This window comes from Nicotiana tabacum, chromosome 6 (assembly GCF_000715075.1).
Source record: "Nicotiana tabacum cultivar K326 chromosome 6, ASM71507v2, whole genome shotgun sequence".
Lineage (NCBI taxonomy): Eukaryota > Viridiplantae > Streptophyta > Magnoliopsida > Solanales > Solanaceae > Nicotiana > Nicotiana tabacum.
Window position 1 is genome coordinate 212,110,190 of NC_134085.1, and position 72,089 is coordinate 212,182,278.

The window sequence follows — 72,089 nt, forward strand, 5'->3', positions numbered from 1 at the left end:
ATTGTAAAACCAAACCAAACCAAATTAATAGAAATTTATCGGTTTCTGTTTTTATCGGTTTTTCGGTTTTTGTCGATTTTTTAAAGTATAAAAAATTTCACGAGAATCTAATGTTGAAACATAGAAAAAATAGACAAGCATGTCTACCATTGTTACTTTTCAAGTATTCTGTTAGGAGAAAGAGGAGAGAGTAAAGACAATTTATGTTCATTTTAGAGATAAACTCCCAAACTATAGAAAAGAATACAGTAAAACTTCCCAAGAAATCCAAAATTCTGTCACTCACTACTCAACTTTATCTCATGATAAGAAATTCAGTTGTTTCTCCAATGGATGAGCCAAAAACAGTTAAATTTTCCCAACATACAGTCACTAAAAACAAACACATTCCTGAGCAAAACGAAATAAAACTTCATTACATCAAAAAACCGTTTTTCATAAAGTAAAATAGTAGCAAGAATATGGTTGAAGCCAGTTGCATCATCAGATCTAATCAATGCTCAAACCATTTTTTTATATTCTGAAAGATAAAAAAATGAAAATATTAAGCATTAAGTAATTCACAAATATAAATATATTCATAATGAGTTAAATCTATAAAATTACCTTTTTCAACTAGTTCAAGTTTATGGATTTCTTCTAAAATATCTTCAATGTTGAATTCTTTGGGAGTTGACCTGAGCCATTGTTGAGTGCAAATTAGAGCTTCTACTGTCTTTGGTGATAAAGAACTTCGGTAGGAATCAAGAATCCTCCCACCAGTACTAAAAGCCGATTCAGATGCAACAGTAGAAATAGGAATTGCAAGAACATCTCTTGCAATCCTAGAAACAATTGGATACCTTTTACTTGCATCTTTCCACCAAGACAAGATATTAAAATCTTTGGCCAACTCCAAATCATCTGCCAAATACCTCTCAAGATCAGTCTTACTTCCTTCATTATCTTGCTCTTACAAATATTTTTCCCATTGTGATTGTCATATCTCTCCAGTATCACCTTCATTCATCATACTAACTTGACCTCCCAAAATCTCATCAGAATTTTCAGCATAAGAATCTTTATAGCAATTATACAAGCGAGATAGAGTATCCATGACTTTCTCTGATCTCAAATTTCCCACAACAGAACCATAAGATTTAGCAAATATGAACTTCACATACCTCATCTTATACCGAGGATCCAACACAACAGCGACAAATAATAACATATTCATATTACCAAAGTCACCCCAATATATATTAAACTTGAGTTTCATCTTAACAACCATATCAACCAGAACTAGATCATCACCTTGAGAATTTTTGGCAATAAAGTTAAGAAGATTAAAAAGCTCATGGAAGAAAGAATTTGAAGTAACATACAAAGTTCCTGAAAATTTCAAAGTCATCTGGTAGAAAATGTCAAGAAACTTTGTAAAAACTTTTACCTTCTTCCAATCATCTGCACTTGGGTGCGATACTTTTCCAATCATATCTAGACAATATTTTTGGTACTTGTGATCATCAATATACAATCTTGAAAAGGCCTTCTCAAATTTTATAGTTGTACTTAACATCATATAAGTTGAGTTCCACCTGGTTTCAACATCTAAACTCAAAAGGCCATGGCTATCAATCTTTACCTTTTCAACAATTGATTTAAAGGAAGCTAATCTTGCAGAAGAGGACTTGACATACTTCACAACATTTCTGACTCGAGAAATAGACTCAATATAATCACTTAATCCTTCTTTTACAATTAAATTCAAAATGTGAGCAGTACATCTAACATGTAGAAAGTCATTTTCCAAGACAATTCATATCCAATCCTCAATCCTCCCTTTCAAGTGTCTAATTGTTGCATCATTAGCAGTTGCATTATCTAGGGTCACATTGAATAGATTTTCAATTCCCAATCTAACAAACAAACCTCAATACCTTTTGCAATTGTTTCACCCTTATGATCTGGAACTTGAAAAAAGTTCAGAATTTCTTTTTTGCAAGTTCCAATTATCATCAATCCAGTGGACAGTTATAACCATGTAAGTTAAGTTTTTGAGAGATGTCCATGCATCACTAGTGAGGCATACATGCTGATTTTGAATCTGTTTTTTAAGCTTTTCTTTTTCCTCATGATAAATTTTTAAACATTGCCTAGCAACAGTCAAACGAGAGGGTAACTCAAAATTAGGCACAACAATTGACATTAATCTTTTAAAACCTTCCCCCTTGACGACTTTAAATGGTTGTTCATCAATGATCACGAATTCAACAATAGCCCTTCTTACTTCATTGACATTATACACAACTCTTTCTAGTTTACATGTACCAACATTACCTCCTTGTCCGCTTCCTTTAATTGGGAAAGACCTGAGTGTTGGTTGTGTTCTGTCTATGAATCTAAAAGGGGATTTCTTACAAACAACATACAAATGGTTCCATAATGTAGTAGTCCCATTTTTCTTAGTATCGGAAGCAAAAATTTTAGTACAGAAACTACATTTTGACTTATGCTTACCATCTTTATCAATGAATTTTGTAAAGTATTTCCAAATGTCTGATGTTTCCCTCCCAAGGCCAGAATCATTTTCAGAAGGTGCTGCTCTTTTATGCTTTTTAGGAGGAGTAGGAACACTTGTATGAACAACTGGAGTACTATTTCCTTCAAGATGAGGAATTTCCTGAACCTCGGCTTCCGGAGGTTGTATTTCCATCTGCTAAGAGAGACGAAACAAGCAAATAGTGGTCAAGAACAAAAAGAACTACAGAAATGATTCAAAAATACTTAGCTAATGTTTGAACATAAATTGGTTGAAATTTGAAAAAAAAAGAATTTTCAAAATGATGTTGCTCTTCAAAATATGAAACTATGATATTAAAACCACTTATCTGTTTGATTATTTTGGTTGGATTTTGGTATCACTTTCTATTATATGTTTGATTTTCTTTATTGGGTTTGGTTCATTTGTAGGTAAAAATGCAAACTTTACTATTGGAATTAATAGAAGTTCAAGCTAAAATTAACAGATCCTAACTTTGAGATATTGGAATTCTTTTTGCTAGAACTTTGAGAGTAAGTTTGAGGGCTCCTTGAACTAACCTGAGACGGCTCTTTCCTTTCAACAGAACTGTTGTTGGACTCCATATAATTTGGAGCAACGAGAACGAAAAACCTCTAGCATCTACAGTCTACTCTTGTTCTCCTGTACAATATCAAGAATTTTAGAGAGAGAGAAGAGAGTTGGCCTTGAAGCTTCGCTGCGTATCTGTTATGAAGGGGTGAAAGAGAAGCAAATAAACCCTAAGAAATTAAAGACCTTTTTGTCTTAATAGACCAAATTGACTTGGGCCCATTGTAGTTAAAGTAATATTTCAAAGGTTAGACCCAAGACTGTAAAATATTAGCTATATTTTAAAAATAATATATATATATATATATATATATATATATATATATATAATTTTTAAAATAGGTATCTATATGATCGGTTTGGTTCGGGTTTTTTTCGTTTTTTTTGTATAAAACCAATTCCAAACCAACTTTGTCGGTTTTTTAAAATTAGAAACCAAACCAAGTTAAACCAAAAAAATATCGTTTTTTTTTCGGTTTGGTTTGGTTTTCAGTTTGGATCGATTTTTCGGTTTTTTGAACACCCCTAGTTGCAGGGCGACCATAGGTCCTCCTTTGTATGGGAGGGACAACTATCGATGCAGGCTCTCTGCCCCAGGAGACCTGACGATTTGTGGGAGTTCATTGTAGAGCATCCTTTCCATGCCCGCGTAGTCGCGCGCCTACAGGCTACAGGCTTCTATACGATTTTTGAGCTTGGACGAATGCAGCTTGATTGGTAGAGCTTTCATCACGGCCTTGGTAGAGCGGTGGCGACCGGAGACGCACACTTTTCACTTGCCCACTGGAGAGGCCACCATCATGCTGGAGGATGTTCAGGTTTTATACAGGCTGCGTGTAGATGGATGGACCGTGGCACTGCCCCAGTACATTAGATCCATGACGCGTGCACAATTTTTGGATATGATGGGGCATTTTACTGGTTATAGACCTCAGGGTGACGCTGGGGGCAATCGCGTTGCTTTGTCAGCCATCAGAGATCATATGACTATTTTGCACCCAGACATTACCAATGAGACTGAGGATCTCCATATTGAGAGGTACACGCGGTTGGCGCTGCTCCTGTTTTTCGGTTGTGTCTTGTTCCCGAACACTTCGGGGAGTCTCGTGAGTATGCGTTTTCTCCATCATCTTCAGCAGCTTGCTGCTTTACCCCAGTATAGCTGGGGTGCTGCTATTCTCACATACCTGTATAGGAGCATGTGCCGGTCGATCATGGGCCCAGCGGTGGACATATATGGTTTTTTGCCCCTCCTACAGGTGACAACATTTTCAAATACTCTGTTCATTATTCTGAATTCTATATGGTCGAAATGACTCATAAATTTTACATCAACCTTTTATCTTAGGTTTGGTCCTAGCAGCGGATCATGCCGTTATAGCCACCTCTACCACCACTTGGTATGTTTTTTTGGCTTATTAATATCGTATAATTGTGATATAGTGTTATTTAATTAATATTTTAAATATTTCATAGGCTATTGGGCATCATCACCTCTACCAGTTAGGACAGGAGATACAACATCATACCGACATCCCTGCAGTCATTGACTATGGCCGGCGGGTGGCACAGTTGGCTCGTCGGACCCTGTTTCAGGTGAGAGATGCCGCGAGGTTAGACCACGAGGCTCAGTATCCAGTCTCCAGAGGACTACCATCGGGGTAGGGGTGTCCCACGAGGCAGGGGTAGGGCATGAGGGAGGGGTGCCCCAAGGGGTCGTGGGGGTCACGGGGGACGGCGAGGAGGTAGTCCCCAACAAAGGGGCGTTGAGGCACCTGTTGACCCACCTGTTGAGGGACATGATGAGGACTTTGGAGTTGAGGCGCTTGGAGATGATCAGCCGGGTTATATACCTCAGGTAGATGAGCCTTCCAGCAGCATGCCTTCGTACAACCTTCAGCTATCTCTGCCAACATCGCAGGTCACCCCGTCAGGAGCATTGTCGATCACGGGTACATTCGACGAGGATGTAGACTAGTACTTTGCATGCCCATCTACCGTAACTGAGGATCGGCCCACCCGGGACGTGGATGGCGGGTGCAGGTTGAGTTATGCCTCATCCCCGACGGTTGATGCGGATCTACCACAGGCGCAGGTATGTTTGTATTACCTTAAAATCTCAATTTGTTTTTTTTTCCATAATGAGCTGACATTAATTAATTTTTAAATTTCTTATGTATGTTTTGTCCCAGCCCATCTTTGAGGCCATGTACATGCTTTGATGAGGACACCCACAGATGCATATACTCAGGCGGTCGACGAGACCACGGTGAGAAAATGTTTTTTGACTCAACATGTACAATACAAATATACTTTTCAGATGCTAAGATTACTACTTGTTTTGTAGGTTGCTGACGGCCCGACGGCATATTCTTCCGATCCTGCCAGCTATGGTGTCGATGCTGCTGCACATCCTCACATAAAGAGGCGGCTTGATGACGATGATCCAGATAGTGTACCCGGGCGGCAGGGGATGCGACTTATGTTTATGCCAACGGAAACACAAAGAGAAAGCGATAGAATTATTGTAGAAATGAGGGCGAAACTGAAGGAGGTGGGAGAAGAAAAATGGAAAGCACAATGGAATTATAAAGCACAAAAAAAACGTAAAAAAATATATAAACGGGAACTTGGGGAGGTGAAGGCGAAACTGAAAGAGGTAGAAGAAGAAAAAGAACAAATGGAAGAACGATTTAAGTGGTTGGAGCGGAGAATAAATGGCAACCAGCACTAAACATTGGCATGTATGTGTTTAGTGTATTTTTCATATTTCATGTATTTTTATTATGTTGGCCTGTTATGTTTGTGTTTGTGCTGTAGTAATGTTTTATTTTAATTGAAGTGACATGTATGGCATGTATTGAAGTGGCATATATTGGCATGTATGGCATGTATGTGTACTAAATTTTATTTTAATTGAAGTGGAAGTTAAGTTTAAGTGCTTGTGTTGTTATATGAAACTACCAAACCACGCTTTACATATTACATTTTCCTACAATTAAACAACTTTTTCTTCACTCATTCCAGATTGTGGAACATAATTTTATTTGATATATATTGCAACATACACAAGTACAAACACGTATTACAAAAAACAATACCAAAACAAAAGACTAGGGGTATCCTTGATAGTTGGGTACATTCGACGAACTTGCACCAAGAGCCGGATTACCACCGCCACGCACACCACCTGAAGGACATTTACGATGGTCGTGTCTTGTTTGCAAGCATATGCCACGTTTACGCGCATAAACGGTGTCACCAACATCCATTTGGTTCCATATACGCGTTCTCTTTTGCACTTGCAGCTTGCGCAAATAGTCCTTGTTACATACCATCTTACAAGGTTCCGGCGGCCAATAATGCTCAGCACCTAATGGCTGCAACTTCCCACTATACGTGTCTACGTATGCAGCAACACTGTATTGCCTATCAATATAGTTTGTTGCCCCATATCTAACTTGTTGAAAGCACTTCAACGCATGTGCGCACGACATGTGGTATATGGTCCATTTCCCACATGAACATAACCTTCTATTTTCATTCACCGTCTATAGATTATTCCCACGGTGTCCGCGGATAGCGGTCTTAACTTCAAATACACCCCGTTCATGATTGTACTGAAGAAATGAATGCCACTGTGTTCGCCTACTGGACCTTTCAAATCTTCTTATGGGTATTGCCATAAATTGAACACCTCTGTCCATCAATGTTGATGCAGCTGCATGCCTTTAAACAAACCTCTCCGCACTCTGTTTGAATGTCATGCGGACCATGGCAGTGACAGGCAGACCACGTGTAGACTTCAACAAGCCGTTGAATGATTCTGATATGTTTGTAGTGAGGGCTCCCCATCGTCTGCTGCCATCAACATGCAATGTCCATATGTGAAGCTCATGCCCCATCAACCAAGTATAGGCTCGTGGTTCTAACTGCCGGATCGCTTCCATGCGCCTCGTGAATTTGCACTGCTGGTGCTCAGTTGCAGATACATTAAGTCATGCAAGGCCTTGTCAGGATATTTCTTCTGAAAATTGGCCTTCAGATGACGCACACAGTAACAGTGGTATGCATATGGTTCCTGCCATTCAGGCAAGTGACGTATAGAACTTAAAATACCACCATGCCGATCAGATATTAGACAAATACCTGAACGATGTTTGACAACGTGCTGCTTCAAGTGGTTCAAAAAAAAACATCCATGTCTCTTCGCTTTCGTTGGCACATATGGCAAAAGCTAGTGGAAATATTTGCACGTTGGCATCTACTGCAACTGCAATCAAATGCTTAATATCATACTTTCTATAGACATGAGTACCGTCTATGGAAATAACAGGACGACAATGCACAAAACCATCAATTGCTGGTTTAAATGACCAGAACACATAGTTGAAAATATATTCGGGTCTGTCCGGACTCCACTCACGCCTCCATTCAACAACAGTCCCGGGGTTAAAGTATTGCAGTGCGGCCATGTACCTGGGCAGATTTGAAAAAGACATTTCCCAGTCGCCATAAATAAGTTCAAAGGCACGTTTGCGACCGAGATATGCCTTTCTTTTGGTTATAGTACAACCATACTCCTGGTGGACGGCTGTAATACACTCTTTAATCTTGAACCTAATGGACACTTCCACATATGGAATCAAGACAAGAGAAATCAAGTCCACATCCAAGTTGAAGTGATTCTCATTGTATGTGTCCATTTCACATCTGTGCTCGCTAATAAATTTACCCATTTTCCACTAACCTGATTTCTTCTTGGTGGCACGCAACATCCAGTGACAACCCATAAAGTCTCTACGGCATACAGCCTTGTATTTCTCCGTAGTTGACTCATTTACCGTCATCTCACGGCACTCTCTTATACTGTAGATTTTTACAGCCCTAATTAGGCGAGCTTTATCGGGTAAATACATGCCCTTTATCAGAACAACTGGTCTAGACTTATCCCACATCGCTGACCGAAATTCATCATCATCCCTTGTGAGGGCATCCACGTTCGGCATGCTTGGCAAATTATTAAGGTAGGGAATATTCCGCTCATGAAATGGCACGTGGGACTCGTACACTCTTGGTCTAGCAGGAGGTGGAGGAACATGCTCCCTCGTCAGCTCAGGTTCAACATTCACTTCCTCCTCATCATCACCCTCATCATGGAAGGGTGTGTTATCCCCAGACTCATCCGCATTGTTTTTATAATCACTATCATCTTTCTGACTCTACGCATCTGCCAAATCACGAGTAAATACGTCGTCTATGGGCAACTGTGTGAGGTCAAGAGCTTCAAGAAGCTCGTTTTCACTGTACAAAAAGAACAAAATAATAAGCTACCCAACTAGATAACTACTTTAGATATATCTATATCACTTTACTTACAAGTTGTACTGTCTTGACGTTTCATGATGGATATTTTCTTATTGGTGATGACTCCGGGATGAACCACCGTGGTCCAATACTCTAGAACTACACATATTCCAACTAGGGGCGGGGTCATAACTTGTAAAATTCATATCCGGACGGTACCCCCTATGAAAAATATGAGTATTAATACAAATCCAATTAAAATATAAAATAAACATCGCTAAAGCGTAGTAAAATTGAAGTTTACCAGTCGTCTTGTTGATTATATAAAGTCGAAATTTTTTTTGTGGCTGCTCATTCGCCGGTGGTGACAAGTTTAAATCAAGGCAAGCTCTTTCATCAGCAATCTGTCCGGCAAAAACTGCTTCAGAATAACCACCCGATGACTGGGGGTTATCCCTACTATGCACGCCTTCATTATTGGGAACGTCTTCCACTTTGACGTACATTTCCAATAATTTTATTACAATAAATTCCCTATATTCAGCTGGAATCAGCAAAAATCTCTAAGAGTTTCATCATCCTCGATGTTAAACTCAGAATAATAAGCAAACCCCTGCGGAGTCACTGAATACGGAAATCTACCGGTTACTTTAAGGTTAACCGAACGCCTCCTATCACTCATTTTTGTACGTAACAACGATACCAATTTATCGTACTCCATAGTAAGCGGCAATTTAACATGACACTGTGGAGGTGAGCTATACCTCATAGAATTATTCTCCAGCACAACCTCACCCCCCTTCCCCAATATAGTGAACCCTTATTTTTGGCACTTCAGACATTGTAAAAAAATGATTGATAAGAAGAAGATAGAAGTATGAACGTAAGTTTGAAGTAAAGTATTGAATGAATTTTCATAAAATTGAAACGCCTTTAAATAAGGCAAGTCCAAGCTTGGGGTGTAGAATTTTTCTATGTAAAACGCAGTACAATACTACGTTTATGTATTTAAATTATTGTTATGTCAGTTAATTGGTGGGGCCAAAATCAGAGTAAAACGTAGTATAATACTACGTTTCAGGTAAAACGCATTATTATACTGCGTTTTACAAAAAAAAAACAAATGTGTTGTACTGCGTATAAGTAAAACGCAGTATAGTACTGCGAATTAGTAAAAAAAAAATTTTAAAATAATACGCAGTACTATACTGCGTTTTACTTTAACAGCCAACTTTCCGTTAAAGTAAAATACAGTATAGTACTGCGTTTTACGTAATTACATAACCTTTTTTCTAGCATTAAAAACGTATTTTTTGTCCTAAAAAGCATCAAAAAAGTTTCGAACTCATATTCCAACGCCCTAAAAGTGGCTATGTAGCATTTTTACGAGGGGTCACCAATAATAGATGAAAGGTAAAATTATCCCAAGATGGGTGATTTTGGAATTTAGACGCATTCACCCGCCCAAACGAGAAAAAAAACTCTTTTGAGGTTTTAGACAGTAGCAGTATGTGGGATTGGTACACTGTTAGAAGTTGTCTGTGGTTGAATAGTTTGAGGTTCGAAACAGTGCAACCAGTCTCTGGAGTTGCTGGCCAAAAGCCGCTTGATTATTGTGTCATCTGTTTCTTGTAGCAAGTCCCTTTTCTCCTGGACTGAGTTTTCGTCCAGGAGATGACTCCTAAGTTTACCATTTTATAACTCACATGTCTAAAACCCTCCTCTCCCGCATTAAACCCCTTCACAACCCAAAACCCAAAACTTCTTCTCCGACCAATTTCCCCTTAACACGCCGCATTAACGAACTCGTTAACGAGGTCTGCCAAATCCTCCAAACTCAAGACCAGTGGGAACACACTGTCGAAACCCGCCTTTCCGAGGAAGAAGTTGTCCCTTCCGACATTGCACACCATGTGTTCGACAAACTTAAGGATGCTCATGTGGGTCTCAAGTTCTTTGATTGGGTCTCTCAAAGACCCTACGGTTGTCCCCTTGATCGTTTTGCTTATTCTTCTCTTTTGAAACTCTTGGCTAAGTTTAGAGTCTTTCCCGAAATTGAAACTTTATTACCCAACTTGACTACTTTTGAAGATAAGTTGCCCACACTCGAGGCGTTGGATGCTGTAATTAAAGCTTACTCTGATTCTAATTTGGTTGATAAAGCTGTTGAATTGTATTACTTTGTATTGAAAACTTATGATTTGGTTCCACATGTAGTTACTGTTAATTCTTTACTTCATGGTCTTGTAAAAGATGGTAAGATTAAAGCTGCTAGGCAACTGTATGATGAACTCGTTGAGAGAAGTGGTGGTTGTGTTGAGAATAAATTTTTGGATAATTTTAGCACTTGTATTATTGTCACAGGGTTGAGTAAAGAGGGGAAGGTTGAAGAAGGGAGGAAATTGATTGAGGATAGGTGGGGTAAAGGTTGTGTACCAAATGTTGTTTTTTATAACACATTAATTGATGGCTATTGCAAGAAGGGTGATATTAGAAGTGCGTATAGGCTTTTCAATGAGTTAAAATTGAAGAGCTTTTTACCCACAGTGGAGACTTATGGGGCATTGATAAATGGATTTTGTAAAGATAGGAACTTTGAGAAAGTTGATATGCTTGTACGGGAGATGGTTGCAAGGGGTGTCATTATTAGTGTCCAAGTGTATAACTCTATTATTCATGCTAGGTGTAGGCATGGTTTTACTGAGGAGGCAATGGACACCTTAAGAAAAATGATTGAAGCTGGCAGCAAGCCAGATATAGTGACATACAACACATTGATCTCTTATTCATGCAAGGATGAGAAAATTCAGGAAGCTGAAAAGCTTCTAGAGCAGGTTAAGAATATTGGGTTGGTGCCAACCAAATTTACTTATACTCCTATGATACATGCCTACTGCAAATTTGGTGATTTTGAAAGGGCATTAAGTTTGCTTGCGGAGATGACGGAGTATGGCGATAAACCTGATGTATCAACCTATGGAGCTCTTGTCCATGGATTAGTGGTATCTGGTGAAGTTGATGTTGCATTAGTCATTCGAGACAAGATGATAGAAAGGGGAGTATTACCTGATGCTGGCATTTATAATGTTTTGATGAGTGGGCTCTGCAAAAAAATGAAGCTTCCTGTTGCCAGGCAGCTCCTTGATGAGATGCTTGGCCATGGTATATTACCTGATGCTTATGTGTATGCCACTTTGGTAGATGGATGTGTAAGAAATGGGGAATTTCATGAAGCAAAGAAGCTATTTGAGAAGACAATTGAAATGGGTATGGATCCTGACCTTGTAGGGTACAATGCCATGATCAAGGGATACTGTAAGTTTGGACTGATGAAAGATGCAGTTGCTTGCTTCAGTAGAATGCAAAAGTCAAAAATAGCTCCTGATGCATTTAGTTATTCAACAGTAATTGATGGGTATGTAAAGCAGCATGACTTACGCCTAGCATTAACTATGCTCGCTCACATGGTAAAGCGCATCTGTATGCCAAATGTGGTCACGTACAGCTCTCTGATTTATGGCTTTTGCCAGAATGGAGATCTTGTGGGAGCTGAAGATTTATTCAACAGAATGCAATCAAATGGTATGATGCCTAATGTGATAACATATAGTATACTAATTGGCAGCTTTTGTAAAGTGGGAAAACTTGCAAAAGCAGCTTTTATTTTTGAACAAATGCTCATGCACAAGTGCTATCCAACTGATGTAACGTTCAATTATTTGGTTAATGGGTTTTCCCATTGCACGCCTACTATTTTCTCGGAGGAGAAAAATGATCCTCGCGATGAGAAGAACTCTATGTTTATGGGTACTTTTAAAAGAATGATATCAGATGAATGGCACCCGAGAAATGCTGCATACAATTCCATTATCATCTGCCTCTGTTTACAGAAAATGCTCAAAACTGCATTGCAACTACGTGACAAGATGATTAGTAAAGGTTACACAACAGATCCAATTACTTTCGCCGCCTTGTTAAATGGAATTTGCTTAGATGGAAAATCCAAGGAATGGAAAAATATTATTTCCTGCAGCTTAAGTGCGACAGAGCTGAGTGTCGCGTTAAAGTATTCTTTGATATTTGACCAGTACCTTAGTCGTGGATTCAACTCTGAGGCTTCAGTGATTTTGCATAGCTTGGTTAAAGACCATATCTCATAATCAAGATGAAACTGATGTTAAGCTTTTGGTATATTTGGACTGGCAGAAGACTGAAGGTCTTCATTATCAAGAGAGTATTATGTATTATAGTTGTACTCAGGATATTCTATAAGATGGATGGAGCTCTCTGATTGTAGCTTTCTTTGGTCTTCTGTGCAGACTGACGGTTTTGGAGCCAACTAAAGTCCAATTTTGGCAGCAGTTCTGCTACAGCTTCTCTAGGTGTTTTCTCCTTAGGTGGCAGTGCAACTAAAACCAGGGTGGGCAAACTTGCCTTTTCCTTCTCGTGACTTTTTGACTATGTAGCACGAAATATAAAAATGTTGTTGATAGCAATTTATCTGGTTTCATGCAGGTGATTTTCATTGCAAAATGCATATATCAGATGCTAAAATGTTGATCTCTTTTCTTGTGACTGACGTGACGAACTAATATTTTTTTTGTGGTATGTATTTTATGTTGTCCGATGATGTTTTTTTTTTTTTTTTTTTTTGCTTTCTGCTCCGATGCTGCTGTCAAATATGGACCTTTTGTTGTTTCCCATTTCTGCTCATCGTGTTTACATTCAATGCTTGATTTGCATGCTTAATGACTCTTTGCTTAAGAATGTAAATTATTACAGCTTTACCAATTAAAGAATGTAAAAGTATGGTATATTTGCATGTAGAAGCAAGCACTTTGGAGGAAGGCTCATCCCTGTAAGAGGACGTTATTAAAGGATTCTATTTTCTCAAAATGCATTTGCTTTCAGCTTGGTAAAATGGCAACCATACCCGTCTTTGGCTTGATGTATGATGCGGGAGTTCTGCACTGAAAGAAGAATTTCCAACCTATTCTCGATCATGACTGATAAAGAGGCCACTTTACATGAGCGATTAAGGAGATATGGAGGTCAAGTGTCACAAGATATTTCCTTTAGGACGCCCATTCAAGATTAGGACTGGAATTAGACGGGCAATTTGCCTTCAGAGAAGTTGCTGTTGCACAATTCAGAGAGGACATAGAGATTTGGCAGGCTACAACAACAACAACAACAACCCAGTGAAATCCCACAATTGGGGTCTGGGAAAGGTAGTGTGTACGCACTGTTTCCGATAGACCTTCGGCACAAGAAGATGGAATGAGACAGTGTAGCGGTAACAAGAAAGATTTGGGCAGGCTGAACCTTGAAATTGTATTATAATCACTCATTTAGGAGAGGTGATTCAGGCCCATATGGTAGCGTATGGAAGAGAGACAGCAAAAAAAGCAAGTTTTAAGCACTCTTGTCAGTTGGTGCCTTGGTGGTATTTTGCAAAGGATGAGGGGGATTTTGATCACTTCTTACTACATTCCATTTCACTGTATGCTCCATAGTTTACTCCATGCTTAAATTGTCATGAGAATGACCTAGGACAGTGTTGGATATCAGGGCAAGTTGAGAATGAGAAGGCTAGATGCTTGAAAGGAAGATCTGGTAAGGAGGCTCGCTCATTTTGTGCATTTTTTCCGGTTGATTTGGAGAGAGATATAATAGAACTTTTGAGGAAGTTGAAAGCCTACTGTTGAAAGTTAGAGGGTCTTTTTTATTTTGTTTATACTTTTCGGCGCAAAAGGATATCTCACTTTGTAAAAAGAAATCGATTTTTTGGAATTTTGATGTAAACCCTATACATATATATGTGAGGTAAAACCAACTTGATGTGGTATTTATGAAATGCTTTGTCTTTTCGTCTTCTTGAGCGAGGGTCTATTGGAAACAACCTCTAGAGGTAAGGTTTGCGTACACACTATCCTCCCCAGACCCCACTTGTGGGACTATACTGGGTGGTTGTTGTTGTTGTTGAAAAGTGCAAGTAGAATATTCTGAGATGCCTCGAAGTGCATTTGTTTGTTTCAGAAAGGATGGTCAGAGGAGATTTAGTTCGAATTTGATGTAGTAGGAGAGAAATAGTACTTGAAGTGCTTGTGCACTTAACCCAGAAAGAATGGCAGAGAAAGTCATCCTTCCAAAAACTGATTGAAAGAAACCCTGAAGTGTAACATTAAACAAAACAGACGATCTTCTTGTCCCCGCAGAGAAGGAAATTCCCAGGTGACTGTTTAGCTTACTGTTTGTTGCAAACAAGATAATATTACCTACTTTGCCGCAATATTTACGGTTTTTTTTCCCACACAGCATTTAGGTGAACTCATCATCATAGTGAACTGGTAAGTGGTAACGCCATTCTCGCATGGAACTAATTTATGTACAGAGCGTACTTAAACCATTGGATCAACAAAAGAAGGATAAATGACCCATCGTAAACAACCTTCACAATACCATATTCCATCTTATGGGCAAAAACCCATTATCTGCAATAAAAGTAGAAAGAAGAAGAGGTACATATAAAACTGTGTACAGGCGAAAGGAAAAGGCACCACTTAAAAGAAGAAATGAAAGTGAATTATCGCTGAATCTTACCATCAATAACCTTCAAAAAAAAGAACACTTGAATGAAATGTTATCGCATAAATTTGTGATCAACATCTACATCAAGCACAAGACAGATCTTCTAAAAGAAAACTAGTAGGCACAAATACATTGCTCTGGGTGTATGACCAAAACATTAAAAAAAAATTAACTTGCAGAGGAAAACAAGAAAACTGAGTTTATAGATTGAATTCGCAAAAACAATCTGGTAAAGCAGATCCTCTACCCATTATGAAATCATCTCTATGAACCTTCCACAGGGCTTCTGTTAGTTCCTTCCCTTTAAGCCCGTGAGAGGTTAACAATGCAAAAGCCTTCCTGTTTAAGAAAAGTGTCTTATACAACCCCTTGAAAGCTCGCATTGCTGCAACCATCTTATCCATGTTCCCAAAATAAGTAGCCATGTAAGAATCACTGTTAATAGACACATAATAATCAAGTGCAGCTTTTGTATTCCCATGCATGGTTGTGAAGTCCTCTCCACTAAGAAGACTAGATTTAGTAACAACATTGGTGTAAATCGATGTCAGTCCCTCAAGTTCCATCAGGCCATCACCGGCCGCCAAATAAATAGTCGTATTGGTGGGTATGGCTAAAGCTTCAAGTATGAGTGCAGTTTCATTTGGTGTAAGTGGACATTTACCACGGCTTCTCCAAATACGAGCCATTTCTCCCGTCCAAGGTTTCCTATCAACCCGTGCAGCTTCTATAGCTTTTGCAGAAGCAAGAGAAAGACCAGTGTATTTGCATTGACTATAAGCTACCATGTCAGGTTCAAATCGAAGGTGCAGCGATAAAAAGGGCTTTGGTATAGCTTGCAGAAGATCAAGCGCTTTCTTCTCTAATGTGCTTGTAAGGCGCAATGCACTATAACAACCCTGACAAAGTGCAGCTTTTGCATAAAGAGGGTACCTAAGAGATTATAAGAATGTTGAAAAGCAAACATAAGTAATTCTCGTCATAAGGATAATTAAACTACTAAATCCTTTAAAAGCAGCGTGCAGAAACGAATGGTTAAAAGTTATTTACATAACTCTGATCACAAAAGATTATAGTACCTATCCCTTCTTTGACTCATTGCAGGGGTGATTGAGATATAACCATGCTTCAGTAGGGAAGGAAGAACACTCTCAACATAGTCAAATTGGCCTTTGCGTTTGCTGCAATCGACTCTTACGGGATCTTTTGATGCAATCTCGATTGGAAGCTCCTTTACCACTTCAATAAAGCCTTTCATTTGTTGGATGAAGTAGTCTACATCAAACACATCTTCAAAACCGCTGAAACATAAAACCAAGTCATTCAGAGGCATGAAAAGGAAGAATAGGAAAACATTATAAAGAAAACTTCTAAAATGTCCTAAGACAGTTCTTAACCATGTCTTGTTGCATACATTAGGGCTATTAAGGACATGTATGATGTAGCTAAGACTCGAGTAAGGACTGTGGGAGGGGACTCGAAACACTTCCCAGTTATGATGGGGTCGCACCAGGGTTCAGCCGTCAGCCCATTTCTATTTGCTTTGGCGATCAACGCACTGACGCGCCACATTCAAGGGGAGGTACCGTGGTGCATGGTATTTGCATTATACTGATTGACGAGACGCGAGGCGGTGTTAACGAGAGGTTAGAGGTTTGGAGGCAGACCCTGGAGTCTAAAGGTTTCAAGTTGACCAGCACCAAGACAAAATACTTGGAGTACAAGTTCACTGGTGCGACTTAGTTAGTGGACGAAGACGTGAGGTTTGATTCTCAAGCCATTCCTAGGAGAGAAAGTTTTATACACCTTGGGTCGGTTATACAAGGGAATGGAGAGATCGACGAGGATGTTACACATCGTATTGCGGCGGGGTAGATTAAATGGAGGCTCGCTACTAGTGTTTTGTGTGATAAGAATGTGCCACAAAAACTTAAAAGGTAAGTTCTACAGAGCGGTGGTCAGAGCGACTGTTGTATGGGACGGAGAGTTGGCCGGTCAAGAACTTCCATGTCCAAAAGATGAATGTGGCTGAAATAAGGATGTTGAGATGGATGTGCGGGCATACCAGGTAAGATAGAATTAGAAATGAAGTTATTTGGGACAAGGTGGGTGTAGCCCCTGTGGAGGACAAGATGCAGGAGGCGGGACTTAGATGGTCCGGGTATGTGAAGAGGAGACGAACAAATGCACCGGTAAGGTGTGAGAGGTTAGCCCAGGAGGAGCCTAAGGAGAGGTAAGGGCAGGCCGAAGATGTATTGGGGAGAGATGATTAGGCAAGATATGGCGTTGCTCCAGCTTACTGAGGACATGAGCATGGATAGGAAGGTATGGAAGTTGAAAATAAAGATAAAGGGTTAGGATAGGTAGTCGAGCGTTGTCCTTGTGTCATTTGTGTATTTTCGTATCCTTGACCTCTATTACTATTGTTGTTGCTTTCGTTTCGGCTTTTTGATTGCAGTACCTAATGTTAGTTTCGCATTTTTGCTTCGGTATTCTGATTGGTGTGCTTGTTGTGGACCTTCCTTTTACCTTTCCTAGCCGAAGGTCTACTGGGAACAATCTCTCTGCCTTCTTGAAGATAGGGATAAGGTCTGCATACACACTACCCCGAGACCCCACTTGTGGAATTACACTAGGTTGTTGTAGTTGTAGTTCTTAACCATGTAAAACTGCAGAGTTGTCTGCTAATTAGACATAGTAACCAAAAAAGCTCTAAGGTCTGTTGGGGCTTTAAGCACAAAGCACAAATAAAGCGTGGGCTTTAATAAAAAAAAGGCGCAAATGGAGAAAAATAACAAATATTTATGTGTAGTCCAAGACTAATATCTATAAGCATAAATACCAAATATATGAACAAAGAAATTGAAGAAAATTTATGATAAAGTGAAATATTAATTGTTTAGGTCCCTGCTCAAGATTACACTCATTGGCAAGGAAAAGTATGTCTTGGAGCCTGGATGACAACACTTAAGCGCCTGCTAAGCAAGGCAAAGCGCTCAACATGTTTTGAGCCTTTCTTCAGGGCTTAAGCACGCCTTTGATAACACTAATAGTAACGAATGAATGACTAAAGAAGATCCAGATCCTAAACGGAGTAATCAAGTACCTAAAGCCTACAAGATTATGCCAGTTAAAAAGGGAAGATGAAATAAATATAGAAGTCACCACAATAGCATACCTTGACTCATTCCAATATGCAGCCACTTCAAACTTTGGCAAGACAAGGGTAGCATTCAGCAAACGAGCTATTCCAACACCATCACACAACTGCAGATCACCAGCGACGAGAAACAAATTGAATATGAATTTTATCATTGCATCTCAATCAGTAGGAAACTCAGTGTATGAGCAGCAAATAACAATACTTACGTCTCTCCTCATCTGATTGAGCCCACCATAGCAATCCACTCGAATATACCCATTAGTCTGAGCAGGAAGAGCTGCAGCATTTCAACAACAAAACCATGTCTGCATTGGAAGCCAGTCAAATGCTCCACTTAGAAAACATAGAACCCCTCAGAGGAGAAGGTTATATGCATAAGTACAGCTTCTATCCTCTTCATAGTAAAAAAAATCTACAGCTTCTATCCTATTTCTTGTTTTTACCCACTCCCCAAGGAGAAGGTTATATGCATAGCTATTACCCAAATTAAATTTTCCCTGGTACGAGTCAGCTCAATCTCCATCAATAGACCACCAGAAATACACGAAATAACAACATAGTAGTGAGTATATAGTTATTCAAATCAGCATCAATGACAATGGGATCTAATGTTATACTAGTAGCTATTTACTGTTTGAGTATCAGTTAAAAACTAACCATTAAGTTGGGGTTGGAGCCACCAATTGCAAGGTCGCCACTCGGCTATCCTTCGAATGCTCCATATCTCCGGTCTTTCAATCCTGCAATTTCACTCAAATTCAAACAGATCAGATTGCTACTTGATACACAAAAATCAGGAAATGCGTTGGAACGGGTGTTAATAGAGGAGCTGAAAAACTTATAGAAAATTGAAGACATAAAAAAAAAGGGCTTTACAGAAAAAGTAAGTATAAGAAAAGATTGGATCTTGAAGTTTACTCCATGAAGGAAGAATAAAAAAATGCCCATAGACTTAAACACAGAAACCAAAGCAATTAACAAACGTAGAAATAAAAAGGAACAAGAAGCAAGACTTACAGGGAAGAATTAAAGGTAAGGGTAGGGTCGGAAAAGAAAGGAAAAGGTGGGAATAAGAAGAGAGCAAGAAAGAGAGAAAGCGCCAATACAGTAACGCCAAACAAGGGCTTGCGCACCGTTGAGGCGATCATTCTATAGAATACAGCCAATGGGTATCTTCTCTGTTAAAACTATCAGCAATTTGGAAGCGAAAAATATGAAGATTGAGGAAGATGAGGATTAGAGATATGGAGGGAGTAAGTAGATCTCTTCTCTTCCGCTGCCTTCACAAAATGATGCCAACCTCCACGGTTTTACGGCCCGGAACTAACAATTGTGGATCTACCTTCCCCTTTTTGCCCTTCTTGTTTTAGTTACTGAGATGTTATGTTCATGAGTTTGTGCTTTTTCTTCTTTTTTTGCTTTTTAAATGTGTCAATTATGATTGTAGTAATTTTTCCTCCTCTAAAATACACTTCGATTTTCATTATAATTTAATGTGGCATTTGTTTTAGAAATGATTTTCAAATTTTTAAAAAAAATGAAAAGGATTTGCATAATTTCTATGCCATAAAAAAGGGTTCGGAAAAGGGCCAAAACTATCCCTATCGTTTGCTAAATGGTTTATAAATACACTTCGTCCATCTATCCGTCCAAAAAAACACACGACGTTAATTCTATTAACAAAAATACCCCCGCGACTAACGGCAGAATTGGTGGGTCTTTTATTTAATGATGTGGCGATTTTTAAGTGGGCCACGTGGCAATCTTTGACTGGAACAACAAATGGATATTATTTCAACTCATTTACCTTATCCGACCCATTTACAAAATTGGGTGGAATCTATCAGACCCATTCACTAATTTGACCTCCCCCTTTCTTGTTCTCCAATCATAAACCCCATCTTTAGACAAATTACAGGACGAAAATGGATCAAATTTACACTAGTACATTTCAGTTTCAGTTTCAACTTTCTGCAACGGAGCCACAACAGATTTTGAAATCATAATCGCATCACTGTCAATAGGCTCATCTTTCGCATCTTCATCTACTGGATTCACATTTACAGCTCTAGAGCCATTCACCACCACAAGCTTAACCTCAAACACCTGGGTAAAAAGTTTGTTCACCTGCACAGGTGCGGCTGCCTCAAACACTTCCTTTACTTCATTTTTTGACTGAGTAAAGCCCCGACTGTGTAATTGCTATCAAATCTGACTGTGAATGTGTTCTAGTAGTAATCAACAATTGAAATCAATCGCTCGATGAGTTGGGCTCCTTATGGTTCGAGGAACAAAAAGTGGCAGCGATGACGATGATTATACCATTGATAACAATAAAGAGATACAGAGATTTAAGCCAAGCTATAACGACACTCCAAATGTTTGGGAATTGGTTAAAAACCCGTGGAATTGACGCTTTTAATACCATTGCTAAGGAAACTGCCCCATTTGATATTAGCACAACCTTCAGTGATGGAATTAAACTATTCGTCAATGATGTCATTTTAATTTATCCGATAACTTTAACGAAATTATTTGTTTTTCTGGCTAGTGTTTTGAATTTTCCGGTGAGTGATTTGATTCTACTATAAAGTAATTTAATAAAGGCACAATGTTTACACACAAAATCAAGCTTTGAAGGAAAAGGAAATTTTGGGGCAGAAGCTCATATGAGCTTTTCAGATGACCAAGATCCTAATTGGGAGAAGAAGACTGAAAATCGGTAGGGTTAATGTAGTTTTATGACCCATGTAACAAAACAATCCTAATTGGGGGTAATTTTAATAACAGAATTAACGTCGTGTGCTTTTTTGGACGGAGGGTTTTTATAAACCATTTGACAAACAATAAGGGTAGTTTAGGCCCTTTTTTTGAGCAAAACTGAAAAACTACCAGATGTGTTTCTTAGTTTTAAATTGTTTTGTTTTTCTACTCTTCTTTTGAAATTTGCATTAATTTCCGTCTTCAGCAATTTTGATAAAGCTTCAATCTACAGTTCTTTTAACTTTTTGCTTTTTCTTCATTCCTAAAGAAACCAACATATGACCATTAGTGTGTCAATTGGAGTAATAAAATTGGTCACAAACAAAACGGTACATCGTCAAAAGGAAATGACACAGCAAAACAAAAAAATAAAGTAAAAGTACTGCAACCCAACTTTTATAGATGTATTGCATAACATTCAGGATCTAAGAGACAACTAGCTCATGTGAACAGAACATTGAACAGCAGTTAATTACACTTGCGGAGAAAAAGAAACAACAGATCGACCACTTATCCCATCTCCATGGCACTTTCTGAAAATGTCTCACAAGTAAATATTTACTTCAGATGTTCCAATTCAAACACAAAAGAACTACTATGTCCCAAATATGCCCTGATCTAGTCAAACTATAACCGAAGATTCTTGTATGCCTCAACTAATGTATACCAGCAGTAGTTACTGCATATAGGGCATCATTCAACCAGCAACCAGACCTTGCCACCCCTTGCTTTTCTTTTTCTTTTTTGGGAAAAACCCCTTGTTTACTCTTCAACACTGATAGCCCTTCAGCTTCTGCCTTCAGGATGCGAAAAGATCCAACAGCATAAATTTGGGCTCCAAGTGATAACTACACGTCTTTCATTACTTTACTATCGAATAGCTGGAAGTCTGCATCTACATATCCACTTTATACAACCTTAAATTAGCTTGTTTCACCTTTCCGGTTGCACATATCTAGACATTTACAAGCAAGTGATATCATTTGCACATAGTGAACGCTAAAGAGCAACTGGAGCCACAGTGCAGCAGGACCATTAAAAAAACTCAACAAAACGATAATGCAGGCTTTGCTATGGAAATGTATAGAACAAGAAACTCAATTAGGCTAATGTTTCACCAATTTTTGCCTACAGTTTGCCATCACAAGATAATAGGTCGGGCCAAGGTTTTGCCACTCTGCTTACAGTTTGCTATCAGAGCGTGAAGTTTCCACTGGGGATCTCAAGTTAATACCACTCACTGCTATCAGAAACTGAAGAATGCCAAGCATGTGATGACCGATAAACAACATGCGATACAGATAGGGTATCACCTTGACTTAGGAATTGAGACTAATCTAGTACATTTGATTCTTTCACTCGTAACTTTCATCTGAGTATTCTTCATCATGCTTCAGTTCTGTGGAGGCCTTATTACCTCTCATTAAGTTTGCTAGTTCTTGAATTAAACTAGATGTACTTCTTTCCATCTTATCTGCAAGTATCTCTGTTTGCTCTGTAAATCCATGACCTACTAGCCTTTTTCTCAATATTTCACAGGTTGTTGTATATGGTGGAATGCCTTCATCTATCATCATTTCGAAATATTTACATGCTTCCTCAAGTTTGCCTTTCTTCTGACAGAGACCATGAACCACGACAGCATACGTCGAGACTGAAGGATAAAATTTCCTGTCTTCCATGCTCTCCCAAACTTTCTCAAATCTATCAAACCTACCCACCCTAATAAGCATCTTAAGCAACATATTATACGTATGCCTATCTGGTGTGCAGTTGTTTCGTTCCATTGCCGAGATCAGCCTAAGTGCCAAGTTAATTTCATTATGATCACAATGAAAAGCTAAGATTGTATTGTAACTCCAACAATCAGGTGTTACCCCTCCCTTAATCATCTCATCTATCAGTCGGTAAGCCTCATCAACCTTCTCGGTCTTACAAAGCTTTTTGATGATACAGTTATACGTGAATACATTAGGCACAAGTTTGTACCTTTTCATCTGTTCGAGAACCCTGAAAGTTGAATGAATATCATTTACCGCGCAATAACCATGAATGAAAATTGAATAAGTAAAAGCATCAGGTACCAGTCCAATGGACCTCATCTTCATGAAAAAATTGAAGGCCTCATCCATCTTACCAGCCTTGCACAGTGAATCCAGAATACTATTATAAGCTGGCAAGTCAACTGCATAGCCTCTTTCAAGCATTTCATCGAAAAGCTTTTGTGCTTCGGCAACTTCGCCCAATTCTCCCCATCCCCTAATCAGAATGCTGTAAGTTTTCACAGTCGGCACGAAATCATTCTTCACTTTGTAAAATAACTCTTGCGCTTGCTTCGTATGCTTTCTTTTACATAGTGCAAGCAAAAGCTTATCGAGATCCGTTACACATGGTTTAATCCCAAAATCGACCATTTTATTAAAAGCCCTAATTGCATCAGCTGGCAAACAAGCTCTACTATAAGCCCTAAAAACAAGCCAGAATATTTCGGGAGTAATTTCGCATGATTTATTCACTCTCATTTCTACAAGGAAGTCCCATAACAAGGGGAACTGTTTACTACTACCTAATATATCAACAAGAATGTGATAGCTTTTTTGAGTATGGCAAAAACCTGAAAACTTTTGCGCCCATATGAAGAACCTGTGAGCGGAGAATCCGAGATTTTTGCAACGTTTGAGGACTTGTTCAACTACGTCGGTTGAAATTTTGCTGGAAAATGGATTGAGGGCTGACTCTATGTCGTGGTGGGGGTTTCTGTAGTCGCTAAGAACACGAGAAAGTTCATTCACCAGGTGTGGAGAATGTTGGTCAGAGTTTTCAGGTTCCCGTTTGGTTTCTGCAACAGTAAATGAGGATATGAACAGAGAACAGTGAACACAGTTATAAGTGGGTAAATAAGCCAACAAGGAAGAAGAAGGGTAATATTGGACGCTTTTGGGTGGAGGAAGATAGCAATGGAAGAGTGTTCGGGAGAAATAATGTATACTTCTGGAACGAAGAAATGTCCTAATCGCCATTATTCTTTTATCAGAAGCTCAAGACTCCGTACCAATTCATTCCTTTTCATGGATCAGAAACCATAGAAAGATTTGCTCGTTTTTTGTCCATTACCGTTAAGCGGGAGTTCAAAGAAAAACTTTTGGCAACGAGTATCCAGTGTTGGTTTGATGGGTGATTCAATCCGTTGGGCTTTTATGAATTAGGTCCTAACCCCAAGGTCAAAATAGCACGGTATAGCCAGTTTTCGGATTGGTCAATCAAAAATAGTCACCGTTTACGAAGTCAATGAAAAATAACCACTATTTTGCTGCAACAAAGACCGGTCCCGTATAATATACGGGAGTTCGGTGCATCTGTGTACGAACTCCAGCATATTATGCTGGACCGGTATACTTTGCTGACTCCTGTATAATATACGGGAGACTGGAGCACCGGTGCTCCAAACTCCAGTATATTATACTGGACATTTATACTTGCTGGAACTCCAGTATATTATGCTGGAGTTCTAGTGTACTTATGCTGGAACTCCAACATATTATGCTGGAGTTCCAGCATAGTTATCCTGGCATACTTATGCTGGATAGTTATCCTGGAGCTCCCGTATAATATGCTGGAGTTCAAGCATACTTATGCTGGAACTCCAGTATAATATACGGGCGTATTTTCCGGGTTTTGAACAGTATTTTCTCTCAGATTTACCTTTACATGAAAAGTGGCTAAATTTCGATTACTTTTGAAACTGTGGCTATTTTTGAATGACCAGTTGTAAATCTGGCTATTTTTAAATTTCTCCCAACCCCAAGATATATCGGGCTGATTCCACAAGAAAGAGCCCAATGAAAAGAGACCTTTAAACAAAATCGAACAAATTTATTTATTATTTACTTTTCCTAGCCGATATACATAAATTATATATTGATTATACATGATTATATACATATTGTAAATAAATTATACATTCGCTAGATTCTTTTAGTTTAAGAGATTGGGTGAGCGGGTGGTTATTTTGTTTAATTCTTCTAAAGAAGACAACATTTGGGCTTTAGAGATTGGGCCCTCCGTAATGCCAGATCCATTCCTTTCACTTTCTATCCAAATATTTCGCCAACTCCGTCATAAAATAATCAATACCAGATCAAGTCTGTGCTTGAGTAATACAATACTTAGGAAAAATAATTAGCTATTTTGACGGATTCCTCAAATTAAAGTATGGTCTGACATTTGGTAAACCAAAGCGTGAAGCAAAACATCGAGCTCATCATATACATGTGTTGGAATTTCAGTATTTATCTTTGTCCTCGTCAGTCCTAACCAGGCATCGGACGAAGCTTCGTTTTGTAAACATAACGTGTATAGACCAACAGTATCCTTATTTTGTTATGTTTTTTGTCATGCATTTTCTCTAGCTGACCAATTCATGGCTAGTTGTTTTTGCATTGAAGCGAAGAAAGATGCTTGCAGGGATCTCGATAACGTCTTTTACAAATATTGGATCGATCATATCTTGCACCTCCAGCTGGATACACATTTGAGATCACCACCATATATATATATTTGCTCAAGAGAGAATCCATCTTAATAATTTAGTCCCACAGATTTTAAGCTATTGATTCTTCATTATTGCATTCATAAACTACCTTTAATTTCTTGGGTGCTTCTTTTATACTAGTATACACTTCTTTGTAACCGTCATCAGCGGCTATGCAGTTCCTAGCTTCCATAACCATGGTTCTGGTTGCATGCATGAATAAACTACTGATGATCATAGTCAGCCTTAATTTTTCTGATAATATCAAAAGTTTACTCTTCAGTGTATGTAATGTAAATCTAAAGAACATTGTTCGCATTGTTCCAGAAAAGTTTAAAACATAGAAAAATGAAAGAGAAAGGGAAAGGGACCAAGCTGGATTGCATTACGACATAATTGTGTTGTGATCATACACATGCGCACCTGACATGTTTGTGTTACTTTCAATATTTTCATGCTGATGGGTCAGTAAAACTAACTTTAAGTGCAAAGTCGACAGGATAAAGCACGAAAGCTAATACAATCATTAGAAAAAGGATTTGCTCATTTTCTCGCCATCTCCAACCCTAACACTAAATTTCACACTAAAATGGTATAACACCAAATTTACTCCAACTATTACATCATTTTTTACACCAAAAAAAATATATTTTTTCTCTCTTCTATATTATATTATTATCCTCCTTTGATAGACTTTAATTATAATGTATTTTTATTTTATGTATTGTTAATTTTCTTTTTTAAATTTTAGTTTTCACTTTTCAATTTTAGCAATATTAGATATCTTACATTTGCATTTTTTATTTTTAAATAATGGTTATATTTCTTTTTATACAATTATAACAATAATAAAATTAACTTATAATTTTATATAAATATAATATATACAAAAATTAATATATCAAAAAAATAGGATATAAAATTAAAATTATAAAGATCTTAATATAAAAATTAATTATATACACAATATATGATAAATTAAAAGTCCAAAAAAATAAAAAAGATGAATAAAATAATAATAAATCAAATTTGGTGTTGATGAATAGTGTTGCACCAAATTTGGTGCAACATTATTCATGCACTATAATGGTGTAAGATTTGGTGTTCCATTGGAGCAAAAGAAACACTAAATTTTATATCAAATTTAGATTTGGTGCAAAAATAGTTGATGTTTAAGTAGGATTCGAAAATGACATACTCAAAATAGACAAGAAATCCCATCTGTCAGTCAGTGCGCTATAACAGTACGTCTTCATCTCTCTTCTGCTTTAAACCATCCATCTTAGTCAGAAATGTGCAAGTAACAGCTTAGTCAGGATCCACACTTGTTTGAATAACGTTAGTGAATCGGGCAAACTATGTTTCCATGACGTTGACATCACATATTTTTTATGCATGTTACTGTCTTTGCTTCTTTTTTTCTGCGAATTAAATAAAGCAGATTTGTGAAAGGAAGTTTGAAAGCATTGATTGAATTTAAAGATGCATGCATGTGGTGGTACATTATTTTGAATTAAAAGATATCGAAATCTTTTTGAATAAATCAATCAAAGAAAATAAAGGGGTAAATCTTAGCTAAGCACAATAATCTCTAAAACAAAAAATAGATCAGTAGAATGTAAAGGATAAGAACTTTTTATCTCCTTTCAAAGGAGAATCAATAACAATCCATTCAGTTGTTTTTGTAAGCGAGTTTACAACAAGTATTCTGAGTTAGGAGAGATGTTCCGAGAGACTTACATGGTTGTTTTACGCTCTCTATATATAAGAGACTCATCCTTTCTAAGTGCTAAAAGACAAGTTATAGAGAATATTCGAAAGAATAATCCTAAGGTCCCCTAATGGGCCTACCCTAATGCAAAGGTCTTACAGTCTCTTGTTCACCTTAAGATCGTCCTCTGCAGGATGACAAATTTTGAGGATCTCGGCGTTCGTCGTACTCACCACCAGTCATGATTGTTCAAATTTGGACCCATACAATACTATTAAATAGGGAATTAATTAAGGAGGTTCTAGATTCTTCATCTATAGGGGACACGTCACTAAGTTCCCAGGAGAATAGGGCTTGAAAGATGGCCAAAATATTGGTAGGATCGGAATCCAATTGCATTTTTCCTTGTTAAGAACTGCACAAGATGTATTCATGAGGCAATCCAATGATTGTAAGGTTATAAAAATAGAGATGCATTGAAATAAGTTCGAATTTCAATGACTTTCTAATTTAGTCGGTTCTTTTTACTTCTTGTTAACTATGTATAAGCTGAAAAGTCCAGCAATGGATATATTTACTTCAATCCCTCAAGATCTTAAATGTAGCTATACTTATCGCCAGTTGAATAGGCAATACATGCGGACACAGCAACCCGCTCGAGTATACGAGCCTGTTTTGATTGGCTTAAAAAAATGGTTTTTTAGCAAAAATAGTCAAAAAACAATAAGTTGGGTTGTCCAACTTATTACTTTTTTTAACTTGTTTTAAGTAGTTTTAAACTTATTTTAATTACTTTTTAACTTTGTCAAAAATTTAAAAAACGGATTTGACTAGCTTAAAAGTTAATCCAAACACTGTCTATCCCTATTCAAGGCAACGTGCTTAATTTTTCCTTTAACTTAAAACACGTGTACATGTTTTAAACACTGTGGATGAAAGACTTTTTCTAATTTTAACTTTTTAAATAACTTGTATCACCGTTAAAAAATTTCAAGAGAAAAGTTCTTTGCAAATACTCTGTAAATAAAATAATGAGAATTGCCGGGTCAAACTTATACCCTATTTGTGTGAATGGGCAAGCAAAAGTATAGAGCAATAGAAGGGAACAGCTTGCGTATGAGCCTAATAAATGATACGATACAGTCAGCAACGTGGATCTACGTGTCAATCAGATCCATATCGGACAGTGGGCCAGATCTGGCAAACAAAACAGAGCCAGGGCTTCTATATATGAGCTGCTAAATTCATCTTGTTTCACATGACCAACACCGATTCTTTCTCCTAATTTCTCTTTTAACATCCACACATACATTCATACCCCTCTTACATCTCTTCAGCCTTATCCTTTTGCTTATTCTTGGATTTATTCATTGTGGTTCCATTTTTTTGTTTTAAATTTTGAATTTTGTTTGCAAAAAGGAAAAGATGAAGGGGAATACTGGAAACCCATTAGCCTTGACATCCCTGAATCACATCTCCCTTGTTTGTAGATCGGTTGAGCAATCCATTGAATTCTACAAGAATATTCTTGGTTTTGTGCCTGTTAGGAGGCCTGGATCATTCAATTTTAATGGCGCTTGGTAATTTAAATTAAGAAAAAGAAGATGCACATAACATGATTTTTTATGATTTAATTATGATCCCTTTCGAATCTTTAGTTTACCAATTGTTTATCATATTATTTGCATAATTGAGATTCCGTGTATTTCTTGTATGGCAGGCTGTTTAGTTACGGAATAGGGATTCATCTACTTCAATCGGAAGATCCTGAGAAAATGCCAAAGAAAACTGAAATCAATCCCAAAGATAACCATATCTCGTTCCAGGTAATTAATTTCTAGTTCCCGTTAACATGCAGAGGCGGATATAACTGATGTGCATTGGCTTTAATTCCACTCGATATTTTTGACATGAAATATCTATACATATATATAAAGAATTTACTACAATTCTTGGATTCTGAATTTATGGCTTCAAGTGTATACTGGTTGTTAAATTCGTTGATGTGTATGAGCTGGGGTTGTGTACTGCGCATCTTTATATATGGAAATTTTGTTAATTATACTTTTGTTATGTATGAGCAGTGTGAGAGCATAGATGCAGTGGAGAAGAAGCTGACAGAAATGGGAATAAAATACGCGAGGCAGCTGGTGGAAGAAGGAGGCATATACGTGGATCAATTATTTTTCCATGACCCAGATGGATTCATGGTTGAAATTTGCAACTGCGACAACTTGCCAGTGATACCCCTGGCTGGTGAAATGGCTCGTTCTTGCTCAAGGGCTAATCTTCAGTTGCTTCAACCTCAGCAATCGCAGCAACAGTCCGTAGCACAAGTCCCAGTAATCAAGCCTTAAAAAGGAGAGCATATTTTTCAGTGTCCCGTACTTTGTATCATCTTCATGTAGTAGGATCGAGACTCGATTAAGTAATTACCTGAAGATGTTTAATTTGTTACTAGTATTTGTTTTTAGCGAGTATTCTATGTGAGTTTGCGTCTTTTCTTAGGGTTTGTTGGTAATAAGACAAATTGGCAATTGTTCAAATTTGGAGTTATGTACTATGAGCTGGTCTCATTGATTCCTTAATTGGTTCTGTCTTCTTCTGATATGCAAAGTGTATGGGTTTAAATTTGACCGACCACGACTAACAATGGGTACGGCAAACGACGGGGTCTCTCTGAGTAGACGTTCCGAGGGAGACGACCTTAAGGCAAAGAAGAAACTGTACGACCCTTGTAATAGTGTAAGCCCATTAGGGGACATTAGGAATATTCCGTCGAATATTCATGGTATTTTGTCTTTTACAATTTAGAAGAGTTTCTCTCTTAGTATAAAAGGGGACAATAACCTTGTAACAAAAAAATTCTGGAGAGATTATTATTCTTGAACGAAAAGAAATTTAACGACCATCTTCTCTTTATCTATTATTCTTTCTAGAGATTATTATATTCGGCTAAGATTTATCCCTTCATCTTTGATTGATTTGTTCAAAAAGGTTTTAGTATCTTTTGAGTCAAACAATTTAGCGCCGTCTGTGGGGATTTCTATAGCTGAAATCGTAGTTTTCATCTAAATTCTTGAAGGAAATAATCGCCTTTCTCCAACTCCATAAAAGCCAATGATGGCAGGAAAGGGAGAAGCAAGGCTAAAAGCAATAGAGGGTGTCACAAATAACCTCCTGAATTCCCTCAACGAGGCCAGTCGAGAAGACAATGAAAATGCAACACCAAATATTACACCTGAGGGTGAGATTTCACCTCCTCCGCACAGGGATCTAACGACCTTGCGCGAAAGAGGAACCTTAACATCCTCGGTAGGAGAAGCGTCACCAGCAGTCAAAAGGCTACTAGAAGAATGGTTAACGAGTGCCTTGAGCAACATGCTCGAGAAACCCATTCAGGGAGGTGTCGAAGACGCGCCACCCACAGAAATCGCAGCAGAGATGAGTCAAGCGCTACACGAACAGGTAACACCCGTACTGTTACTGATGCAGGTGATGATGTACTTATGTCCATCTTAAATAAAATGGAAGAGATGGAAAATGAGAACAAAACACTCCGCGACTAGATGAAGGAACATCAGAAAAGGGTCGATAAAATACCAGGCGCTCCGAAGCTGTTACCAAAAAGCGATGTGGGCCGATTCTTCAAGCAACCATATAGCGAAAGGGCAGCTCCCCATTCCATTCCAAATACCTTCAAAATGGTCGATATCTACGTTCGAAGAAATGGCAGACAAGTTCGTCACCGCGCACGCGGGAGCGAAAAAGGCAGAAGCTAGGGTCAATGATATCTTCGCCGTTAGGCAAACGACGGGAGAGGGACTTTGGGATTTCCTAGCCCGATTCAACAGAGTAAGGATGAGCCTACCAAACGTGTCAGAAGGGATGTCAGTAGCAGCCTTTCAAAACGGGCTAAACAAAAACGGGTCAAATGCAACCAAAAACCTACTCAGTAGACTCATAAAGTACCCCCTTCCACGTGAGAGGAGATCCACAATGCTTATTGCGCCGAAGTGAGGGCAGACAAGGATGACCTAAATGGCCCGCTTCAGCGATTAACATCAGTCCAGACCGAGACAAGGAGAGATCGCCGCCATGACGGGCGAAGGGATTAACTACTATGCTTCAATCGAGAAAGACATCGGCCTTACATCCGAATATCCAATCCTCCACCTCCACGACATACAAACGTCGCGCCTCGACATAGTGTACCCTCCCGAAGCGAAAGCGTTATGCCTTCACTGCTATCTGCTCATAATTTTTGTGTTTCCCCCTCAGAAATAGTATACGCACTAGAGAAGCTCCGCACGAAAGTGCAATGGCCGCAAAAGATAAAGTCGGGCCCAAGCACAAGGAGGTCAAATGTCCTGTGTTAGTTCCACCAGGAAAGAGGACACAAGACCGAGGACTGCATAGGTTTTCGTCAGGAAGTAGTAAGAATGTCAAATCAGGGATACCTGAAAGAACTGCTGAGCGACAGAGGACGAGCCAACTTCGCTCGAGGGAACGATCAACCTCAAGGGCCTCCAAAGACACCATCACCCGCTCGTACCATACAAATGATCATTGGCGGCGACGATGACACGGTAATCAACCATGTGAAATTCACCACCACACATAAACTCAAATGGACAGTCGCCCACGAACGGTATGACGACCTCTAAGTTAGTATCATCTTCGATAAATCAGATACCGACGGTTTATCTTTCCTTCACTATGATTCTTTGGTTATAACATTACGCATTGCAGATACCGATGTAAAAAGAATAATGGTGGATGACGGAAGCGGCGCGTGTGTTGTTCACCCACTAGTTCTTATGTAATTGAGGCTCGAGGACAAAATAATACTGCATTGCATAACAATAACGGGTTTTAATAATGCAGTAGAGCGGACATCTGGAGAAATAGTGCTACATGTCCTAGCATGAGGGGTTACCCTGGAAACGACATTCCACGTCATGAACCAGGAAACGGCCTACAACGCTATAATAGGACGACCATGGATACATGCCATGCGAGTCGTCCCTTCAAGATTCTATCAAGTAAACAAATTTCCCACCCCATGGGGGATATTTAGCATCCGAGGCGAGCCACGTACCGTCCAAGAATGCTACCGGATCGCCTAAGATTGCACACACACCGAACAACTAAAAGGGTCAAGTGCGAAAGCATAGCAATCAGCCATGTCGAGAACCAAACACGATGTACAAGTAGAGGCCATCAAAGACCCCGGACATCTTAGAAGCTTGCAAGGCAACCATAGAAGATCTCGATCTCATCCAATTGGATAACACCGATAGCAAAAAAAAAAGGCTTATGTTGGACACAACCTCTCGGAGCCAGGTAAGTATCATGAGTTTTTAACTAACAACGCCGATTTGTTTGCTTTTTCCCACTCAGATATGCAGGAATCCCAAGGGATATCGCCACACACAGGCTGAACGTCAATTCACTTTATCCGCCAGTACGACAAATGAGGAGAAAGTTCAATGCCGCAATCAATGAGGCGGTAAGCGAGGAGGTTGATAAATTACTCACTAACGGTTCTATCAGAGAATCGAAATACCCCTAGTGGGTCTCCAATGTGGTCATAGTCAAAAAGAAGAACGGGAAATAGCGAATATGTGTTGACTTTACCGATCTACGCAAAGCATGCCCGAAGGACTCTTTTTCGTTACCTCACATCGACCAACTTATTGATGCAATAGCAGGGCACGAACTGTTGAGATTCTTGGATGCTACTCTGGTTATAACCAAATTCTAATGGCTAAAGAAGATCAAGAAAAGACCACTTTCATCACTCATCAAGGAACGTACTGCTATAAGGTGATGTCGTTTGGGCTCAAGAACGCAGGGGCCACGTATCAAAGGTTAGTCACCAAAATGTTCTCGGTAAGACCATGGAGGTTTACATCGACGATATGCTAATAAAGTCGACAAAGAAAAAGGATCACATTGGTCATCTGAAGGAAGCCTTCGAGATATTAAGGCATTACGGGATGAAACTGAACCCCAAAAAGTGCGCCTTCGGCATAATTTCAGGAAAGTTCCTATGTTTCCTGGTGTCACAAAGGGGAATCGAGGTCAACCCGGATCAAATCAGGGCCATTGATGCAATACCGGAAATACTGACCAGCAAAAAGTAGGTGTAGAAACTAACAGGGCGAATAACTGCCCTATCGAGGTTCATTTCACGATCCTCGGGTAGATGCCACAAATTCTTCAATGTGCTAAGGAAAGACCACGGGCTGCAATGGAACGAAGAATGCATCAACGTGCTGAGGAAATTGAAAACGTATCTATCCTCGCCACCACTACTCGTCAAAGCAGGCCCAGGCGATTGTCTACTTGTGTATCTAGCAGTTTCCGAAGTTGCGGTAAGCGCAGTCTTAGTCCGTGGAGATAAAGGTACGCCAATCTCTGATTTACTATAACAGCAAAACCTTAATCGATGCCAAAACAAGGTACCCTCACCTTGAGAAACTAACTCTGGCATTGGTCGTAGCTAGGTGTGTTCATAAAACTCCAAAAACCCGAACCAAACCGAAAACCAAACCAAACCGACCAAAAAACCGATATTTTTTGTTTGGTTTTGGTTTTGAAATTTAAAAACCGATCAAGTTTGGTTTGGTTTTGGTTTTAATTAAAAAACCGAACCAAACCGAATATAGGAGTAGTTATTTTAAATTTATTATTACATCTATATATATATATATATATACACACTTTTATACAAAGTTTTAAATTTTTTATAGTAAATATTAATCATTTGCACTTTTAGTACAGTTCTTTACCTTTACATTCTAGTTTAATTGGTAGTTTTCTTTTGTTAAGTGTAAAAATCTATTTCATGTTAAAAATAATATATTTTTAATTGAGTCCTTAAATTATTCATCACTATTTGATTCAATTATCATCAATATATTTTGGTAAATAATAGATTTCTCAAAGGTCAATTGATTTGATAGTGTTACGTTGAAAATGTGATCGCCAAAATGTGTGTTTGGTAGTTTATGTCTTATATTTAAGAAAAAACCGACAAATAACCGAAAAAACCGAAAAACCGACATAAACCGAATCGAGAAAATACCGACTTAATTGGTTTGGTTTGGTTCTAATATTTGAAAAGTCGACTTACTTGGTTTGGTTTCTTTTTAGGGAAAAATCGATCCAAACCGAACCATGAACACCCCTAGTCGTAGCTTCACGGAAGCTTAGATCGTACTTTTAATGTCACCCCATAAAGGTGGTGACAACCTTCCCCCTAAGAGGTATCCTACACAAACCCGAACTATCGGGTAGACTATCCAAATGGGCCATAGAACTAAGCGAGCACGACATAACATACCAACCACGAACTACTATTAAGTTGCAGGTGCTCGCCGACTTTGTCGCTGATTTCAGCACGGAAATATTGCCCGGGGTAGGTCAGGAAGCACTCCGCACTTCCACACATACCGACCTCTGGGTCCTCTACAATGACGGTGCCTCTAATGCCTCGGGATCGGGATTGGGACTCGTCCTCGAAGTCTGTATAGGCGAAGTGATTCGCCAGTCCATGCGGTGCCCCAAGATGACTAACAACGAGGCCGAGTATGAAGCTGTGATTGCAGATTTGAAGTTAGCCCTCAAATATGGCGCTCGATGACTCGTCCTCCATTGTGACTCTCAACTCGTGGTGAACCAAGTCACCGGGACTTTCCAAATCAAAGAACAGAGACTACAAAAGTACCAATCGGAAATCCACAAACTATTGCCAGAATTCGATGAATGTCGCCTCGACCAAATACCCAGGCGTAGAATATCGAAGCAGATGGCCTCACCAAACTAGCTGCGGCCACCAAAAATATCAACATGTAAAACGTGGTCGCCCTCCTCCATTCCACAATAGACCACGTCGGGGTACATTCTATATACTTAACTTGGGACTGGCGTAACCGCCTTGTAGCATATTTGCATGATGGAACGCTCCCGCAAGATAAAAAAGAAGTCAAAAAACTCTGGGTACAGGCAGACTTGTAAACGGTGATCTCTACAAAAGAACATTCGGCGGCCCCCTAGCCAAGTGTCTTGGGCCAAATCAAACAAGGCGAGTACTGGAAGAAGTACACGAAGGGCACTGCGGCGCTCACACAGAAAATCGCGCCCTCGTCTGATGCCTCATCTGCATCGAGTACTACTGGCCCACCATGAAAAACGAAGCTGCGGATTATGTCAGGAGATGTGAACAATATCAAAAGTACGCCCCTATGATACGTCAAGCAGGGGAACTCCTTCATTCCGTCACTTCACCATGGCCATTCATAAAGTGGGGAATGGACATAGTCGGTCCCCTCCCAGTAGAACGAGGTAAGGTACGTTTCCTTTTGGTTTTAACTGATTACTTTTCTAAATGGGTGGAAGAAGGTGCATACACTTAGATACGTGAGCAGGAGGTCATCGCATTAATATGGAAAAACATAATATGACGTTTTGGCATCCTCAAAGAAATCAGCTACGACAACGGACCTCAGCTCGTCGGAAAAGAGAACGACTGAGTTTTTCGAAAAATGGCACATCAAACGAATACTCTCTACGCCATATCACCCTGCCGCCAATAGTCAAGCCAAATTCTCCAATAAAGTAATACTGAATATATTGAAAAAGAAGCTTGAGGATGCTAAAAGGCTATGGCCTGAACTACTACCGGAAGTATTATGGGCATACCACACTACGCCAAAAGCCAGCACAAGAGAAACGCCATATTCGTTGGTCTACGGGACTGATGCAGTTATCCCCATCGAGGTCGAAGAACCCAGTTGAGATACTCCAACGAGAGCGGACCAAGCAACGACGAAAGTAGGCTACAAGATTTGGCCTACATAAGAATGGTAGCCTAGAAGCAACAACTAGAAAGATACTACCACAAAAGAGCCAAGGTGCAACTGCTCAAAATCGGAGACTACGTCCTCAAGGCTAAAACACAAGCATCGAAAGACCCTAATGAGGGAAAATTGGGAACGAACTGGGACGGACCATACAAAATCATAGCTGCAGCGAACAAAGGAGCATTCCAGTTAGAGACAATGGAAGGAAAACTACTCCAAAACAACTGGAATGTCGCCCATCTTAAATACTTCCACTTCTAAAAGAAGGTGTCACCTAAGTCATACTCTTTTTCCCTCACCCGGGTTTTGTCCCAATCGGGTTTTCCCGGGGAGTTTTTTAACGAGGTGGCAAGGAAAACGCCTCAAGGATCGAAGTGTTGTTCATTACCTCAACCCGTCGACATGATCTCCGGAGCGAAGTAATGAAGGGACTGGATATAGATAATCGAATCTCCATTATATGAGCAGAGTCGACATGTGATTCTCACAAGAATTTAATCGAATCTCCATTGTATGTACAGAGTCGACATGTGATTCTCACAAGAATTTAATCACATCTCCATTGTATGTGTAGAGTCGACATGTGATCCTTACAAGTATATAATTAAACCTCCATTGCATGAACAAAGTCGACATGTCTTCCTATGGGAATACGATCAAATCTCCAACAAGAAATGGATAAGGCCATCGACAATAACATGAGTTCGACCTCGTTAGAACTACAACGGGATCCTACTTCGAGGACAGTTAGAAGCAAAATCCCAATGGCCAAGGCTATCGACAATAACATGAGTTCGACTTCGTTCGAACCACGACGGGATCCTACTTCGACGACAGTTCGAAGCAACATCCCAATGGCCATGGCCATCAACAATAACATGAGTTCGACCTCGTTCGAACCACGACGGGGTCCTACTTCGACGACAGTTCGAAGCAACATCCCAATGGCCATGGCCATCAACAATAACATGAGTTCGACCTCGTTCGAACCACGACGGGGTCCTACTTCGACGACAGTTCGAAGCAACATCCCAATGGCCAAGGCCATCGACAATAACATGAATTCGACCTCGTTCGAACCACGACGGGATCCTACTTCGACAACAGTTAGAAGCAATATCCCAATGGCCAAGTCCATCAACGATAACATGAATTCGACCTTGTTCAAACCACGATGGGATCCTACTTCAACGATAGTTCGTACATCCCAATGGCCAAGGCCATCGATGATAACATGAATTCGACCTCGTTCGAACCATGATGAGATCCTACTTCAACGACAGTTTGAAGCAACATCCCAATGGCCAAGGCCATCAATGATAACATGAATTCGACCTCGTTCAAACCACGAGGGGATCCTACTTTGATGACAGTTCGAAGCAACATCCCAATGGCCAAGGCCATCGACAATAACATGAGTTAGAACTCGTTCGAACTATGATGGGATCCTACTTTGACGACAGTTTGAAGCAACATCCCAATGGCTAAGGCCCTCGATGATAACATGAGTTCGATCTTGTTCGAACTACGATGAGATCCTACTTCGATGACAACTCGAAGTAACATCCCAATGGCCAAGGCCATCGAGGATAATATGAGTTCAACCTCGTTCAAACTACGACATGATCCTATTTCGACGACAGTTCGAAGTAACATCCCAATGACCAAGGCCATCGACGATAACATGGGTTCGATAAATACAAGAAAGAACAAATCGACGAAATAAATTTTACATTACATCAAAATATTATTTACACTTGCCCTTACAAACAGACTCATGTATGCCCCCCGCAAAAACCACAATACAAAAGCAAGTACAAACAAAGACTATACATCATCCCCGGTGGGGTAAGCATCTTCGTGCCACGAATCCGAAGCAAGGCGGTTCGCATCATCAGAGTTAATGTCATCCCTGTCAGGTGTGAGAGGGTCGTACCCAGATGCCTCACGAGCTTCGGTGTGCACAACCTGAAGATCCGCCTCAGTAGCCCTTCCATCGGCGTGAAAAGTCTTATACACATCAAGCCGATCCTCCACGAGGACCCACAACTCATATAAACAACGGGGCACGACTTGATCGGCTGAGGCACAAGACGTAGAAGGCTGAGAATGTCGACTTGCGTCCTCCGCCCTCAACAAGGCCATTTGTCCATTTAACGTAGCCAGCTCCGCCTCCAGTTCTTTGACACACCCCTCGAGCCCTGCAACCTTATGACCAGAGGCCTCCTTCTCTTCGGCTAGCTCCGACCTGCAAATGCGGAGGGCATTCTCCAAAGATGTGGTTCAAAAGATAGCTGCGGCCAACTTATCAGTGCCAATGCTCAACTCGCCCTTAAGCCCCTCTACTGCCTTCGCATTCAACTCGGCGGTCAAACCGGACGCCTTTGCCTACAAGTCGACATTTTTGACCATCACCCCCCTACGCAACTCAAGTTCGTCGTCCTTCACCTTAAAGGAAGCCTCGAGCTCACTATTGCGAGCAACAGCCTTTATGAGCTCCTCATCCCGCTCCTTCAACTCTTCAATCTTATGTTCCAGTTGGTATTCCCGCTGTTTGAGCCCCTCACAAAATAACTGAAACTCAGGGTCCTAATGATAAATGTCAGCCATCTCACGATGCTTAGCATGATATTGTTGATATTTGGACGACATCTTCTCATAAAGGCCCGTCCTTTTTCTCTCCCTACGCTCTCGCTCAATCTCCATGATGGGGGTCTGATAAAAAAGGGGAGAAGTTAGAAATAAAATGCAGAACAACGATCACCACACAAACCCAACGACGAAAAGGGGAGGAAAGCAACCTACCTGCAAAGCCATACTGGTGACCTTCTAAGACAACTCCATGTCGCTCATCGCCCTAAACACCTTGTTCTCAAGGGCAGCATATAGAAGAGCTAGAGCAGACGCCACTTGCTCGCAGTTCAGCAGCAAGTTGTAGTCCCCCAGAACGACTATGTGATGATCAGACCCTTCCGTTCTGATCTCCACATGAGTATAGCGACCTACGAACTGGTTGACATCCTTCTGGTTGACATCCTAGCCTGAGTCGTCACCCTCAACACGACGACCTCCAACATTGGATGATGCACCGCCCTTAGCTAAGAGCACCGAGCCGGCTCTTGTTAAGCTCCTTCAACTTAGGGAGACCTCCCCGACAAGATGGCATCAGCCATAAAAGGGGGCACGGGTGTTATCTACGACTTCCTGCTTCTGTCAGCATCTACGACCATGCCCTTCCCAAGCTCCATCCTTCTCTTTTTTCTCAATAGCGGCTCGTCCCATATAGAGGACTCGTCCAAAGGATGTGAAGCCAGTACTGAAGAAGCCTCCTCCCTCATGATCATGACTCGAGAGGGACCTTCTAATTGAATAGGTTGAGAATGGCCCTCTCAAACAGACTCATTCAAAACAAATTGTGCGTTTGCGACAGCAACGACCTACCGAAATGCAGGGACTGGCACCCTCCGCCTAGAAGTTACATGACCTGTTATCATGAAGGGTCGATTAATAAACAAGGTCGTACGACCAACGAAATAGTAAGGAAAGTATTTACTAGAAAAGACTCTAGGGCCGTAACGTTTCACGAAGGCAGACCAATCACGGGTCTCTGCTGCATGTGGCAACAGACGGGCTACCCAACCCTTGATATCCACAATAGGGTGAGGCGAATGCCCTAAAGCTGCGAACAGGAAACAAACAAACTTTAAAATGAATACAGACGAAGGAAGAGTAAAACGAGCGATGGTACTTATGAGTCTCATTCCATCGCTCTGGGAACCTGGCAGAATTAAAGACGACATGTTCGGTCTTGACAAAGAAGTACTTGTGCCAAAACTTGCGGCTTGCACGTTCATCTGTCCCGACCACCAGCCCTTTCGTGCCACGAAGCCTCAAATGCACCATGGTACCCCTATGGAAGCCGGGTGTAAACAGGTGCAAAAGGTGGTGGATTGAAAAGCTACACTCTGCCAATTCTACATACTTGGTCAGCATCAGAAGTACCTTGAACGTATATAGAGAAAGTTGTGCTGGACAAACTTGGTAGAACCTACAGAATTATTTTGCTAAGGGGAAGAGAGGAAGAGTATAACCGATCATAAAAGGGTACTCATAGAAAGCGCAGTACCCAGGTCTCTGGACATCCACATAATCTCTCCCCGCCAGAACTATTTCTACATGGGCGGGAATGCCATACTTTACACGAAGAGCATCGATATAAACTTGCTCCGCCTTAGAAAATACGGGGTCTGGAGTAAGAGGGAGATATTTGAGAAAGTCGCTCCGGGATGAGGGGTGCCTCGGTAGTAACTCCTCCACCGTAGGAAGACTGTCACCCTCTTCTACCACCGTATCTTCGCCACCAGAAGGGGGCACCATGGACAACGGGGTGGCTTTAGGAGCCTCTTCACAAGAACGACGAGACCTCAGCATAATATCGTTCAAAGGAATATCAACACAAAAAGAAGAAGGAAGAAGAAGCTTCAAATGAAGAACGTAAGAAGAAACAGAAGGATATGAGAGCAAATTAGGAAGAGTGACAGAAGTTATCAAGAGTAAAGTGGCTAAAGTTTTTCGAAAAATCAAACCCTTCACCTATTTATAGGGTTGGGTGGCGGCAGGCCACAAAGCAGCGCAAGAATCGAAGCATCAAGCCGTCAATTCCTGCCTCGAAAACATGTGTGATGATGACGCACGTGAAGCTGACATCATTTACCGGTAAAGTGTATCACTCGATGTCTTGCCGAACACGTTGAAGGTCCCTCGTTGGCCATGTCGTAATGTTTCAACGGATCAAATTTCTCCATAAGAACACATGAAGTCCGCTCATCGAGGATACACCCAGTTGCAATCCCGACAAGCGGAGGGACTAACTGTATGTGTCCAAATTTGATCGACCACGACCAACGACGAGTACGGCAAACGACGGGGTCTCTTTGAGTTGACGTCCCAAGGGAGACGACCTTAAGGCAAAGAAGAAACTGTACGACCCTTGTAATAGTGTAAGCCCATTAGGGGACATTAGGAATATTCCTGGTATTTTGTCTTTAACAATTTAGAAGAATTTTTCTCTTAGTATATGTCACACCTCCTTTTTTCTACCTACACCCCGCAAAGGGCGTAAATGAGTTTTTCCATTTAAAGGACAATCGGAACGGGATTTAATTATTAATTATTCAGAGTCGCCACTTGAGAGATTAATGGTGTCCCAAGTCACCGGTTAAATCCCGAACCGAGGAAATTTATGACTCTGGTAACAGTCCGCGAACCAGAAATTCGAGTAAGGAATTCTGTTAACCCGGGAGAAGGTGTTAGGCATTCCCGGGTTCCGTGGTTCTAGCACGGTCGCTTAATTGTTGTACTTGATGTTATCTGATTTTAATACATGCTAGCTTATGTGTCGTTATTCGTAAACCGCTTTTTATCATTATTTATTTTTGAAAGAATTACGACATCGTGAAAATGCATTTCGAACCACGTCGCAATCAATGCACCCGTGGTTGTCCACACATTTCGACTTCGTCGAGATTTGGATTTGGGTCGCATCAATGCGCACCCGAGTTTAAGAAGATAATTTTATTAAAATCGTGCCTAAAGAGTCTAATGCCATATTATTTTGGGGAAGGCTGTGAAGTTTGCTAAACGGCACATCCCGAAGCCTAAAGGTAATACAAAATTTGAGGGCCCCGTAATTTTGCATTTTACTGGGCGAGGCTCGTCTCAGTATTTTATTAAAAGGTCCATCCTAAAGTAAACTATGATTTTCTATTTTTTATTTGTCTCTAATAATACAATAATAGTCCTAATGAATTTGTTACCGGATCAAAGGACAATTTGGCACCATGGTTTCGTCTCTTTCAATAATGAGGGAGAAATAACGTTCTGCTTTCTATGACAGGAACTACAACTTAATTTCAACTATTAAAACCATCCTAATACAGATTGAGCAAAGATATACCAATCAGTAACGAAAAGAGCAAAAGAAACAAAGTAAAATAGCAACAAATTCTCATGCGCACATTGAAAACCAAGCTCCGTGGGAATTACAGTGAACTCAAATGAAGCTACCAGTAAACAACTTTGAATACACTATCATGGGATAGAAAATTTTATAACTGAAGCTTTCAAATAAATTAGAGAAAAAGGTAAATATAACATAGGAAATAATGCACCTGAAATGAATATTTCAACCTCTCAAATGTTCAACAGTTACACGAGCCAAAAGAACAGTGGCTGTAATGGCACTCGAATCAAACATCAACTTGGACGGAGCTGGACCTCACATGTACTCAAAACGTTAGAACCGGTGACGGAATTCAAACCGGAAACCAACCAAACGGCACCTCAACGCAGGACTGAAACGGAGTCTCCTTAGACAACGACCATCGACGAACTAAAAGCTCGACGGAAAGCTCAAACTCATTCAGTCATCAATTCAAACGTCGCTAATCGATATTAATGGCGACGAAGCATAGACAAACCAAAACTAACAATCGACCAGCCGAGCATAAAAATTGACAATTCAGAGAATCTGAAATTTAAGCTTCATTCAACTAAAATTTTCAGCAATTACACACTCATAGTGGAGTGCCAAACGACGAAATTTCAACTTGAACCGGAATCGCAGCCTCGAATCGGAACCACGATTCAGACTTCGAAACTCGCCGGAAACGCGACAAAGTTCAACGACGGACCTCGCATCGCAACCTCAGATTCACAAACGGACAGCTTGAACAAACCTAAATCGAGGCTACTGTTCCATTGATTTTTAGAATGTCACTCGCCACCTCCCTCTTACTCCCGATCTCCCACTGTTGCTGTATGTGTGTATGGTTATGTGCGTCGACGGGGGAAGGGGCTGCTATGGTGGTGGTTTCAGTTCGTTGGGGAGAGGGGTGAGGATGAAGATGGAAATGAGGTGATGGCTGGTTCTCGACGTTCGTCGAAGAAGATGACGACGTGAAGGGGTGTTGTTTTAGTGTTGTGCAGCTTGTTATAGCTGCTGCTTCTATAAGCTTCTTAAACGAAGAAGGAAAACTCCTTCATGCGCAGCAACTTCTGCCTTTTCCCCGTTCCCCTCTCTTTTCTTATTCTTTTTCTTCTTTTTTATAGTGTAGAGTCTAGGGTTTTTGGGTAGGGTTTTTAGGTTAAGGGGTGTGGGCCTAGGAGTTATGGGCTTGGCAATTGTGGGCTAGGTCCAAAATTAGGCCTAAGGATGGATTGCCCGAGCCCAAGCTCTATTCTTTTGCCGCGAATGAGATTAAAAATACGCGCCCATTTATTAATTAGTCCTACTATTAAAATAATTTATTAAAACAAAACCAACCATTAAAACAAATCTATTTTTTTGTATTTTCAAACATTATATTAAAAATCAAAATACGATACTATTTTTATATTTTTCTTTTGGATTAAAAATGACTACCAATATTAATGAACTTATTATTATATTATTATATATTGTTGTAATTTTTGTTTTCTTGTACTAAAATAAATTGAAAGAGCCAAAATTACTTAAAATATCTATATTACGCCTAAATTAAATATTTTGCGCTAATATATAAAAGATCTTGGGGAGAGTCAAAAATCACATGTCTACAGTATAAAAGGAGGACAATAACTTTGTAACAAAAAAATTCCGGAGAGATTATTATTCTTGAACGAAAAGAAACTTAACGACCATCTTCTCTTTATCTATTATTCTTTCAAGAGATTATTATATTCGAGTAAGATTTACCCCTTCATCTTTGATTGATTTGTTCAAAAAAGTTTTAATATTTTGAGTCAAACACAAAATCGTTCAGTTCCATAAAATACTTACGCTTTAGGATATGCATGCACCGCTTCTGAATCAGCCTTTTGGAAAAGAAAAATAAAATACGCAGAACACTGCTCTTCTCATGCAAGTGATCCTGGGACTAAGTTAAAATATGAATGGACGGTAATCTCATGTTGCGTACTGCTAATTTGATTAATCAGACAAGTCCAAACAAGTAGGTTGATCATGTCACTCTTATCACTATGTCTATCTCACCCGAAAAGGACAAATCACCAATAGCAACTGGTGATTTAGATTAAAACATGGGTTTGTTTACCTAATGTTGGTGGCAATAAACCAGAGCCACAAAATCAACTGTAGTAGTTCAATTAGGATATTATGTTTATGGTGCAGCTCTTAATTAGAATATGTAACTGTAGCGCAGGGGTCCCCTCTAATCCTAAATTCCTAATTGTGCATGACTTCTAATAATTTGTATTTCATATTCGCTACATAATGTGGAAATTACATAGTTTCTCTTGATTCGCCAACTTTTGCATATATCACATGATAACATTGGATGTGTACGAGTGGGTATCAAACTTCACATGTGGATGTTCTCTTACATGGACTGGGCTATTGGATTCCTAATCCAGCAATCAATATTGTACGTTCAAATCCTTCTCTGTTTCAATTTCCAGCATAGCTAAGGGTACAAATCAGGCGGGTTGATATGAACGAGTTTAAAACGGGTAATGTAAAAATGGATAAATTAGCCGACTCAACTCATATTTAATACGGATAAAAAATAGGTTAACTATAGATAATATGGATCTATATTATTCATGGCTTCTTGAATATGATCACTTTTGAGAATTCCGGTCTCCCAAAATTGAGGAATCTCCAATTTAAGTCTTTGCAAGTGTAAAAATTAAATCCATTGATTATTTTTTTTTAAGCGATAATATGAATCTTATCCACATTTAACCCATTTTTAGAAAGTCCATTATCAAACTCACTAGGCCCAGCTATGTTTCAACTCAATACATCATTACTAGAACATGGTCCTCCAGAGACCTCTCACATCAGACTTAAAACTGTCAACCACTAAACTACTGAGCTATTTTATTGTAAATGGTGTCACTTTTAATGCTTTTATCTTATATTTCTATTTTACTTATTATTTATATATATATATACAAATAGTAAAAAAATTCGACGAAGCCGATGTGCCGTGACACTGCTTGGATCCATGTAAATCCGCTTCTGGTTTTGATGTACAAGTAGTATAATTCTGTTAATTTGAACAGTACGTGTTGGATTAACGTGGAAGAAGTTGACAACGCCAATTAGGCATGAGTCCAGATCCAGTGGATTTTTCTCGAGGGTAAAATGTTACTCAAAAAGTGCATCAGGGCTTGAATAAATTCCAAGAGTAGGAAGAACGACTATCATCATCCTGTTCCTAACTGAGCAACTTTTTTCTATTTCCCTTAAATAAAATTTCTACTCTTTAATTTGGGCGTTGATCTATACTGTATTGTTATAAGAGACTCTCGTCTTCGCCTGCCCCGAACATGAGAGGCAAAGCACTCCGATCTATACCATAATCAAGAACTCCTATCATACGTAATGAAACAAGAAGAAAAATGCTTGAGTATATATAGGGTGATGAGGAGCATAAACGCTACAGAGAGATGTCTGTCTACTTTTGCCAAGTCACAAAATAAACGGTAGAAAATGAATTTGATGAGTTTGTCCTTTGATCAAATTTAGCTAGTAAAATATTTTCTAAGTAAAAGAAGAATGTCACTAGTAAAATGTGAAGTAATTTTGAAATTGCAGCCAAATATGAATAAATGCTAGTATTCATATAAGAACATCAAATGTACCAGATTTGCTAGCTAGATAACCCATCCGATAGAAAGTCAAAAACTTTTTAAAGGATATTTTAAGTATGCCAACCTATTGGAAATAGTTGGAGTACCCTTTGGCACATTTTATACCTTTCCAAGAAGCTTGTTGACATAATTATACCCAAATTACTATTTGAACAAACACAAAATGTGCTAGCTTTTGATACAACCTTTTTCTCAGTTACAAAATAACTATAACTCATTGATTTCCAAAACCACAATCAATAAGGAAGAGAAGATAAAGATGCTTAATTCCCTTTCTTATTTCCCTATATAGGAGATCATCTTTTGGCGTAAAAGATCATTATTTAAGAAAGATATATACAAATTCTAACCTCTTTTAGCAAGAAGATGCAGCATTAACAAGCAATATAAATCAAACACGCAGTAATGCGAGGAAAGAAGGCAAATTTCAATGGACCCAATAAAAAATTAATTAGCATATATTACAAGTTATTTATAATTATGACTTATGCATGACATAGATGACCACATGGACACATAATAATACAATGAAACAATTCATACACGCGAAAAATTGAAAAAAGAAAAAGGAAGAAACAGAGCTACGTTCCCCTCTTAAGCATCTGCTCATAGTTCTCAATAGACTCGAGCCTCTGGAGAAGCAGCTGGTTCTTAAACTTCCTTATGAAAGCCTCTGCGCTATCATTTATATCTTCTGATGGCTTGCTTTCCAGCTTCTTTGGTAGTGGCGCCGCCTTATTCTCCGACGCCGGCGGTTTCCTCATACCCATAGAGCTGGGTTCCGACGGCCTCTTCAGTACTACTGAATTAGGTCTCTTATTCTCTCTAATCAAATCTATGGGTCTTTCTGATATTTTGTCTTCTTCCGCTTTGGGTGTGTAGTAACGAGGCTTCAAGGAGCTACTCATCTTTCAGCTTTCTATTTGTGCTTTGAAAAACTGAGTTGACAACTCTCTGCTTCTATCCACTTCTTGATTATCTGTATTTATAGATGAAGAAAATAATAGAGTTGACTTTTCTTCTCTATGATAAGTAGGAAATGGGGAATATGATTCCCATTTACTTTTTGAATTTTGGGGGGAGGTCTTATCCACGCCGGAACGCTACCTAATTGATTTAGTTTTGAAGGAAAATATATCATGCTTCTATCAGCCTTTGGAAAATATTAAATAAGAAAGAAAATATACGAAGGAACTAGGGAGTATGGTGCAAATTAGACGAATGGTTCAAGTGCTAGACATCATTTAACACAATGATCTTGAAATAAATAAATAAACTAGCCAATTCAAGAAAAGTTATTTTTTTTTCTTTGACATAGTTAACATGAGTAATAGAAGGTCCAATACAATCAATAAAATTTAACTCCTGATTCTTACTATTTATTAAATGTGATATTTTGATCATGGGTGTAGTCACAAGTAAAATTGAATTAAACATGCGTAAAAAAGTGAAGCTTATGTAACTCGAGTACGTTGTGGGAGGAAAAAAATCAAAGCACGCAATTTAAACGCGAAACGAGAGAGCTTAACTATAAGAGGGCCGCCTACAAGGACTATTAAAATGGTCAAAATACTTGAAATTCCCCACACGAATGCACTTTCTAGGCCACGAAGTTTGAAAGTATTGCGGCTAAAGCAATGGATTAATACCGAAAGGCCCCACGTAGTGTCCCCATATTTGGCGATTCAAGACTGTCACTCTCATGTGCGACGCTAATCATTCTGGTTATTCTATTTCAAAATCAATTATTTATGCAATAATCCAGAATGCGTATATCCAATCGTTTCTGTTTATATATTAGGAAACGAGTTTGACAATAAAATTATTCTTTTGCTAGCAAGCAATGAGTTTAGACTCCAAAACAACATTTGATTTCACCAATCATACGTACAACTTGGGTGGAAAACAAAATGTCTTTCCATTTTACTAGAGTTTTTATATGCTAAACTTCAAACTCATAAGAATAATATTAACAGGAAGTGGATGTGGTTGGATCAATTAGGTAGATCGAATATCGGCAATGAATATCGGCATGGCATCTTTACCCGTACCTAAATAAATGCCTAACTGTTGCTTTGTAGGTAGCACATTTATCATTATGCCATCTTAAGAGCATGTGACATGACTTGGTTCCATATCCAAAGTAGAAGCAAGTAACGTGTTGGCACATGTGATTTTGACTTTGTCATTCAATAGCGCCTCCATAAGCGGTGCGTCGGTGCCACTTTCAACCTAATATTGGAATTTAATCGGCCTAATTTTGGGATTCCATTTCATCATTTGTGGTGTTGTAGCCCTGTCGCTGAAGCAATTTTTTTTTCCTGAAACCTTCAGTTTCCAAAATTCAGAACTGTAGGTTTGGCCAAATTCTCCTTTAACTCCTTCCTTCACGAAAGAAGTTTCTGGACCCCAAGTTGAGATTCATCGTCCTCCAAAATATAGTATTCTAATATTTTATAATCCTTAAACAGTTATATGAAGCGTTACCGGTAGAATCATAATCCAGACATGCTCTTTCTTAGGCATAGAATGATAATGATAATGATAAATGATAATCAAGCAACAAAAATCCAGAGATAGATGTTGCAGAGCACATGTGCAAAAGGAAAAAGGGCAACCCGGTGCACTAAGCTCCCGTTATGCGCAGGATTCGGGAAGGGCCGAACCACAAGGGTCTATTGTACGCAGTCTTACCCTGTATTTCTGCACATATGCATAAGGGAAATAACAAAAATAATCCTGTTCTTAGGGAAATTGAACATAGACCTTGATATACTAACTAGTATGTAGTTATACGTTTTATATCCTAAATGGACAAAATTATCAATTTCATATTTTCCCCACTGGGTACGAAGCTTTTTCCTGTTTGTTCATCCTATTGTTAGATATCATGGAATTTTTTAATGAAGATTCATGAAAAAGAATGAGCACTTTATTTACATAAGTAATTAAAATCCACGAATTAACACTCGTATTTTCTATAAATATTGACACTTAGACCGGCTACTGATAAATAAGTTGTCACTCAAGCTGTTCCACTTGCTCAATAAGTTAGCTAGCTTTCCCCAGGATAATGAATACCTGTGACAATTCATTTAGCAGCTAACAACTGATATATGGTCTGGGCCTCTGTACTTTTATCACAGAAGATGTCATATCGATTGACTCCAGTTGGATAAAACTGTTGGCTGAAGAATGCTGTCATTACAGGAAAAGCAAGGAGGCGGATAATTTAAACCTGAGGATGAGCCATATGCCTCCCAGCAAAAAGATGTTATCGGCTCCCCAGAAAATGAAGTTAGTTGAACATCTTCCAAGTACAACTTTCTACAGGGGAAGCTATCGCTGCAGGCAACTGTTATTGCCTTTTCTGTAGCTGAAGTTCCTTTAATACCCACAAAGGATATGTTATCAATGCGAATGTTTGAAGTCTGCACAATGAGTAGTGGTAGTTTTTCGAATTAGACCTATTAAAACACACACACACACACACAAAAGAACATGGAAGGCGTGAAGAACGGAATACTTGAGGGACCTATTGATGGTCTATTTCTTTTGACTACATGCTGAACAGTGAATTACAACTTTCATTTAGTGCAGAACATGTATTTATCAAAAAAGAGCTTAATACAGAGGTAAACACCATGTGGTATATATAACAATCCACTGAATATTCACCTTGTTCTCAAGCAATAACTCCATCATGGATGTCACTACCTTCACTAGTTCACTAGTAGGCCCATAATTTACTATGTCAACCGAGCCTTATCTTAGGCTCAATGCAGAAATAACCTGATGCATACTTGCTCACTATATACTAGCTAACATGCACAACAACCATGCAAGATTGAACTCCTTTTCCAAGCAAGCAATATATAGAACACCAAGAAGATTAGGCAAAGAAGATGAATTTGGACTGAAAATCAAGAAATTGAGCAGAAAACATACCTTGTTTGAACAGGGCAGCAGAGAATCACAGTAATATTGGTCTATTATGATAGGATTTGAGACATTTTCCATCCAAACATTCTCGAAAGTAATCTTTCTGACAAATCCGGTACCTCCCTGAAGAAGCATTAAGGGGTAGCAAACAACGGGATGGGGATATGTAACCGTAGGTCAGCAAATTGAATTATTAAAGATGAAAAATGGTATGATGTCAACGTTATGAAGATTCATCCGATGCAGATATCAAAGAGAAATAAGCAGGATTACCTGCCAAGTCTTTATTCTAACCCCGTTCTCCGTGTTGGAAATAGATGCTCCATTAACATGAACATTGTAAACTTGAGACATTGAATTGAACTTTCCCAAGCTTCCAATGCTAAAAGAACAGGGTACTAATTATAACTTCATCTTTACATAACTTCAACAAAACAACAAAATTTTCTACCTTATACCATGGCCTGGCCCACACACAATGTTTCTAACTTTTATCCGTGATGAATTGCCGACAATAGATATGCAGTCATCTCCTGTATTCAGTTTCTGAGTTGGTCAAAAGATAATGAAATATCCGATAGAGGCTCAAATGTGAATACGACATCCTGATCACCCAAAATAAGTGACAGTGTTGATGATGAAACTACGACGTAGGCTCAACTCTCAACTGGAGCATCCGGCAACAGTGAGAAATTTTTTTTTTTCAAAAAAAAAAAAAACTAATTGAGCTTCAATCGATTTGGCATAAAAGAATGGTTAGCTTAATATATTTTACCTGCTTATTGTATCCAAAAGAAGACCTCACATTTCACTAATCATAACTGAACTACAAACAACTTCTGGTCCACAATTTCAGATTCCCTAGACAATGCATTATATTTCAACCTCTGCAAACACACAGCTATGCCCCCTAAGATGCTGTATTAGAACCATAAATCCGATTTTATCATCTCAAACATACATTGTATCTGTTCGATAGTAATCTAAGCCATTTGAGCAGAGGTACAGCCAGAACAACAATAATACCAAAAGAACGACCAAGACATGATCTATCTGTTTCTCCAATTGCAATAACTAAAGATCAACTAACCTGTGCCAATAGTGCAATCCTTGATATTGACCTGTTTAGATGAACTTATGTGGATTCCATCGGTGTTAGGGCTATCAGCTGGGGCTAAGACTGAGAGACGTGATGCTGCAACATGTTTGCAATCAGTAAATGCTAAATGCATTTGTTGACTATTAAGGATCTTAATGTTCCTGACTTTGAGGTTGTTGCATTTGTGAAAAGTTAAAGCCTGCACTCCCATTAATTAACGAATCAAGACCATAATCAGCATATATAAAATTCTTTTTTTCCTGAAACAGAGTTGATATCTACTATATAAGTCAAAATTAATCACATGAGACGGAAAGGCAGCACTGACCGTTGGAGCATGTTGACACGGCTAGCAAAACAAAAGATTGCAAAACATCAAATTCATGTTGTAAAAGAGTACCATTAAGCACGATGAAAAAAATGGCAAAGAGAATTACATTTGTTAAGTTGACCTTGCATGATCGAGACCACCACTCCTGGCCCATACCATTTATAGCTCCTCCTCCTTCTATTGTCAGGTATTTCACACTACGGAAATAGAGCCATTTTCGTGGATTCAAGCCATCCCAGACTTTAGGATCCTTTGGCGCTAAAATAGTACCTGCAATCTGGTGTATATTGAAAAAGACAACTACGTCCCTTTTAGCTAAATAAAGAGTTGGATAACATACAAATGCTCAATTTTGGCACTCACCCCTAACGACACCTTTGACCGGCAAGGACCAGCAAAATTAAGTGGCTGAACTAAGAAAGAATATCCACCAGGTATGACAATTTTCAATCGTGATGCTGAAGAGCAGGCCTTGTCCCAAGCATCTTTAAAAGACTGAAAATACAAAAGAATTTCTTAACTGAAGCTAAGTACTTTACACTCTGGTGATCCGATCTTAGTAAGAAAGTCTCATAAACTTTTAGCTCACCAAACATACTAACAAAAACTGTCAGCACTAAGAACTAAGAAGCAAAGCGAGCAACTTTTTGCTTTGTTTGTTCATTACAATAAAAGATATGCACTAGCCTTCTTAAAACCTTTTCTAAATTTTTTTATTTAATGTATCAATCTTACGATTACGTTTTGTAGCAGACAAGAAGAATGAGTACCAGTGGCTAAAAATTAACAGAATCGTTAGAAGCAACAACAACAACAAACCCATTGTAATCCCATAAGTGGGCTCGAGAAAGGATAGTGTTTACGCCGACCTTACCCTACCTTACAAAGGTAAAGAGATTGTTTTCGCTAGATCCTCAGCTCAAGGATAACAGAATCATTAGTAGCACAATGGAAAAATTAGTGATCCACAACAAATAAAGGAAATAGAAAAAAAAATAGTGGCAAAAAATTAACAGAATCATTAGTAGCACAATGGAAAATTCAACGTTTATGACAAATCTCATAGCTGTGGAAGCATTACATAATCATAACGAACGCAGACCAAAAAGAAAATACTCCTATAAAAGAACGGGACTTACATTAGTGTCGTCGGTGATGCCATCTCCAACTGCTCCAAAATCGCTGACATCAAAAAGGGTTTCTGATTTGCGGGTCGTGTTCCTCAAAGACGCAGATGTAGGGAGCTGTATCACAGAATCAAACCCATTCACATTTGCTGAAATCAAGACGAAATAGATACCGTATAGTGATGCGAAGAATGCAACAGAGGTGGAATAATAATAAGAGAAATTAAAGCAAGAGATGGAGGAAGATCTCATCTTCCCCATCTTCCATTAGACAAAGGCAAATGGGAATCAACTCTGTAAATTAACTAGTGACACTTGACGATGTCAAACATCGCTGTCGGCAAGTTTCCAAAAAAAGGCCCTACAAGCCACTTCTGTCGAGTAAAGATTAGAAAAGGAATGTTATGCAAATTCTACATAGGAATCTTAGTTAAAAAATTACTCCATTATCAACTGTCATTTTTTTTTTCCAAACGTGGAACTCAATATAAATTATTTAATTGATAGCAAGAAGCCAAGAAACGAAGGAGTACTAAGGAGCCATAAAAAAAAATTGTTACGATAAATATTATGGTAATGTATAATCTTCCTCCATGATTTCTTCCATGATCTTAATGTCATTTTTCATGCTTATATAAAGCCTTATAATAGATAGGAAAAATACACACAATTGAAGAAGAAAATCTCTTCCTTCTCTCTATCTTTATTTCTTGTTCAGGTTTTACTAAATTGCTTTTATTTCTTGTTCATGTTTTACTAAATTGCTTTTATTTCATAACATATTTTATTTTTACCAAAAATGTTCACTTTTCGGAATCAGTATTTGGCAATAAAAATTTTAAATTTTACTTGAATTTAGTTTTAAAAATTTTCAGAAATTTTAAAAACTACGAAAGTTTATTTTTCAAAATTGTTACTTCAAATTACACACAAAAATTCAAAAATAGCTTATATTCATATCCAAACACAACTCTAATTTTCAAATACTATTTTCACTTTTAAAAAAGAATTCACTTTTTTCCAGAATTTCACAACTCTTATGTCTAAATGCCCACTAAATTTCGCAGAGAACTCTTGAAAGGAAGAATGAGACATATATGCACGTCTATGTACAAAAGTTGATCTCATCTTAATATATTATTTATTTACTTTTTCAGTTAAAATCTGCCTAACTACTTACATTAAAATAGTCGACAATATACTCCATCGACTATTTGTATAAAGATCCCTTATATATGATTTTGGACCAAGTGAGTGGAAGCTGAAATTTTCCCGTAGTAATTAAGTTTTATGAACTTTTTTAAACCACTATTTATATGAAGCCAAATTTTTCTAGTAGTAATTAAGCTGTGTGGACTTTTTTCTTAATCGCTATTTCTATTTTAATCCTGTTAACAAACGTTTTGAAAATAGTCTCGTGTCAAAATTTTAAAGCATCAGAAATTCTAACAATCATTAGAATTTTTAGTTAGGATGTTGAAATATCCTTGTGATCCATCGGGAATTATGGCAAAATCCTATGATCACCATAACTAATGTATACTTTTAAATTCTATCCAATATGTGTTTAAAATTTTAGCGCATAAGAAAATTCCTGCATAACGTGCTTTAAAATTCTAACTTTTTTCCGAATACTTTTATTACTAGATTAAAAAATTAATAGTGGCACAAAAGTATATTATTTGTGTCATTTTTGTTAGTGAATGCTGAAGGTTCCAACTTGAAAGAAACCACTATTTAACTTGAAATAATATTTCAATTACTAACATTCAAATGCTAAACACAAACTTCCATGGCCAAATTTCTAAAATTTCAAATAACTATTTCAGTATTTGCAGTAAAATCGTCGACATATCTCTTCGAATATACCAGCAGCCGGAGTTTTAGTAAAAAAAATTGTGTCAGATTAGTCTGGACGTTGAAATAAAAAAGATAATTGTGGATGCACATAAAAAAGAAAAAGAATAGTATTACAAATCAAAAACTTCTTCCATCTCAAATGAATATAGCACATTCTCCCGTACTGAAATTTTGAAGTCTACTAAGTTCTTTACGTTGCTGGAATCTAAGCGTTGAAGAAAATTAAATTACTAAAAGTTTTGCAAGCAAATCGTGATCTAAGAAATTTATTCCAGACTAATAAGTATAAACTGAAGAAGAAGAGTAGATAGAAATATGTTCTGAATTTTATTTATTTATTATAGAAATAAATATCTTAGAAGCCCGTTCTAATTGAAAAAAGTGATCTAAGAATTAAAACTTTATTCAACCTTTAAAGTTTATAGCATGTTGGAATGTTGGACCAGAATCGTGTACAAAAGAACCCTAAACCCAATTTTAGGATATGAAGGAAACGATACAGTCGAAGAAGAAGAAAGAGAGAGACAGGTACTGTGTGCAAATAGGTCTACAAGATAACAAGACCCATCAAGTATTCTGAAGACCCAAAAACATTAGGTATAACAAAGTTCTGGGCCAACTGGGTCAGTGTACAGAACAACAAAGTGAAGGCCCAATACAAACACAAGTCTAGTCCTATTGTTACAGATCTGGTCCAATCTATTTAGCATAATTGGATACAACTGAAAGATACTTAATCCTTCCAACATAATCATGTCCAAATGCATTTTACAACTATGTATGCACTTTACAACTATGTAATATCTGTACACATTATGTGCATTAATACTATGACAACAAATAACATATTAGACACTTGTAACTAGTATAGCTGTACCTTATATTTTTATTTATTGAATATTTGTATAAATAGATACATTGTACAGAATATTAGACAGTGAATAAGAGAAGAATTTTTTCTAAATTCCTACATGGTATCAGAGCAATAGCTATCTGAAACCCAACCTACATTTTTTTAGCCTTATCTTCCTCCTTAAAATGACACCAAATTCCACAGATGATTCTTCAAACGTTTCTGCAGCTCGCACAATTACTCAACCAGCTGCTGTGGATTCCACTCACCTCTATTACCTTCATCCATCAGATTCACCAGGAATGGTTCTAGTCAACTCAGTATTTGATGGGAAGGGGTATGGAGGATGGCGTAGGGCCATAGTCATTGCGCTATCTGCCAAGAATAAGCTTGGTTTCATTGATGGAACATATTCTGAACCTGATGCTTCTTCCACTGACTTCAAGCAGTGGAATCGTTGCAATGATATGGTTATATCGTGGATCTTGAATTATCTATCTAAGGACATAGCTGAAAAGGTCCTTTATTCAAAAATTGCAAATGCAATTTGGAAAGAACTTGAGGTTAGATTCGGACAATGCAATGGTGCTCAACTTTATCAGTTGCAAAAGGAGTTGGGTGACCTAGTGCAAGGGACCTCTGATATAGCAGGATACTATACAAAGGTAAAAAAAATTGGGATGAGTTAGATACCTTGAATAGTTATGTGCACTGCACCTGTGAATGTAATTGCGGAGGAAAGTCAAGAGCTTTAAAGTCTTTTCAATATGGTAGGCTAATCCAATTTCTCAAGGGACTTAATGATGCATACACAACTGTAAGGAGTAATATTCTGATGCTTACCCCTCTTCCAAGTGTCAATCAAACCTATTCTCTTCTCATTCAAGATGAGAAGCAAAGAGAAATTCATATTACACAAAACCCAGTTGAGAATGCTTTTCTAGCACAAAATCAACCAACCTATTTTCAGAAATATGCTAATGGAGAAGGAAAGCTGAAAGCAAATCTTGAAGGAAAGAAGAATAACCTAGTGTGCAACTATTGCAAGAAGACCGGACATTCCAATGATAAATGCTATAGAATCATTGGTTTTCCCTCCACCTTCAAGTTTACCAAATCCAAAAAGTATCAAGAAGGACCTCACATCAATGCAGTACTCAAGCATGAAGAAAACACAAGTCAATCAGTCAACACAATGGAAGGAAATGCAACAGGGAAAGTCATCACTCAAGAGATTCAGTCAGCTTTACCAACTTCTTCAGCAGGTGAAGGTTGGACAACATGGTGAACAGTTTTCTGATGCAAATGCTAGTGCCAACTATGCTGGTAAAATAATCAATACCCCTAATCTATATTGTCTTTCTTGTCTTCCTTACATGAATTCTACCTCCTGGATAATAGATTCAGGAGCTTCAGAACATATGACTTTTGATTATTCTATTTTATTAAATGTGAAACCTCTAAGAAAACCTTTATATGTGAATCTCCAAAATTCATACAGAGTCAAGGTCAGTCAAGTTGGTAGTGTGCATGTTCTGCCAGATTTAATCATAAACAATGTGTTATATATTCCAGATTTTAGGTTTAATCTAATTTCGGTTCACAAACTCACTAAACAACTCACTTGTACCTTGCTCTTCTCATCTTTTGGCACATTCTTGGAGGGCCATTCACTGAAGAGGCCAGTGGTAGTTGGTGAAGTCAAGGAAGGTCTATATCTTCTTAATCCAACTTCTCTAAGTTCTGGCCTAGATTATATAAATCAATCAATTTTCAGTCTTATTCAGCTTGTAACAACCTCAAGAAAGACATTGTCTCTCATTCAATTTCTTGTTCTGCTAGGGTCAACTCTAATGTAAGCCTGTGGCACAAAAGGTTGGGGCATATGCCTCTATCCAGTATGCAAAATATAACCAGTCTTCAGTTTTCTTCTCTTGTCAAGTTTAATCATCCTTGTGATATATGTTGTCAAGCTAGGCAGGCAAAATTACCTTTTCAGTCAAGCAATATCAACACAAATTCAATTTTTCAACTAATTCATGTCGATACTTGGGGACCTTACAAGATCCCAACTCATGATGGTTATAAATATTTCTTGACCATAGTAGATGACTATAGTAGGGGAACTTGGACTTATCTTTTAAGAACAAAAAGCAATGCTTTTCCAGTTTTGAAATCCTTTCTAGCAATGGTAGAAAGACAATTTGCAACTAAGGTTAAAATCATTCGTTCAGATAATGCTTTGGAATTAGGTTCAGGATCCATTCTTTCAGGGGGTTTTTCTTCTAATGGAATCCTTCATCAAACCTCTTGTGTTTCTACACCACAAAAAAATGGAGTGGTCGAACGAAAACATAAACATCTTCTAGAAATATGTAGGGCTCTATTATTCCAATCTAATCTCCCCACTATATATTGGAGTGATTGTTTGTTAACTGCTACTTTTTTAATAAATTGTTTTCCCTCTAGAGTTCTTAATTTTAAAACTCCTTTTGAAATCCTTTTTGAGAAAGTTCGAGCTTATGCTTTTCTAAGATGTTTCGGTTGTCTATGTTATGCCTCTACCCTACATCGTCACAGGTCAAAACTTGAATCTAGATTAGTGAAGTGTTTTTTTTAGGATATCCTTTTGGAAAGAAAGGATACAAACTGTTGGATCTTAAATCTAAAACCATTTTTATCTCTAGAAATGTCGTTTTTTTATGAGGATGTATTCCCTTTCCCCCCTCTTTCACTTGAACCTCCTATTTTTCCTAAAGAATTTTTCACTGTACAAGACCAAACTTATCATTTCCCTCAGTCTGATACCCAACCTTCTTTAGAATCAGATGTTAATCCTCCTCCCCCTCTATCCATAACATCACCTAGAATAGCTCCTACTTCATCTCCTACATCTAGGTTCAATTCATCTCCATATTCTATTCCTCCTCAACCTGAACTAAGGAGATCTACTAGGGAACATAATCCACCATCTTATCGGACAAATTATGTATGTAATGCTGTATATTTGACTGATCTAACCAATTCTTGCTTTGCAACACCAGTCTCACCTACTACTATGACTTTCACCGACCTCTCTCCATCCAATCAATATCTTCTAAACTCTATCTCTCATATCATTGAACCTACAAGTTTCCCTCAAGTAGTTTTACATCCCAGTTGGCAGGATGCAATGGCAAAAAAACTTCAAGCCTTGGAGACCAACCAAACCTGGGAAGTGGTTGAACTACCAAAAGGCAAGAAACCTTTTCCTTGTAAAGGATCTATAAGGTTAAATATAGATCCGATGGCTGTATTGAAAGGTTCAAAGCTCGACTAGTTATACGGGGAGACATACAAAGGGAAGGAATAGACTACAATGAGACTTTTAGTCCAGTGGTTGAAATGACTACTGTTAGATGCATTTTAGCCATTGTAGTCAAAATGCATTAGAAATTATTTCAATTAGATGTCAATAACGCTTTTCTTCATGGTGATCTACAGGAAGAAGTATACATGAGATTTCCACCAGGTATGGTTTCACCTTCTACTAATCATGTGTGCAGATTAAAAAAGTCCTTATATGGACTCAAATAGTCTTTACGGTAGTGGTACGCAAGACTTACTAGTGCACTCAATTTCAAACGCTATTCCCATTCTCTTAATGACTATTCTTTATTTTTCAAAAAGACAACTTCTGGAATTTCTATTGTGGCTGTTTATGTTGATGACATACTTCTCACGGGTGACGACCCTACAGAACTTTCTAATCTAAAGGATTTCCTCAATTCCGAATTCAAAATCAAAGATCTTGGAGAAGCTATTATTTTCTCGGAATGGAATAATACGAGAAAAACATAGACTAATTATCAGTCAAAGAAAGTTCACCTTAGAGCTTCTTTCTGAGTTTGGTGTTCTCGATTCACGACCAACTTCCTCTCTGCTAGATCCTAGTTGCAAGCTTCGAGTCGATGTTGGTGAACCTCTTCACGATCCAACCATCTACATGTGACTTTTGGGCAAACTCAATTTTTTAACTCATACTCGCTCTGACCTCTCATTTGCAGTTCAACATCTGAGTCAATATATGCAAAGCCCACGTTGACCACATTTTGATGCTGGGCTATATTGTCTAAGATATTTGATATCTTCACTTGGAGTTGGGCTCTTTATGAAATCAGACCCTTCTCTTTCATTAATGGCTTTTTGCGACTCGGATTGGGGGTCTTGTCCGGAATCTCGTCGTTCAGCCAGTGGCTTCTATATCAATCTTGGCGACTCTCCTATCTCATGAAAATCAAAGAAACAATCTTCAATCTCACTCTCTTCTGCCGAGGCCGAGTATCGTTCTATGAAGAAGGTCGTTACTGAACTAACATGGTTTGTACGCCTTCTCACAGATCTCTCGTTTTCCCCAAGCTTACCAGTTTCTCTACATTAAGATAGCCAGGCCGCTATTCACATAGCAAAAAAACCCTGTCTTCCACGAACGAACAAAACACGTGGAAATCGATTGTCACTTCGTCCGTCAACAGTACCTCGCGGGACTGATCTCTTTATCCTTTGTTCCGTCAAAATCCTAGTTAGCCGATGTCTTCACCAAACCTCTTTCTGGACCTCTACACAGCGCGATCGTTTCCAAGTTGGGGTTGATTTCTCACCCCTCCAACTTAAGGGGGGTGTTGGAATATTGGACCAGAATCGTGTACAAAAGAACTCTAAACCCAATTTTGGATATGAAGGAGACGATACAGTCGAAGAAGAAGAAAGAGAGAGACAGGTACTGTGTGCAAATAGGTCTACAAGATAACAAGACCCAACAAGTATTCTGAAGACCTAAAAACATTGGGTATATCAAAGGTTCGGTTAGCCCAGGATATGTAGGAAACCTTTGAAAGCAAAGGTTCGGTTAAATCTTTTTCAAAAAATGCTTCACACGGAGTACTCGGATGGGCAAAAATCGCTCGCTTCATCTTTGCACGAAAACCCTTCGTGTCTTCGGGCAAAGAGGGGCAGCTGTAAGCACGTGATTTTTGCCCTATATGATAATTACTCCCAAAAAATTCAAAAATAAAAAAATTTTCTTGGTGTGCAATTTTTGTGATATTTTGTGGTATTTTTGTGTAATTATTTGTATGTTTGTCTGTGCATGTTTATTTGTTAAATTAATAAAAATAAAAACAATATGTCGCATTTTGCATGTAGGATTTAATTCTACAATTGTTAGTAATTATGTTTGATTTACAAAAAAATAAAAATTACAAAAATAGGCATCGTTTGCATTTTTAGCATTTAATATCCGAATATATAATTTTATGCTTAATTATTACTTAATTGTGCGTTAATTGTTATTGGGAGTTAATTTGCGCTTATAACTTAATTTAGTTCTTAATAATAGTTTAAGTTTTATAATTTAGTTTTAGAAAAATAAAAGAAGAAAAGAGAGCAAAAAATAAAGAAAGTCAGAATTGGGCCTCTTCTTCGATTTCAAGCCACAGGCCCAAAAAATGGCCCAATCTTCCCAAACGACCCAGTCCATTTCGAACTGGGTCGACCCAGCCCATAACCCAACACCCCTATTATCTTACAAACAACACAAAATAAAAAAAAAAAAAAAAAAAGAGAAGAAAACCCTAAAAAATACTAACCCATCCGCCACCCCCCCTCTCTCTTTCTCTCTTCTCCTTCACCATCTTCAAGCTCCATCCATGGCTGCCCTACCCCCAACGACCACCCCCTCCAGCCCTTCCCCCTCACCCCGTCACACTCACACACACACGCACAACTCTTTCATCTTCTTTCTTCAATAAAAAAAAAACGCAGCCAACCCTCCGTCGAACCCCGTCACGCTGTTGCATCGTCTACTTCTTCGTAGTTGCTGCTGCATCGTCTGCTTCTTCTACTGTTGCTGCCCGCTACTGCATTTTCTCCTTCTTTTACTGCTGCTGCCCGTCGAGCAGCTGATTCGAAACCACCTCGTCGTCGTTGGACAGAAAACCAACGAGCAACATGAGGTGAAGAAAAAGAAGCAACAGTCTTGGAGATGTTGTTGTCCGCCACTGCTGCGTTTTGCTGCTGCCCGCTGCTGCTCCGTCATGCTGCTGCTTGCTTTTGCTACGACCAGCTATGGACGAGCTTCATCGAGCTCGAACTCGAGCTCTCATGGCTGCCGCTGCGTCTTCGTCTCCATTCGCGCTGCTGCTACTATGTCGCGCTGCTGCCTGCTCCGACGTGTTGCTGCTGCTGTTCCATCGTGTTGAGTTGCTGCTCCTGGAACTGCTACTGTAGCTGCTGCGTCGTCTTCAAACGACGCCAAACGACCATCTTCTTCGATCGTCATTTCGATCCGGTTAGTGGGTTTAAGATTTGGGTTTAACATTCTTGTCTTGTTCATCGTTGAATTAATTTTTTTGAGTTTGTTCATGTGTTTTGTTGGTTTAATTTTCAGATTCAAATGAAAATTTAATTAATTGTTTTTCATTTTGTTTCATGTTAATTTTATTTATTTATGTAAAAAGGAATTGTTAGTTTAGTTTTAATATAGAAAGGTATTAGTTTAAATCGTTCAAATCCATTGTTTGTTGTTAATATAGATTTAGTTAGTGTTCATCTTGTTTGAAGTTCGTTTTTAATTTAGTAATTTAATGAGAAGTTATGTTTTGGTTTTAATTTTTGGATCATGCATCTTTGTTATAAGTTTTGTTGGATTTAATTTATTAAAGATTAGTTGATTATTTGAATATTAGTGATTTGAATATGTTTATTTGTTTTGTTTAAGTTTAATTCAAAGTTTGAACAAAGTTTGTTTGTTATTGTTATTGAATATTTTCATTCATGTTCATACTTTGTTTGGTTGATCTTGAATCCGAAATTTGTATAGTTTGATTTCTTGTTTATCATTTATGATTATTTCTTGAATTTGTCTCATAATCTTGTTTAAGTTTAGTATAGGAATTGTTGGTTGTAATGTTGTTAGGGTTGATTTTAAGTTCAATATTATTGAATTTAGAAATCTGAATATACTTGTTTGTTGTTGTTGTTGTTGAATCGAAAAATAGGTTTGTTTGTTGCTAAAATATTGTTCAATCAAATTTTAGTTGTTCTTTGTTGTTCAATTTGTGTTCATGTGATTTGTTGTTGAAATATTGAAGAAATCATGTTCATGTGATTCGTTGTTTGAACATTGTTAGAAATTGATCATATTGTCTATATTTTGGTTAAGTTTGATTAATTGATTTGTTATAGCTGATGGGGTAATTTGGTAAATCGCAGTACGTTTGGGGGTAAAATAGTAATTGCAATAAGGTCGGAGGGGTAGTTTAGGAATTGTACATTTTTGTAATTTTTTATGTGAAGCATGGGTGACAAAATGAAATGGGGTGGGTTGTGATATAGTTATTTAATATAAAGGGGGGACAAGACAAATTTTAGTGTGGGGAATCTTGTATTTGTTTATATTAGGCATGGGGGACAAAATATAATGGGGTGGTGTGATATATTTATTTAATGTAATGGGGATGAGTGAGAAGATAATGGGTTTGGTAGAGAAAGGGATTGATTTTAATTGATTAAAGGGTTGAGATTATATATAGGAAGTCTTGAAAGACACATGAAAAGACGGAAGGGAAGAAGAGAAAAAAACGAAATCTGAAAAAAAAAAGAACAGATAGACAGAAAAGAAAAACACAAACAGAGAAAAAAAAGAGCTGAATATTTAAGAGAGAAAAATTCCGAAAAATATTCAAACCTTCAAATAAAAAAAATATATTTTGCTTTCTTTCATTTTTTGAAATCAGCATTAATTGTTGTTGTTTCATAAAAGTTGGAAGCATTTGTTTTGGGATTACTAATCCACCGGTCTGTTACTGGGTTGTTACTGTTGCTGGGCTGTTGTTGCTGTGTTGTACTGTTATTACTGCTGCTGATTCTCATCTTCATTTTCTTTTGCTTCCAATATCAGGTACACATCTGACACGCTGGTTATTGTAATCCGAATGTGAAGCATGAATACGAAAAATGAAGAGTTGAAATTCTGAATTAGCTTTAATTATATTCTGAATTTTATTTGTATGTATAAATTATTTAGTTTGCAAAAAATCAGAATCGTGTAGTTATTTAATACATATAGTGGAACATCCGACGATAGCTTAACGATTGAACTATTTATATATTTCCTAAAAAATAAATAAATGGTGTTGTAACTCCGTCAAGTAAAACGAATAGGCCATCTAGTAGGAACTTGATAGAAATATTGTTTAGTTAAATAATATTGGTTAATTTCAGCATGTAAATGGTCTAGGATTAAAATTAAATTGCTATGTTTTCTTTTTAATTTGACAAACTGAGAACATGCCTAGTATAATGTAACTAGGTAATAACATGTAAATAAATTAAGATATTTTCTCTTTTATTTTGTAGAGACAAATTTCAATAGAAAAATGTAGGCATTTTAGGATTATCCTTTTAAAAATAAAATGAGATGAGCCTCGTCCAATAAAATGCACTAATTGCGGGGCCCTCAATAAATGTTTAATTGAGTATTTAGAATTCGGGATGGACTGTTTAGTGAATTCCACAGTCTTACCCATAAATAATAATACGCTAATCGCTTTAGGCACGATTTTAATAATAATACATTCTTAAACACGGGTGCGCATTTATGCGACCCAAATCCAAATCCCAAAACATTGAATAAAAATACGTTCCGGATCGCGGGTGCATTTTATGTGACGCAATCCAAAGACATGTTTTTAAACGATGTTCCCATTTTTTTAAAAAAATATAATGATAAAAGCGATAAAAAGGTAAAATTTGCACATGAGCTCATAATTGTATAAAAATCAGATATTTAAGCCAAATATGACAGTTGAGCGACCGTGCTAGAACCACGGAACTCGGGAATGCCTAACACCTTCTCCCGGGTTAACAGAATTCCTTATCCGGATTTCTGGTGCGCAGACTGTAATACAGAGTCATTCTTTTCCTCGATTCGGGATTAAAATTGGTGACTTGGGACACCTTAAATCTCCCAAGTGGCGACTCTAAAATAAATAAATAAATCCCGTTTCGATTGTCCTTTAATTGGAAAAAACTCCTTCACCCCCCGCGGGGGCGCGCAAAAAGGAGGTGTGTATAACAAAACCTCTGCTGGGAAATTAAACCCAGAACCACTGGTTCAGGGTTCAAGAATTCGAGCTTAGAATAATTGTTATATTTGGCTTTATTATCTGATATATATTGCATGTTCTGACATAACATACTAAATGTTGTCTTTTACCGCTTTGATATTATCTGAACTGTATATAAACTGTGCCGAAACCCTTCTCTTCTTACCTCCGTGGAGAAGCTCGCTGGTCGAGTCTCCCTATTCTGTTAGTGTCAATACCTGAAATAAGAAAGAGGACGGATAAGTTACGAAGCCGGATGGACTTTTGGTTCCCGGTAAGTTGCCCCCTCCTCGACTCGAGTTGTCCGCTCGGGTACACAGTCTAGAACATATACCCAGGTTATAAACCTAGTATAACGAAACCTCATGCCGGATCCCTAGTAGGAACGCTTATTTGCATCACGTTGCATTTGACTTAGGGGACTCAACACAGGGGTTGAGTCCGTCTAGGACTAGCAACCTGAAATGAAAAGACCATTCTGATGCATCCTACTTGCTCTGTACATATATTTGTTTCGAACTTGCATGTTTACCGGTTTCTGAATCTCGGGAATATTGGAAAATTGAAGAAAAAAAAAAGAAAAAAAGGGAAAAAGAATATATCAGTTAGGGAGTTAATTGATTATTTTAGAAAAAATCAATGACCAATTACTGGCGAAACTCTGGAAAAAAAAAGGAAAATATTTTATTTTGTTTTACTAAAAAATATAAAAAAAAATAGAGTCTTTTATTTTTTGGAGAAATAGATTGTTTTATTGTTTGTTGAAAATGGAAAAAAATCATTATTTTGTCTTTTTCAAAAATAGAAAAGGAAAATAGATTGTCTTGCCATGAAAAAATAAAAATGAAAAAGAGTCATGTTTTAAAATAGTTCGGTTAATTTGCCCGAACTACGCATGGTTTGATTCTCACCGGATGTGAGATACGTAGGCAACCTTCATCTGGTCCAACCTCACCTTTTGCTAAATTAGCCAATACAAACAAATAAATTATAATGATAAAAAAACATGTCAAAATTTTAATTTTGTCATAAATAAGTTGGGTGATGCTGTTTTGTCAAAAATAGTCGAATGTTCCCGAAAGGGACGCCGGAGGGCTGACTTTGCATAAACAGCCACTTTTCGGGTCATTTTTTAAGATTTGGTCCAGTTGACCCACACAGCCTTAAAAATCTTCGTCCCCGAGACGTTGAAAGGCCGTGTTTGCAATATTGAGTTTTCTAATTTGAAAAACGATAAAAAGAGTCATAAATAAGTCAGGTGATGCTGTTTTGTCATAAATGGCCGAATGTTCCCGAAAGGGACGCCGGAGGGCTGACTTTGCATAAACAGCCACCTTTGGGTCTTGTTTAGTATTTTTTGTCTAGTTGACCCACACAGCCTTAAAAATCTTCGCCCCCGAGGCGCTGAAGGGCCGTGTTTGCAACACCAGGTTTTCATTGTAATTTGAAAAAAAAAAACAAAGAGTCAGCGGTCAGGTGAACACCGTTTGGGCTTTTGGTCAAAATAAGCCGAGCCAGCTTCGGCCGCGTCTTAAACCGTTCTTGCCAAAATAGCCTTAGAGTATCTTTCAGTTGTCGAAAAGTTATTTTCGTAAAAGAATGGACAAGTTTGTAAAGTGTCATAAAATAATCCTCCCCAGCCTCAAAATTCATATGAAATTGGGAAGGGGCCACATTTGAAAAATAACCGTTCGGTTGCATTTGTCAAATGGAGAAAGGAAGCTGGCCATTTGTTTTTGGGGTTTGTAAATCTTTTTATTAGAATATGTGGGTTGTTTGATTTTCGAGTTTGTAGGTCATTTTCAAACCTTTGAAACCCAGTTTGTTTTAATATGAAAATTGAAAAAGGTGTTTATTATTGTTTATCTTGTATTGGTCCGAACTACGCAAGGTCTGATTCATGCGGGGTCATGATACGTAGGCAATCTCCATAAGATTCGACCACAACAAAAAATGAAAAAAAAAATGAAAAAAAATCGAAAAAAAGAGAGGAAAAGATGTTGTTAATAATGAGGACTGACTGAGTCCAGACCGACTGAGTCCATTCTAACCTGTTTTGCTTTGAATCACAAAGAAGGTTAAGGTGGTTGGTTTGTGGTAAGCCGAAAATACAAGACCCAGAAGCACACTTTGCGGGGATCAGGCCTGATAACATAAGCACTCACATCCTATTGGGACTTGTTGACCAAAGTTGATGATATTGAAGTTGGCAATGGTCTGGGCAATACTGATGCGAAGCTCAGTGGCTGAGATGCCAGTTTTGATAAAATGGGAGGATGCTCCGTTCCTTGGTTAGCAGGAGAGAAGTTTTTGGTGGCTTATTTTGTTGTCATTTCTGTTGTTCGGATTATTCTTAGGGTTGTAATCTGAATATTGTCTTGTGTCAAACTTTCTTATCTTTCCAGTTTGTCATATCAGTTTGTTTAAGTTTTGTCAAGGTTGTGTTAGGATTTTATTCTGGTTGTTTTGTTTGTTTTATTATTCAAACCATTTCGCCGGTAGTCTAATACAAAAGCCGGTCTTTTATTGTTTCCAGTTATCTTTTTGTTTAGTCCTTTTATCATTTTTGTTCAGCACCGATTCTCGTGACATGACATGCGCACACACTTTATGCCTAATCTTAAAAGTTAATCATAAAACCCTCGGAAGGTGATCAAAGCATTTAAAGGAAATAAGAACGGTTTGAGATTATTTGAAGCCCGAGTCATGTAGAACTGGGGCAAGTAAAACATAAAGAAAACCGTTTGAATGCAAGATTCGCCAAATTGGCATGAGGGTCGTTCATGAGAGTGAGAGTGTTGCCCAACGGTGCTCTAGAAATGACAAATAAAAAGCAAATGTTGAATATAATTGTCAAGTCCAGCACCATCGGAAGAGACTATAAATCTATGTTCAATTGTGTTGTTTGCACTTGGCATGTTTTGAAGACTGGAATGACGAAGGCATTTTGTTCTGCTACCTAAACACTTTATTCTTCGTTACCCCTTTTGAGCCTTGTTTATTTTTTTTTCTTTCTTACCCCTCTTTCGGAATCAGTAGCAAAGAGTAGAAACACAAACATAAAATATAAGAAAAGAAAAAGAAAAAGAAAAAAAACACAAAAAAAAACGAAAAAAAGAAAAGAAAAGAAAAGAAAAGAAAAATGATAACAAAAAGAAAAAAAGGAAAGTCAAATGAAAAAAGAGGAATTGGGAACTACGTTTGACCTGATTCCTCAAAGAGGATACGCAGGCGCCTCACGGCTCGGTCATGGTGTAATAAAAATAATAAAAAATAAGTAAATAATCCCCAAGCAAGAAACTGGGGCAAGGGTTGCGCTTGTGGTAAGCAAAATTGGTTCCGAAGGTTGTAATTTAAAAACCCCAAATTTATTTTGTTTTTGAGCCTTTAATACCCTTTCTTTCTAGCCTGTCCAAAAACCCACATTACGGTCCAAAGAAAGACCTTCTGACCAGTCTGCAAAAGATGCCAAGTCAGACAAATGAGAGTCTTACCGGCGAACATAACATTCTGTTCCACAGCAGAAAGGACTCTAATCTCCAGCAGAGAGAGTCATACCGGCAACACTCCAAATCCCCAGCTGGAAAGTAATATAAATGAGAGAGTCTTATCAGTGAAAATCTTTACGGATACCGTAAGGCGGTGAAAGCTGAGAGAAAAACCAAAATGAGAGAGGTTTGATAGTGAAAACCCTTCGGGCACTACAAGTCGCATAAGATTGAGAATCAGATGGGGAATTGCCAATTGAAGGTCTTGAAAGACGATTAACGACATAGGATAGGCCACATGTGCATGTCACGACCATTAGAGTCGGTGTCGGCATTTGATAGTTTTTTTTATTTATAGTTTCTTTTGTTAAAGAGTCGTCTTTTTCCTTTGTCTTTTATTCGGTTCCCCTTTTGTTTATCTTTCTCCTTTCATAGAAAAATTCCCCAGTAGAGTCTGTTTGGTCAGAACAAGTGAGAAATGACTTCAAAATCTGCCATTAGCTTTCCAATTATACAAGATGAGATCTGACTAATATATCCAAGTGGTATGGTCAGCAAGGAACAAGCGCGAGACCAGTGTCAAAAAAGATATCCCCAGCAAAAGGGAATTGACAAAAGGATTGACGAATATCAAGAGGGATATCCTTGCCGAAATCAAAGGTTATAAACCTCAAGGCCGAGGCCCGTGGACAAAGCAAGGAGAGCAATGATATCAGTTTCCGAGCAATGGTATCGGGGAAATGCTAGTTTCCGAGCTATGCCACAAAAGAAGAGGGATATCCTCAGCAGAAAGGGATTATCCCCAGCAAATAATATCATCCCCAACAAGTTGTGGAGCGCAGAGCAAGGAAGGAGAAAGGGAAAACCATCCCAGTAGGAGTATCACAACCAACCACCATGTTTTAAACTAACAAATTTTGTTTGATTTGAAACAGGTAAAGGAAATGGCATTGATGTCAGAAATGCATGCACAAGGGATATTATCAAACTGGGGCAGAAAATTTTCCTTCCATTTAGAAAATTTTCTAGAAGTCAGGTACCCATTTGGGGAAGAATAAATATAACACCAGTCTCAAGGGAAGTGGTCTTTGAACCAGTGTTGCCCCCAACATAATAAGTTTCAATGGAGGAAGTTGTTCCCCAACAAAGGGATGAAGCTTGAGCTCAGAAAAAGCAAGAGGCCAGCATCATTCCCACCAACCTTCCGAAGAGTGAAGCACTAGTTCTGAAGGAATCAGAATCCCTCAGCAGTGTTATCCTCGACAGCGTTATCCCCAGCTGATAACATTTTACCCCCCAATAGGTAAGTAAATAATTCCCCAACAGTGTTATCCTCAGCAGTTTCGAGGAGTCCAATACAAGTTTGGTGAAAATCGGTATCCTTAGCAGTTCCTTTCGGGGAAAGGCAAAACGAGTCTCAAGGGAGTTAATCTTCGAAGGAAGAAGCTATGCATAAAACAAAAACACAAAAAAAAAGAATAAAAAAGAATTAAAAAAAAAGAAAAAAAAAAGAGGAAAAAAAGGAAGCAGTTTGCAGAGGAATGAAACATCCTACTTAAAAGGAAGTAATTTTGGAAGGAGAAAGATAACATATTTACTCAGTAGAGTTTATCCACAGCAGTGTTATCCCCAGTGGATCATCGAGATGTAGAAGCATCCTCGACAGAGTTTCGGGCAACCCAGAGTGGGTAAGGAAGAAAAAGAAAAGTCATCCCCATCAAAATAATCCCCAACAGTTTCGAGGGAAGACAACATAGGTAAGTAAATAATTCAGGAAGAAGGAAATGGTTCACGCATAGGAAACGCTCTTCCTAAGTGAAGATTTCATTTAATAGGAGACGCACTTCCTAGTTTGAAATCATCAAAGTTTTACCCATAAGAGATGCATTTCCTCCTAAGTTTGTTTTTACCTATAGGAGATGCATTTCCTCCTAAGTTTAGTTTCACCCATAGGAGATGCATTTCCTCCTAAGTTGTTGTTTAACCAATAAGAGAGGCATTTCCTCCTAAGTTTAGTTTTTACCCATAGGAGAGGCATTTCCTCCTAAGTTTAGTTTTTACCCATAGGAGAGGCATTTCCTCCTAAGTTTGTTTTTTTACCCATAGGAGAGGCATTTCCTCCTAAGTTTGTTTTTTTACCCATAGGAGATGCATTTCCTCCTAAGTTTAGTTTCATCCATAGGAGAGGCATTTCCTCCTAAGTTTGTTTTTACCCATAGGAGACGCATTTCCTCCTACGTTTAGTTTTACCCATAGGAGATGCATTTCCTCCTAAGTTTGTTTTAGTTTCAGCCATAGGAGATGCATTTCCTCCTAAGTTTGTTTCATCCATAGGAGAGGCATTTCCTCCTAAGTTTAGCTTCATTCATAGGAGATGCATTTCCTCCTAAGTTTAGTTTTTACCCATAGGAGACGCATTTCCTCCTAAGTTTAGTTTCACCCATAGGAGATGTATTTCCTCCTAAGTTTGTTTCACCCATAGGAGAGGCATTTCCTCCTAAGTTTAGCTTCATTCATAGGAGATGCATTTCCTCCTAAGTTTAGTTTCACCCATAAGTTTGTTTTAGTTTCACCCATAGGAGAGACATTTCCTCCTAAGTTGTTGTTGAAATCAGGAGTCCTCCTGGAGAATAGAGACATTCAATTTCAAATTTAGCAGTCAGGAGTCCGCCTGGAGAACAGAGACATACTTTTCAAATCTGATGTCAGGAGTCCGCCTGAAGAACGGAGACACACAGTTCAAGTATTGGTTGAAGTCAGGAGCCCCCCTGAATAATAGAATGGCGATTTATTGGTTGAAGTCAGGAGCCCGCCTGAAGAACGGAATGACGTTTATTTTAAAAGTTGTTTGTTTGAAGTTGGGAGCCCGCCCATAGAACAGAGGCATACATTTCAGTCTTTACATTTCAAGCGTTAAAGTTGGGAGCCTGCCCAGATAACAGAGGCATACATTTCAGTCTTTACATTTCAAGCGTTGAAGTTGGGAGCCCGCCCAGATAACAGAGGCATACATTTCAGTCTTTACATTTCAAGCGTTGAAGTTGGAAGCCCGCCCAGATAACAGAGGCATACATTTCAGTCTTTAATTTTCAAGTATTGAAGTTGGGAGCCCGCCCATACAACAGAGGCATACATTTCAGTCTTTACATTTCAAGCGTTGAAGTTGGGAGCCCGCCCAGATAACAGAGGCATATATTTCAGTCTTTACATTTCAAGCATTGAAGTTGGGAGCCCGCCCAGATAACAGAGGCATACATTTCAGTCTTTACATTTCAAGCTTTGAAGTTGGGAGCCCGCCCAGATAACAGAGGCATACATTTCAGTCTTTACATTTCAAGCTTTGAAGTTGGGAGCCTGCCTAGATAACAGAGGCATACATTTCAGTCTTTACATTTCAAGCATTGAAGTTGGGAGCCCGCCCAAATAACAGAGGCATACATTTCAGTCTTTACATTTCAAGCGTTGAAGTTGGGAGCCCGCCCATAGAACAGAGGCATACATTTCAGTCTTTACATTTCAAGTGTTGAAGTTGGGAGCCCGCCCATAGAACAGAGGCATACATTTCAGTCTTTTCATTTCAAGTGTTGAAGTTGGGAGCCCGCTCATAGAACAGAGGCATACATTTCAGTTTTTTCATTTCAATCGTTGAAGTTGGGAGCCCGCCCATATAACAGAGGAACACATTCAGCATTAATTTTCAAGTATTGAAGTTGGGAGCCCGCCCATATAACAGAGGAACACATTCAACATTAATTTTCAAGTATTGAAGTTGGGAGCCCGCCCATAGAACAGAGGCATACATTTCAGTTTTTTCATTTCAAGCGTTGAAGTTGGGAGCCCGCCCATATAACAGAGGAATACATTCAGCATTAATTTTCAAGTATTGAAGTTGGGAGCCCGCCCATATAACAGAGGAACACATTCAACATTAATTTTCAAGTATTGAAGTTGGGAGCCCGCCCATACAACAGAGGAATCTATTTCAAGATCAAGTCAGAAGACAATAAAACAGAGGGTTTACAACAGGAATCCCAGTAGGAAACAATAAAAATCCCCAGCACCGGGAAGCAGAATGTTGCAACAAGAGGTCCCAGCACAAACTCAAATGCATGTGTCAAAAAGAAGAAAAACACCGGAAAAAAATGCAAGCAGACAAGAAAGCAAGGCAAAAAGAAAAATTACAGTCTAGCCTAGCTTCTTGTTTTCTTTTAAGCACAGTGTAACAAGGAGATCGGTAAGCAGTGGTAATAGCATGCAACAACAGTAACATTGCAGTCCTACGGTAGTCCCAGCTACCAAAATTTCCCGAACTACATTGACTTGATTCCTGTTTAGCCCAGGATATGTAGGAAACCTTTGAAAGCAAAGGTTCGGTTAAATCTTTTTCAAAAAATGCTTCACACGGAGTACTCGGATGGGCAAAAATCGCTCGCTTCATCTTTGCACGAAAACCCTTCGTGTCTTCGGGCAAAGAGGGGCAGCTGTAAGCACGTGATTTTTGCCCTATATGATAATTACTCCCAAAAAATTCAAAAATA

The 72,089-nt window shown here is 38.5% G+C and overlaps 6 protein-coding genes across 8 annotated transcripts; 3 read left to right on the top strand and 3 right to left on the bottom strand.

The window, feature by feature from the left end:
• Positions 1-9,828: 9,828 nt before the first annotated feature.
• On the top strand, positions 9,829-14,698 carry LOC107779851 (uncharacterized). 3 transcript variants are annotated; one of them, XM_016600350.2, is made up of 4 exons: positions 9,829-12,635; positions 12,739-12,839; positions 12,935-13,024; positions 13,247-14,698. In XM_016600350.2, the coding sequence occupies exon 1, from the start codon at positions 10,126-10,128 to the stop codon at positions 12,577-12,579; it is 2,454 nt and encodes an 817-aa protein (XP_016455836.2). In that variant the 5' UTR covers positions 9,829-10,125; the 3' UTR covers positions 12,580-12,635; positions 12,739-12,839; positions 12,935-13,024; positions 13,247-14,698. The 3 variants fall into 3 exon arrangements, with proteins under 3 accessions (XP_016455836.2, XP_016455835.2, XP_075112742.1); XM_016600349.2 differs by having other exon boundaries at positions 9,829-12,839; XM_075256641.1 differs by having other exon boundaries at positions 9,829-12,839; positions 13,250-14,698.
• A 352-nt stretch (positions 14,699-15,050) lies between these two features.
• Positions 15,051-19,547, bottom strand: LOC107779852 (O-fucosyltransferase 13-like). Its single transcript, XM_016600351.2, has 6 exons — positions 19,191-19,547; positions 18,831-18,913; positions 18,380-18,450; positions 18,189-18,277; positions 16,090-16,311; positions 15,051-15,943 (listed from the first exon to the last, which is right to left on the bottom strand). The coding sequence occupies exons 1-6, from the start codon at positions 19,319-19,321 to the stop codon at positions 15,211-15,213; spliced, it is 1,329 nt and encodes a 442-aa protein (XP_016455837.2). The 5' UTR covers positions 19,322-19,547; the 3' UTR covers positions 15,051-15,210.
• A 1,772-nt stretch (positions 19,548-21,319) lies between these two features.
• On the bottom strand, positions 21,320-24,103 carry LOC107779853 (pentatricopeptide repeat-containing protein At1g52640, mitochondrial-like). Its single transcript, XM_016600353.2, has one exon. It carries the CDS (start codon positions 23,954-23,956, stop codon positions 22,292-22,294), a length of 1,665 nt encoding a protein of 554 aa, XP_016455839.1. The 5' UTR covers positions 23,957-24,103; the 3' UTR covers positions 21,320-22,291.
• A 4,331-nt stretch (positions 24,104-28,434) lies between these two features.
• LOC107779854 (glyoxylase I 4-like) lies at positions 28,435-29,724 on the top strand. Its single transcript, XM_016600354.2, has 3 exons — positions 28,435-28,758; positions 28,899-29,004; positions 29,263-29,724. The coding sequence occupies exons 1-3, from the start codon at positions 28,604-28,606 to the stop codon at positions 29,533-29,535; spliced, it is 534 nt and encodes a 177-aa protein (XP_016455840.1). The 5' UTR covers positions 28,435-28,603; the 3' UTR covers positions 29,536-29,724.
• Positions 29,725-48,857: 19,133 nt separating this feature from the next.
• Positions 48,858-52,465, bottom strand: LOC107779855 (probable polygalacturonase At1g80170). Its single transcript, NM_001325289.1, is given in 9 exon segments — positions 48,858-49,136; positions 49,654-49,770; positions 49,921-50,029; positions 50,099-50,180; positions 50,738-50,945; positions 51,075-51,095; positions 51,184-51,354; positions 51,441-51,572; positions 52,217-52,465. Coding segments are annotated over 9 exon segments (1,368 nt in total).
• Positions 52,466-55,102: 2,637 nt separating this feature from the next.
• On the top strand, positions 55,103-56,205 carry LOC107779857 (uncharacterized). The gene is made up of 2 exons (XM_016600356.2): positions 55,103-55,582; positions 55,711-56,205. The coding sequence occupies exons 1-2, from the start codon at positions 55,103-55,105 to the stop codon at positions 56,203-56,205; spliced, it is 975 nt and encodes a 324-aa protein (XP_016455842.2).
• The last annotated feature ends 15,884 nt before the right edge of the window (positions 56,206-72,089 follow it).

Excerpts from the sequence above, each read along its gene's own strand:
- LOC107779851 (XM_016600349.2), top strand. The coding sequence starts at position 10,126 with ATGTCTAAAACCCTCCTCTCCCGCATTAAACCCCTTCACAACCCAAAA.
- LOC107779852 (XM_016600351.2), bottom strand. The coding sequence starts at position 19,321 with ATGATCGCCTCAACGGTGCGCAAGCCCTTGTTTGGCGTTACTGTATTG. Across the intron at positions 18,451-18,830 it reads GCTCCAACCCCAACTTAATG|CTCTTCCTGCTCAGACTAAT; the intron begins GTTAGTTTTTAA and ends GAAATGCTGCAG. Across the intron at positions 18,278-18,379 it reads TCAATCAGATGAGGAGAGAC|TTGTGTGATGGTGTTGGAAT; the intron begins GTAAGTATTGTT and ends GGTGATCTGCAG.
- LOC107779853 (XM_016600353.2), bottom strand. The coding sequence starts at position 23,956 with ATGGCGATTAGGACATTTCTTCGTTCCAGAAGTATACATTATTTCTCC.
- LOC107779854 (XM_016600354.2), top strand. The coding sequence starts at position 28,604 with ATGAAGGGGAATACTGGAAACCCATTAGCCTTGACATCCCTGAATCAC. Across the intron at positions 28,759-28,898 it reads TTCAATTTTAATGGCGCTTG|GCTGTTTAGTTACGGAATAG; the intron begins GTAATTTAAATT and ends CTTGTATGGCAG. Across the intron at positions 29,005-29,262 it reads ATAACCATATCTCGTTCCAG|TGTGAGAGCATAGATGCAGT; the intron begins GTAATTAATTTC and ends ATGTATGAGCAG.
- LOC107779857 (XM_016600356.2), top strand. The coding sequence starts at position 55,103 with ATGACACCAAATTCCACAGATGATTCTTCAAACGTTTCTGCAGCTCGC. Across the intron at positions 55,583-55,710 it reads TAGCAGGATACTATACAAAG|GGACTTAATGATGCATACAC; the intron begins GTAAAAAAAATT and ends CAATTTCTCAAG.